The sequence below is a fragment of the Arachis hypogaea genome, chromosome 4 (assembly GCF_003086295.3).
Source record: "Arachis hypogaea cultivar Tifrunner chromosome 4, arahy.Tifrunner.gnm2.J5K5, whole genome shotgun sequence".
Classification (NCBI taxonomy): domain Eukaryota; kingdom Viridiplantae; phylum Streptophyta; class Magnoliopsida; order Fabales; family Fabaceae; genus Arachis; species Arachis hypogaea.
In genome coordinates, this window is record NC_092039.1 from 10,965,527 (window position 1) to 11,037,615 (window position 72,089).

The 72,089-nt window shown below is 35.2% G+C and overlaps 3 protein-coding genes and 1 long non-coding RNA gene across 4 annotated transcripts; all 4 read left to right on the forward strand.

The window, feature by feature from the left end:
* Positions 1-19,170: 19,170 nt before the first annotated feature.
* On the forward strand, positions 19,171-20,564 carry LOC140184287 (uncharacterized). The gene is made up of 3 exons (XR_011880712.1): positions 19,171-19,437; positions 19,542-19,829; positions 19,917-20,564. It is a non-coding gene; the product is annotated as an uncharacterized lncRNA (long non-coding RNA).
* A 1,437-nt stretch (positions 20,565-22,001) lies between these two features.
* LOC112796255 (stilbene synthase 3-like) lies at positions 22,002-23,796 on the forward strand. The gene is made up of 2 exons (XM_025838632.2): positions 22,002-22,280; positions 22,606-23,796. Exons 1-2 carry the CDS (start codon positions 22,103-22,105, stop codon positions 23,595-23,597), a joined length of 1,170 nt encoding a protein of 389 aa, XP_025694417.1. The 5' UTR covers positions 22,002-22,102; the 3' UTR covers positions 23,598-23,796.
* A 10,104-nt stretch (positions 23,797-33,900) lies between these two features.
* On the forward strand, positions 33,901-35,712 carry LOC112796259 (putative chalcone synthase). The gene is made up of 2 exons (NM_001376208.1): positions 33,901-34,173; positions 34,541-35,712. Exons 1-2 carry the CDS (start codon positions 33,996-33,998, stop codon positions 35,530-35,532), a joined length of 1,170 nt encoding a protein of 389 aa, NP_001363137.1. The 5' UTR covers positions 33,901-33,995; the 3' UTR covers positions 35,533-35,712.
* Positions 35,713-44,613: 8,901 nt separating this feature from the next.
* On the forward strand, positions 44,614-46,389 carry LOC112794638 (stilbene synthase 1; the record flags this gene model as incomplete). Its single annotated transcript, XM_025836627.2, has 2 exons — positions 44,614-44,704; positions 45,271-46,389. Coding segments are annotated over 2 exons (1,083 nt in total), but the record flags the coding sequence as incomplete, so codon positions are not given.
* Between the last annotated feature and the right edge of the window lie 25,700 nt (positions 46,390-72,089).

Genomic DNA, 72,089 nt, shown 5'->3' on the forward strand with positions numbered 1-72,089 from the left:
TTGTGTGACAAAAATTTATTTTCTAAAGTCATGGTTCAAAATCATTACCATAGACAAAAACTGACTATGGAGTATGGACTATCTTTATGACTACAATTTTTAAACATCGTAACATAAAAAATATTACTAGAAAATTACTTATTGCAGACGGATATTTTTTATAGATTTTATCCTACGGAAATACAGACATATTTTGTGAGAGAAATTTTGTCGGAAACAAAGAAAAATGAATTAGCATGAATTACAGACGGAAAAGAAAATTTGTCGATTATTCTGTCAGAAAAATTAGTTTTTTTTCCGTGGGAAATAGTCACCGACGAAAAATCCATCCGTATTTAAATGAAAAAATCGCTGATGTTTTATTAAATTATTATAGTAAAAAAATTTGTCTGTAATTTAAAATATTCCCTTGGAAATGTTAAAGTAAGGGGTTTGGTTCACGTTCTCCTCTTCATTTCACAAAACACTCCATCTTTCATTGACGGCACTCCTCACCCATTCTCTCCAAATCCTTCAATGGCGGCGCCTCTCGCCCTTGCACTGTCGTTGCCCGAAGCTCCATCACACCCCCTTCCCCCAATCTCTACGTCACACCCCTTCCCCAATCTCTCTTTCAGTTTCGACGTAGATGAATTTCGCCATCCTCTCGACGCCGTTTTTCGTCGTTTCTCGTTGAAGCTCGTCAGCGTCGTCGCCACGTCTACATCTTCTTCTCGTCGCCATTGGTTCAGGTAGTCTCTGTTGTCTCTTCCAATTACATTGATTCTCGTGCAATTATATCTGTTCTGTTCTCAAAACAATTTAGGATTTTATTACAGAAATTGATTCTGATCAAATGTGATATCTGCCATTTATTCAACACATAATTTCAAAGATATATATAATTCATCATCACCAATCTCTATATTAATTGATTCGCTGCATGTTTCTATTAGTTTGTTTCGATTGTTATGATCTCATCTATCTTCAGTTAATCTGATGTGGCTCTAATCCTTCTTCCTATATATATATATATATATATATATATATATATATATATATATATATATATATATATATATATAACAATAATTTTAGTAGGGGTAGTGACTTGGTTCTGATTGTGATATCTTCATAGTCAATTTGATGATATTGAATGTCACATATCATATATATTATATTGGATTATTAGTTTCAAGCATATAATATGTCATTATGATTGACTTGCAGATAAAATTTGGAAAATAAATGTTCTTATAGTGACAAAATTAAAAGACTCGTGATATTACTACAACAGAAATTAATTCTAAAACGAGACATGCCATTAGAACTAAATAAATAAGTTAGTATATTTTTTTACTCCAACTCTGCTATGATAGATGCTTAGTCAAATACAGTTCATCAAAATTGTATCATTAGAGTGGCTTTTCTCTTTTCGTTATAACTTCTTAGTTGATTCTATTACACTAAACTTCTATAAATAGCTAATGTTGTAGGAGATTTGAAGCTACACCAAGATTACATGGTGGAATTTATCAAGTTTCTTAAGACAGGAATCTGGAAACAGATCTAGTCATACTATTGTAACAATGTTTGGATTTTTATTTTTGTCCACCATAAAAATGCAAGTTGATAGTGTTAACAAACCTGAAATTCTGCTGGAAGTGGTGCAAATCTTGACAGATCCTGACTTCATAATTACCAAAGCCTACATATCTTCAGATGGAGGATGGTTTATGGATGGTACTTTTTGTTAATTAAATTTAACTTTCACTAGAAATGCATTTACTACAAGAATGTGTCCATGAAGTAGGTACATATTTGATTAACTAACCTTATAGACATTGCTCAGTGCTAAGATTAAGATTATGAAAAGCTATTAGAACTTAATTATAATTGTTGTTACATAAATAATACAGGGAGAAAGTGTATGTTGTTTAAATAACATAAACTATTTACTTTATATGTATGCTTGAAATTTTATGGAACTTCACCTAATTAACTATGGTGCATTTTCAATTCATTTTCTTTAATTTTTCTGTGGGATAAGTATTATTTTGGTCCCTAACGTTTAGGGTCAAAATCGAAACCGTCCCCAACGTAATTTTTTATTTAGAGTCATCCTTAATGTTTTTATTTCGCATTAAAATCGTCCTTTTTAATAAAATTTTTATTTTATTACTAAATTATCCCTATTCTAATAAATAAAAAATTATAAAATAAAAAAAGAATGCGAGGGGGAGGGGAGGGAAAAAGGGGAAAGGTGCGAGGGGGGAGGAAAAGGGGAAAGGGAAAGGGAGTGGGGGAAGGGGAAGGGGGGAGGGGGGACGGCGCCGGCGAAGCTTGGAGTCACCGTCGCCAAAAGAAAGAAGAAAGGAGAGAGGGGCTGTGACGGGGGAGAAGAGAAGAGGGAAAGGAGATGCGCCGGAGCTGCTAGGTGTAACACCCTAACTACCAAAGCTCACGCTTCCGGCTACGCTACTCTAATAGCTTGGATATTACGACGACTTTTATACTATTTAATACTAAAATATGAGACTGTTTAAAACTTTTTACCGCAATACCGCTTCCAAAATTACTCTTGCCATACAACGTACATCCATACATACCATACAACTTACAAAAACTCATAAAGGGTACACACACACACACACACACACACACACACACATATAATATTACAAGCATTAGCCAATACAATTCTTATCCATCTTACAGAATATATCAAGATAAAGACGAGGGTACAATAAACCATAACTAAGACAATACAGAGCATCACAACAATAACTAAATAAACTCTTCGTGACTTCTGCGCCCATATCCTGAAAGGGGAAAAATGTAGGGGGTGAGAACATCATCCTCGAAAGGGTTCTCAGTAGAGGGTTTTTGAGAATTACTATAATAGGATATGTGAAGATAAACCGTACCAGTGATTAATAATCGACTTATACCTCTTTTCAAAAACAACGGTTTACAATAAAAGAGTGATGGTTTCAGTGGCTAAGAGAAGGGGGGGTTGAATCTTAGCCCCCTTTTTTCTTGATTACACTTTCTGGTCTTTGAGGAGACTTTTCTGTTTTTGTCTCGTTCCTAGCCACGAGACTTTTTACTTTTGTCTCGTCACTTGGCACGAGATATTTTTGATTTTAGCTCCTGTGCAGCAGAAACAGAAATGAAGAAGTAGAGAGAGAAGATTACACCCAGATATATCCTGGTTCAGCTGCTAAGTGCAATGCAGCCTACATCCAGTCTCCATCACAACAATGATGGAATTTCACTATAATCATCCAGATTACAAATTGTAAAGTGCTAACCCAACTTACAAGGGGATTCCCACAGAATCATGAAACACAACATAGATGAACAAAGGAACTCTAAGACATCTATGGCTTTTTCTTTTAATTTTGCCCTCTATGCCTTTTTCCAATCTATGGCTTTTTCATACAAACCTCACTTGTTTTCCTTTTTCCATGAGACTCAAGACATGACAAAATTAAACAGAAAAATACTAAACTGAATACATTGAAGGAGAAGAAAAACTGCTAGCTTAGGTAGCTCTGAGACTTCTGTGCCTTGCACTCTCAAATCTTACTCCTTGAATCAAACCGTGACTGTTCACCCCTTTTATAGAAAAGTGAAGCCTCTAGTTCTTCCTTGGTTTTCACACTTCATCAATCCGCGCGCTCCATCCTTGGCTTGCTCTCCAAGATGGATTTCTGGCCCTTGATGCTTCATGATGATGATGACTTCATCTGCTCCAATCTCTGCCTCTTCCATCACTTCGTCACTCTAGCTACTTCCTGTGATGGTTGAGCAGAATCAGAGACAAGCCATGCCTCCAAGAATCTTCACCTTGCTGGCCGAATCTCCTTCTTTCTTTTTGAGTATGAAGGATCCGATATTACCTCACCAAATCTTACCACTTTTTGGTGATAATCTCAGCCACAACATACTTTTATTTTCATGTGTTTTCTTGCCATCATTAGCTTGATGGTCTTGGTGCATGCAGCTTCTTCTTTTCGGTGAGTAGGTGTAGCTTCCATGGCTTCCTGGACAATAACCGAAAGAGAAGAAGGAAAGAGATGAGAGAGAAAAAAGAGAAATTGAACATTAACTAATGTGTTTTGATAAAGCAAAAAAAATAAATGTCCATTTCCCTTTTACTGAGCAACGTGTAGCTCATTGATACCCATCTAATCAAAGTCACTCATATTCTCTCTCATGTTTGCAATGCTAGCAACTTAAATTTGAAATCCATCTCTTAACAAGAAATGGAATTCGTTAGAAAGCATGGAGCCAATTTGCTTTCTTTCATTATGTATCGGACCAAGCATTGGATCTTTGGTTTGATATGGGCTTAATGTTGAAGTTCAATAAAAATTGGCCCATTTATAACATTTGCTTTCCTGATGAATTTGGTTTCGGATCAAGCATAGGAAACTTTCATTAAAATTAAATATGGGCTTGGTTGCAACAACATTGAGCTTGGCCCATTAATACAACAATTCAGCCACATAATAGGAAACATGTAGCAAGGCTGATTGTTGGTTTTAATTTGGGCTAGCAACATTTTATTTTCTGACCCAATTAGAACTTGCACAGCAAAATTGATTTAATTAATATATCAATCAAAATTAGATTAATAATTTTGCTGTTAATAATGTTTGATCATCATTAATTTAGTTTAGAGTTTTCCAAACTCATCAATCTCTCCCTTGATGACAAACATTATTAAAAAATTGAAATGAAAAGAAATTTTAAATATTAAGTAAGGAATACTCCCTTTGGTTTTGAATTTCTCCCCCTTTCTAAATGTCACATGGCTCCCCCTTAATGTATGCTATTTTACCAAGGGAAGCACTAACCTGTAACATTTGAATCAAGCTTCAAGTAACAATGTTATTTAGCATTTTTATTCATGATGCTAAATGCTTGATTTATGAGCAGATTTGAATGATATACAAAACTCATTTGTTATCAGTAATCTGATTTTCTACTCAATGCACACAACATAATCAAACAGAAATAATTTTTGCTGTTTAAATTGGTTTAAAAAATATTTTCCAATAAATCAGAGCAATCATAGTTATGGTAGGAAAAATAATTTTCAAGCAAGATATAATCTTTCCAAGCACAGCAATTATTTCCATTAAAAATTAAGAGAACTGCCAAAAATAAATCCAACATAAAGTATTTTATCAAGGTAATTCAAATGTATCATAAACACTGTAAACACAATTTACCAAGATAAAAATCAAATGATGGCAGCAATGTATTCAAAGCAATATTCAGAGCAGATGCAAGTAGATGCATCAATCAAAACATGATCACAATTAAAACAGATACTTCAATCAAGCATCAATCCTCTTTAACATGGGTGATCATGAATTCTCAAGAGAGAATTTCACCCCTGTTTTCCAATTTCAATTTTCAGCATTTTTCTCCCCCTTTTGTCATCAAAGGGGCACCTGCAAATAGTTTTGATATAGCAAGCAAAATATTCAGAATATAGTCAAAACATAGCAGAGTTTCACAGAGTATCTCAGAGTCATAAGAGTATCCAACCCAACAAAATAAAGTACCAGATTGAGCCTACTTTAGCCAATATCCTAAACTAAAACAGAGAATTAATCATCAGACAAATTGAGATCAGAATCTCCTTCATCATCTTCATTATCAACTCCCAAATCATTCTCTAGGATTTCCAGCATTAGTCCCACTCTATCTTTGCATCTCATCCATGCTTTTTCATTTTCATATGCTAATTTACGTGCAGCCTTATAAGATTGCACCATGACTTCTGACATATTTGAAAATTCTGTGAGAATTTCTTTGATGGACTTGGCAGTTTTGGAAGACTCAGGTCTGCCCTCAAACTCGCTTTCTGAAGCCATGGATTTCTTGCTTTTGGTTCTTTTCACTGCTCCGCCTCCTTTGACCATTGACACTTTGTTCTCTACTTTCTCATTTAAAAGATCAACTTTAAAAAATTCAAAGATACTGGTTAAGAACATACCATAGGGCAGATTAGCCTTTTTGGTGCTCCTGATCGAGTCCCACATATAGAGAATCATAATATAACCAAAAGAAATGGGAGTAGATGTAACAAGAGCAAATAAGATGAGGAAGTCAGAATATGTTACTCTATTGTGAGACCCGCTTTGAGGAGTGAGAATATGGGTGATGATCCTGTGTAGCAAAGAATTGGTGGAGCCTAAAGCCTTGTGAGTAGGAATATTTCCATCCAAGCCTGAGAGATTCTCACATATGTGCTGAAGAACCACGATATGAGTGACACTAATTTGTGAGTCCCACCGTTCGGCCATATATGCTTTCGGTCCTTCATTCTTGTAGCCCAAGGCAGTTCCAATGGTGGCAGCATCAAGAGTAATGTGAACTCTTTTCACATATGAATGGATGGTGCCATCAATAAGACGCATGTTGGCGTAGAACTCACGGACCAGACCTGGATAAACTGGTTTCTGGATTTGAAGCAGAGGAGTCCATTGAAGCAGTTCGAAGAGGTGTGGCCTTCTTCGGTGATGGTGGTGGTGATGTGATGGGTGAAGTGTGAGAGGATTCTTCCTCAACACTTGGCTCCTTGTTTTTGTCTCGGCCTGAGCTTTTCTGGACAATCACCTTCTTTCTCATGGTGGAGGTGTGTTTGGATGGTGGTGAGGGAGAAGATGAAGATGTAGAATGAATGTGGATATGAGTGTGGGTTTGTGGAGAGGGAGTTTTCTGAGAAAGCCGAATACGTTCACTTTTTCTAGAGGCCATTTTCTTCTTCATGATGAAGAGGAGATATGGAGTTGGAAGAATAGGAAAGGACCGAAGAGTGTGAAAAGTGGAGAGAGGTTAGTGGTGCATTAAATGTTGATTGGAAAGAGAAGTTAATGATCAATATGGCGCGGTTATTAACCAAGGGGTTTTGAAAAAGGTGGTTTCCTAGAATCAAGGGATTAGATGGAGAGAGGGATTTGATTTGACAATAACCACTTCCAAAAGGATTTGAAATGACAACAAAAAGATTTTGATCATCATAAAATGAGGGATCAATCAAAAAAGTCAAGGTGGGGTCAAATAAGATTTTATGGGGCCCATGAGAAACAGAGTCTGCGCAGCCTCCCCCTTAATCATAGCTTCTCCAACATGCTTGAAATTTATCTCGTCCATTCCTACGAGATAAAACTGAGCAGAGTTAGAATTTCACGGATTTTCAATAAAACTTAGATCAAGCATTCCCAAGCTCTTTCTTAAATAACAGAATCTATCTTCACAGAGGAGTTTTGTAAAAATATCAGCAAGTTGTTCTTCAGATTTTACAAATTGAATATCAATAGTACCCTTTTGCACATGTTCTCTAATAAAATGATATTTGATTTCAATGTGCTTTGTTCTTGAGTGCAAAATAGGATTTTTTGAAATATTTATTGCACTCATGTTATCACAAAATAAGGGTATACTATTGATTTTTAATTTGTAATCTTCCAATTGAGCTTTTAACCAAATTAATTGTGAACAACAAGCAGATGCAGATATATATTCAGCTTCAGCTATGGATAGAGCCACTGTGGCTTGTTTCTTGCTTGACCACATGTTGAGTGAGCTTCCAAGGAAGCAACACATGCCGGAGGTGCTCCTTATATCCACTCTATCTCCCGCATAATCTGCATCACAAAACCCTACTGCACAAAAGTCATCAGTTTTAGGATACCATAAGCCATACTCACTAGTTCCCTTAATATATCTAATGATGCGTTTAACAGCCGTAAGATGGGATTCTTTTGGGTGAGATTGAAATCTTGAACATACACCCACACTTTGAACAGTATCCGGTCTAAAGGAGGTAAGATACATTAATGAACCAATCATTCCCTTATACCGTGTTTCATCCACATCTTGGCCATCATCATCCTTTTCAAGTTTAGTGTTATGATGCATTGGTGTTCCCATTGGTTTGGAATTTTCTAAGCCAAATTTCTTTATCAATTCTTTTGCATACTTGCCTTGGTGAATAAAGGTACAACTAGGAGTTTGTTTAATTTGGAGGCCAAGAAAGAAAGTTAGCTTTCCCATTAAACTCATTTCAAACTCACTAGTTATGAGTTTTCCAAACTCTTCACACAAGAACTCATTGGCCGATCCAAACACAATATCATCCACATAAACTTGAACAAGAAGGATGTCATCATTAGAAACTTTAATGAACAAAGTAGTGTCGGTGGTTCCCCTTTGAAAATGATTTCCTAATAGGAAGGCACTAAGCCTTTCATACCAAGCTCTTGGAGCTTGTCTAAGACCATAAAGAGCCTTTGAGAGTTTAAAAACATGATTAGAAAAATCTTTATGTTTAAAATCGGGGGGTTGAGCCACATACACTTCTCTATCAATAATGCCATTAAGGAAAGTACATTTGACATCCATTTGAAACATTTTGAAACCCTTATGGGCAGCATAGGCAAGAAGCAACCTAATTGCTTCCATTCTAGCAACCAGAGCAAAAGACTCATCAAAATATATTCCCTCTTCTTGATCGTAACCTTGGGCCACTAATCTAGCCTTGTTACGAACAACTTGTCCATCCTCACCAAGTTTATTTTTGAATACCCACTTAGTACCCATTACCTTCTTACCATCCAGATGAGGTACTAATGTCCAAACCTCATTCTTGTCAAATTGAGCAAGCTCCTTTTGCATGGCCTTGACCCATGATGGATCTTCAAGAGCTTGTTTGACATTGTTGGACTCCATTTGTGACAAGAGAGCAAAGTTGCTAGGTTTGGTTTGCCTTTTGGTGGAGGATCTTGTTGTTACACCTTGAGAGGGATCACCAATGATGAAGTTATGAGGATAACCCCTCATAGACTTCCATTCTCTAGGCTTTCGGACAGGTGTAGAGCTTTGATGAACTTCTGGTGGTCTCCCTGTTTCAGTTGCTCGTGCCTGCTCAGGAGACAAAATGGAAATGTCTCCTCCAATCTGACGAGACAAAACTGGACTGGCAGATTCTTCATTTTGTACAGATTTGGGATTTTCTTTGCTTGTTCCAGCTTCTTCATCATCTGAATCATTATCTATCACAGTACTGGGAATTAAGTTAGAATCACAAAAAGTAACATGTATGGATTCCTCTATGGTTTTATGCTCTTTGAGATAAACTCTATAGGCCTTGCTTGTAGTGGAATAACCAACAAACATTCCTTCATAGGATTTTGGATCAAATTTTCCAAGGTTTTCCTTATTGTTAAGTACAAAGCATTTGCATCCAAAAACATGAAAGTACTTAAGATTTGGAAGGGTTCCTTTCCATAGCTCATAAGGGGTTTTCTTTAACCCTTTTCTAATTATTGTTCTATTCAAAATATAACATGTTGTATTTACAGGTTCAGCCCATAGAAATTTAGGAACTTCATTCTCACATAACATAGCCCTAGTCATTTCTTGAAGGTTTATATTCCTTCTTTCAACAATCCCATTTTGTTGAGGTGTTCTAGGGCATGAAAAATTATGAGAAATTCTAAAGTCATCACAGAATTTTTCAAAGTCTTGGTTTTCAAATTCTCTTCCGTGATCATTTCTCAAATGAGCTACTTTTAAATCTTTTTCATTTTGAATTTTCTTGCAAAGGGTTGAAAAAGCATGGAAAGCATCATTTTTATGAGCAAGAAAAAGTACCCAACCAAATCTAGAGTAATCATCTACCACCACAAGACCATAGTGTTTACCTCCTAAACTTTGAGTTCTAGTAGGACCAAAAAGATCAATATGTAACATCTCCAATGGCCTTTTGGTTGAGATTTCATCTTTTGATTTAAAAGAGGATTTTACTTGTTTGCCCAATTGGCAAGCATCACAAGTAAGATCCTTATCAAACTTGATGTTTGGAATTCCTCTAACCAAATTCTTTTTGACTAGCTTAGAAATTTGGTACATGCTAGCATGACCCAACTTTCTATGCCAAAGCCATTTTTCAGATTCAAGAGATGTAAAGCATGTTACATTTTGTTCCTTTAAATCCTCAAGAGTTAATCCATACACATTGTTGCATCTTTTAGCTTCAAATAGAACATTCCCAGTTTTCTCACAAACAACTAAACAAACAGACTTCTTAAAAATAACTTCAAAACCCAAATCACATAATTGACTAACACTAAGTAAATTGTGTTTCAAGCCATTGACAAGAAGAACATCATTTATACAAGATAAAAAGTTTTTACCAACTTTTCCAACAGCCACTATCTTTCCTTTTCCATCATCACCAAAAGTGACAAGTCCTCCATCATATTCATCAAGCTTTATGAAGAAGGTTGTCTTTCCAGTCATATGCCTAGAGCATCCGCTGTCCATATACCACATATTTTCCTTCCTCTTGGATGCTAGGCATACCTACAAAATAAGCTCAAGTGACCTTACGTATCCAAATTTTCTTGGATCCTTTCACGTTAAACCATCTCTTATGTCCCAAATCATTGTAATCAAAAACAACCTTGTAAACTTTATCACCGATCATTCTTTCACCAAAGAAACATTGAACGGAAAAATGACCACTTCGGTTACACAATCTACAAAACCTTGGAGTTGCTGTTTTGTTAAAGTAGGTGGGATCTTGAAAACTTGTGTCATTGGATGAAGAAGCTTTATCTTTAAAAGAAGGTTTCTTGTCGGATTTATAAAATCCCAAACCAGCTTTATCAAAGAGTGGTTTTTGACTAGCCAAAATTTGACTTAGATTTTCAGAACTTTGAGTAAATTTAGCTAAGTCATTTTCAAAATTTTTAACCTTTTCCAGCAACTCTTCATTTTCTTTAAAACAGTTTACATATGCAACTACTGAGTGATCACTTTCACAACTTTTAAGTTGGGCTTTCAACTGCTTATTTTCTTCCACAAGATCACAGGCAGTTTCGGCCTCCCTTAGCTTTTCTTTTAGAAAATCATTTTCAGCTTTAAGAATGGAAATTTGTTGTTCAAAATCTTGATTATCAGTTAGAAAACATCTTATTTTTTTAGAAAGGTGGTCTATCATGAGATGAAGGTCTTCAGAAAACTAAGGCTGTGACTTAGTTTCAGATTCTTCATCACTGTCTGAGTCATTTTCTAAGTCTTCCCATGATGCCATCAGACCCTTCTTCTTTCCTCCTTTTTTCTTCTCCTCCCTTTTTAACTTGGGACAATCAGATTTGTAATGCCACATTTCCTTGCAATTGAAACAAGTCACTTTGCTAAGGTCTTTCTTCATTTTCCTTGAGCTGTCGCCTTTTCCTTTGAACTTCATCATTTTCCTGAATTTTTTGGCAAACAACACAAATTCATTTTTAGAGGAGTCATCACTGGATTCATCATCCAGAGGGTTAGTTACAGAAGAAAATGAAATTCCTTTCTTTTTTGATTCTTTTTTCAAATAAGTATTTTCAAAAGCAAGAAGGTTTCCTCTCAAATCATCAAGTGTTATGGAATCAAGATTACTGCTCTCAGAAATGATTAAAGCTTTTGTTTCCCACTCTTTAGTGAGACATCTCAACACTCTTCTCACAAGCACAGAATCAGAATGTGTTACTCCCATAGCATCCAAGCCAACAGTGATGGTATTGAACCGTTCGAACAGTTCATCAATAGATTCTCCTTCCTTCATTGTAAACATTTCATATTCCCTGTTTAACATGTCTATCCGAGTCTTCTTTACAATGGTGGTCCCTTCATGAATGATTTGTAATTTATCCCAGATTTCCTTTGCTGTTGTGCATCGTGATACACGTCGGTACTCCTCGAAGCTGATAGCACAATTGAGTAGATTTATGGCCTTGGCATTTAGCTCCACTTTCTTCCTATCTTCTTCGGTCCAGCTTGCTTCTAGTTTAAGAGTGACTACTCCTTCAGCACTTGTGTTAGTAGGAAACTATGGTCCTTCTAGGATGATCTTCCAAAGCCTGTAGTCTACTACTTGCACAAAGATCTTCATTCTCTCCTTCCAATAGGTATAGTTTTTTCTATTGAAAAGAGGCGGCCTGTTGCTTGACTGCCCTTCTGTGAGATTGTATGATACTAGATTCGAGCCACTGCTTTCTGCCATGAGAATCTTTTCTCCATGCTACAAAGCTTGATCTCTTTGAGACCAAGCTCTGATACCAATTGATGGTTTCAGTGGCTAAGAGAAGGGGGGTTGAATATTAGCCCCCTTTTTTCTTGATTACACTTTCTGGTCTTTGAGGAGACTTTTCTGTTTTTGTCTCGTCCCTAGCCACAAGACTTTTTACTTTTGTCTCGTCACTTGGCACGAGATATTTTTTATTTTAGCTCCTGTACAGCAGAAACAGAAATGAAGAAGTAAAGAGAGAAGATTACACCCAGATATATCCTGATTCAGCTGCTAAGTGCAATGCAGCCTACATCCAGTCTCCATCACAATAATGATGGAATTTCACTATAATCATCCAGATTACAAATTGTAAAGTGCTAACCCAACTTACAAGGGAATTCCCACAGAATCATGAAACACAACATAGATGAACAAAGGAACTCTAAGACATCTATGGCTTTTTCCTTTAATTTTTCTCTCTATGCCTTTTTCCGCTCTATGGCTTTTTTATACAAACCTCACTTGTTTGCCTTTTTCCATGAGACTCAAGACATGACAAAATTAAACAGAAAAATACTAAACTGAATACATTGAAGGAGAAGAAAAAGTGCTAGCTTAGGTAGCTCTGAGACTTCTGTGCCTTGCACTCTCAAATCTTACTCCTTGAATCAAACCGTGACTGTTCACCCCTTTTATAGAAAAGTGAAGCCTCTAGTTCTTCCTTGGTCATCACACTTCATCAATCCGGGCGCTCCATCCTTGGCTTGCTCTCCAAGATAGATTTTTGGCCCTTGATGCTTCATGATGATGATGACTTCATCTACTCCAATCTCTGCCTCTTCCATCATTTCGTCACTCTAGCTACTTCCTGTGGTGGTTGAGCAAAATCAGAGACAAGTCATGCCTCCAAGAATCTTCACCTTGCTGGCCGAATCTCCTTCTTTCTTTTTGAGTATGAAGGATCCGAGATTACCTCACCAAATCTTACCACTTTTTGGTGATAATCTCAGCCACAGCATACTTTTATTTTCATGTGTTTTCTTGCCATCATTAGCTTGATGGTCTTGGTGCATGCAGCTTCTTCTTTTCGGTGAGTAGGTGTAGCTTCCATGGCTTCCTGGACAATAACCAAAAGAGAAGAAGGAAAGAGATGAGAGAGAGGAAAGAGAAATTGAACATTAACTAATGTGTTTTGATAAAGCAAAAAAATAAATGTCCACTTCCCTTTTACTGAGCAACGTGTAGCTCATTGATACCCATCTAATCAAAGTCACTCATATTCTCTCTCATGTTTCCAATCCTAGCAAATTAAATTTGAAATCCATCTCTTAACAAGAAATGGAATCCGTTAGAAAGCATGGAGCCAATTTGCTTTCTTTCATTATGTATCGGACCAAGCATTGGATCTTTGGTTTGATATGGGCTTAATGTTGAAGTTCAATAAAAACTGGCCCATTTATAACATTTGCGTTCCTGATGAATTTGGTTTCGGATCAAGCATAGGAAACTTTCATTAAAATTAAATATGGGCTTGGTTGCAACAACATTGAGCTTGGCCCATTAATACAACAATTCAGCCACATAATAGGAAACATGTAGCAAGGCTGATTGTTGGTTTTAATTTGAGCTAGCAACATTTTATTTTCCGGCCCAATTAGAACTTGCACAGCAAAATTGATTTAATTAATATATCAATCAAAATTAGATTAATAATTTTGTTGTTAATAATGTTTGATCATCATTAATTTAGTTTAGAGTTTTCCAATCTCATCAAAGAGAAATCTGAAATCCTTTTCTGAAAGAGGAAAATGTTCATTTAAAACAATATTCAAAAGCCTTTCAAAAGGTTTATCTATGCTGAACCAATTTAGCCTTTCATACTTTTTCGAACCAGAAACACAAAACCGAAACCAACCATCGGTCCATCTCAATTTAACCACGGCCCTAGGCCCAAACAATCCAACCAACAACCAATCACCACAATCCAACAGAGTCCCAGTTGCAAACACAAATAGGAAGTTCAAGCACAATAAACAGTTACAGCAAGTAGAACAAGTAGCAGTTAATCTCAAATAGTCACAAAGGCAAACCAAGTATAATATGCACACCCAAATAATATCACATAGATGCATATGATTTATGCATGTTCCTAGTGGCTGATGATATCATCTGTTGGTTATAGAGCCAACCCGACAAGTCCTGGTAGCTAACCATTGGACTGTCCCTCTGTCGTGTCTCCCCAACTCGAGTTATACTCAATATAAACTTGATCATAATCATGATCCACATCCATCACCCTCACTGGTGAATATTTATGGGGGTGAGCTCATCCGGGGCTTTCACAGTGCCCGGCCACCCTGACGACTGACAAACCCCAATTTGACGGTTTGTTTTGTATTAAATTTAGAGTGTCTTGATAACCTTTTGTCACATTTAGCCTATGAATTAGCATGGTTTTGTTATCTCTCCCATATTCGTGCTTAAGTGTAAAAACATGCTTTTTGAGCCTTATTTTGATGAATTATAGTTTCTCTTTGATTCCATAAGATGCCTTAATGTGTTTGCTAGTAATCTCAGGTTGAACGACATAGGGTCAAAAGAGCTTCGAGTCTCCACCTGGAGCACGTGGTGGCTAGCCACTGCTTTCTCCCAGGAAAACTCGTAGCTCCAATAGTGGAAGTGCAATATCACAAATTATCAATATCTCAGCATATTTGCTTTCATTCTCAACCATCCAGCTCACGGTTCAATCCAAAATCAGCCAATATTCAGGTCATACACAGCCATTCCGGCTCATGGTTCAATCCAGAACCAGCCAATATTCATAATCATACACAGCCATTCCGACCCAAAACAAAACAGCACTTCTACCATCAACATCATCATATTCATAAAATCAACATTCAAGCCATAATTCACTTTTTCTCAAATCATTTCACTTTGAAATCGAATTTCAACTCTTTTCAGCCTTGGCTTTAAAGATCTCATTTCTCAAATCATCTCAGGCTTATAAGCCACTTTTACTCAAGGTAAATTCCTCTTTGAAAACAATGCCACTCTCGGCATCCTCTTTCCAAAACTTCCATAATCATGGCAAGTTAACGATTTATTTTGAAAACATTCAAAATCATCAATCCCACAATGGGATTTTACAACAACATTTCTCGGCAGAGTCCCAAGTCTTTAGGGGAGAATAACATAACTCATTTCGCCAAATTCATTTGAAATCATTAAAACTTTGGCTTTCCGATTTGAGTAATAAAATGGGATCTAAGCCAAACTGAGTCACGTAATCATTTACTTCTTTCAAAGCCATTTCCTTTACTTAAACAAAATCGGCTTCAATTCCATGATTAAATCTGAAGCGTTTCAAACTACCAAGAGAATCATTTCTGTTATGTTAAACTAGAGTTCAAAAGATACTCTGAAGCTTATTTAAAATGTCAGAATAATAAGGTTCATCCATCGAAATCCAAATCCTTTTAAAATCACGAAAACTCTTCCAAGGGGCAATCTTTATGTTTAATAGAGAAAAACATAAACCCGTTTTACCTTTTAAAATAGCCTCAAGAAAAATTCTCTTTCGAATGACTTGCACCCAAGGACATACTATTTTTATCTTGGAAAATAAGGAGAATCATAATTCTCTTTTCAATAATTCTTCCAAAGCGTAACTTCATCGCTTCCATAATTGTTCTAAGTAAAAATAATAAAAGAAGCCCTGAATTCACAATCCTCCAAGTAAATAGGAAAGGCATTAAACTCATAATTTCCCCAAATTACCTTTCAAATAAAGACTCGGATTTTATAGAAATTTTGGCAGCATTTCTCCTAAAATTTGGACTTTGCCACCCGTTTGGGTCTCAACTAAACCGTTCCTCAATCCCTTTCAATAGTCCAGAATCCAAAATCAATTCAAAATCAAGCTAAATCCAACAGTCGCCACATTGGCGTATCTCAAGGAAACTGTTTCAAAATCAAACCAATATCAACCAAATTAACTCATTTCCAAAGCTTTAAAGAAATGGTTCAGCAACAATCATTTATCAAACCAGATCATTTAAAGCAAACTAGGCTGAATTCAAGAGAAATATATTCTATTTTCCACATTATTAAGAAAATCAACTCAACCCAAATCAATTCCCAACGAATTAAATTCGTTTTCAAAGCTTTAAAAGAATTAACTTCAAAAGCATTTCATTTCACAAAGCCGCACAACAATTCAGCCAAACAAACATCCATAATCATTCGAGACAATCAAATAATATATAAGGTAGATACAATCACCAAATACAAAATGTCTCACATCAGTATCCATATGTAATAATTCCAATACATAAAACATAGTTTTTGGAAAGCGCTCCTACCTCAAAACGCAAATTCCATAATCCAACACCTCATAAGTTCTTTTTGCCTCAACTCGAAATCAAAGGCAGCTTCAAAGCACAGCCCTACACATTTTTGCAGCAGCATAAACAGCTCTAAATTACAACAAGCAACCTCAGTTACTAAACTCTAAGAACATTAATACTGTAAAGGCTTTAATACAGGTACGGGATACTAACCTAGGGCTTTTGAAACATAATTTCTTACCGGAATAACAACACGAAGCAGCTGTGATTTCAAACCAGCCTTGGTAACAGCTCCAGCGGCGGCCAGAAGCTCTGGTGGATCAACTATAAAAAAACCGCGCAACATTAAAACCTTCTCAAAATCCAAAAAGGCAGAAACCTCAAATAAAACCCTTATCGGCAACTTTTCCGACGATGACAGAAGTAGCCAAAAGCTCCGGCAGTGGTTTCAGTGGCCTCAAAACTGCTCCTGGTTGGCAGAACAGCACCACGGCTTCTCCCTCCTTCAGCAGCGACAACAGTGGTGTTTTCCGGCAACCACCGATCTCCAGCATCAGCAACAGAAGCTCCAGCTAGGCACCCCGGAGCAGCAGATCGGCAGTACCGTCGGCCAAGGTGCGGTGGTGGAGACGCCCTCAACTGCGGTGAAACACGGCGACTATGGACGCTCGGCGGCGGCGGATGGCTCTGCAGCAACTCCTCGCGAGCACTCTCCCTTCTCTCCTCCATCAATGGTGACAACGACGGCTCTGGCAGCAAGGCGTGGCGGGGCACGCGACGGGCTGAGCACGGCGGCAAAGACCCCTTCACTCTCTCCCCTCTGGCCGCGATGCTAACCCCGCGCCTCTCTCTTCCTTTGACTTGACCTGACGGCAGACTCCGAGGCGGCTGTGCTTCCTCCATGCTTGTGAGCTCAACGGTGGCAGTACCGTGAGGATGATGGCAAGCTTGACTTCAGCGGCCTCCTTCCTCGGCTCTCACTTCTCTCTCCTATGCGCGACACGACGGTGCGGCGGCAGTGACACCCGACGGCGCCGTCCTCCCCCTCCCATCTCCTTCTTCCCGTTTCTCTTCTCCCCCTTTCTGCGTTGAGTGTATGCACCTGCTGTGTGTGCTTGTTGTGTTGGTGTGTGTTTGGGTTGCTGATGGGCCTTGGGGGAGACGGGTAACCGGGTAGGGTTTCAAGGTTAGGGTTTCATTATTTTGAAAATTAGGGTTAGGGGTAAATTGGTAATTTCAAATAAAATTTGGAATAATGTAGTAATTGAAACTCCAATTAAATCCAACACTAATCATATATATATATATATATATATATATATATATATAGAGCAAAATACTATTTACTCATTAATTTCACCAAATATTTCCAATAAAATGTCCAAATCCAAAAATTAGAGATAATATACTTAATTTCTTCATTTTCCAAAATAGTAGTATTAATATCTTAAAAATATAATTTATTTAGTCCAAATAATGTAAAATCCCTATTATTTCATAATTGCCAACTTTATAATTTAAATATAGAAAATAATCCAAGAATTATAAAATTGGATCATAATCTCCATTTATTTCAAATTCAACAAATTAAAACTTGTTTTAATTTTCTTTAATAGAGAAATTTCTGAAATTAAAGTTACAGAAATACTGAATTTGAAATTAGCTAATGGTAGTCCTTTTTCAAAAGTTTTGGGTCTTACACTAGGGATCGCCGCCGCCGTCCCGTGGTCATCGGGCCTTGGAGGGAGACCACGCCGCTGAGTCGTCGCCGCCAATTCGCCCATGAGCTGCCGTCGGGGAAGTGCCGGTGGTTCTGCTTCGGCTTCTGCATCTGCTCCTTCTTCTGCATCTGCTTCCCATCTACTTCTGCATCTGCATCTACTTCTTCTTCTGCTTTGGCTTCTGCATCTACTTCATCTTCTGCATCTGCATTTTCTTTTGCTTCTGTATTTACTTTTTCTTTGTTTCTGCTTCTGATTCTGATTCTGATTTTGTGTGTTGATTTTATTGTTGAATTTGATATTGTTGAATTGGGTACTCATTGAATTTGATGTTGTTTCTGCTTCTGAATTTGATTCTGATTTTGATTATTAATATTTGATGGGAGTAAAGGAGGTGGTGGTGGAGTAAGGGAGGTGCTGGTGGTGGTAAAGGTGCTGGTAGTGGTAAAAGGGTATTTTTATCCGTAAAAAGTTAAAAGGACGATTTTAATATTAAAAAAATATTAAAGATGATTCTAAATAAAAAACTACGTTGGGAACGGTTTCAATTCTGACCATCAACGTTAGGGACCAAAACAATACTTATCCCTTTTTCTGTTACTACCTATTTTTACTATTTTAAGTATTGAAAGTTTAATTAAAGATGGTTATCATAGATAATAAAAATCATTGAAAACAATAATTTCATGCATAAAATTTATGAATGAACCTACAAATTACTACAAGATTTGCCATCATTTTCATTTTGGTCCTTACTAGTCCCTGTTGTATTTTCAATTTGGTCCTGCATAAGCATAAAATTAGAAGACATTTATTATATTAGAAATTAAAATTAAAAAGAAATACCCATTGATGATGGTGTGGAGTTGAAGATTGCACCATTTTCAATCGTTGAATGGAAGTTTGTATAGTGGCAAGTTCAATTTGACATTGTTTGATTAAGTTTTGATAACGATGGATAAGCTGAACAGGACCAGTAACAAGGTATCACTTCCACAAGTTGGCTTTAATAACCAAAGATCTTGCTGTCACTTGACATATCTTGTCCGAGATCTCTATTGTTCATACACTAGGTTTTTTCTTTGCTTTCTGCACTATACCACATTCGGTTAATATTGAAAATATTCCTTTTAAGATTGAAAATATTCCTAACTTGTCAATTCTTTATGAAATTATCAGTTGGTTATCTTTTTCTCCTGGTTCTCAGAAGATTATAGAGATCATCAAGAAACGGTATGATAAACTGTACAGAAAGTTTGCGGATGTCCCTCTTCCGACAAAGAAACTTTCGTTTAAGGAGTGAAAGGTAAAAGTAACATATATATCATGCAAATCATATAAAATATTCTAAGAACAAACTAGGTTATTTTCTTTTCTTATCTTATATTATAGTATACTTTTTATGTGCAGAGCCACTTTCTTATTGGTGATGATGAAGAGGAGTTTTTTTTGGAGAGCTTTCAAGTATATAGGACAAGTAAGCGATTTAGCCAAATGATGTCGGATATTTGTGAGGATGTGGATACAACCCACGAATGGCTAATTCTTACTTACAAAAAGCGGTTGGAAAGGTACCGAGAAACAGATGAGAAATAAAAACATATAAAGAAAAAAGCAAGGGAGAATCGAGCGTCACTCTTAGGTGGTTCTATCCATTGTGGTGGTTCTATTCCACTGGACTCAACTATAGAGAGGATGGTAACATAATTTAAGTGGCTTTAGATCTTATTTAATAGATATTTATTTATGTAAAATTTTTCTTATTTTGTGTTTTATGTGAAATAGAAGAAGCAGTTGGGATGTACACCAACCGACGAGGAAGTCTTCAAGAAAACCCACAGACTTAAAAGTGACAAGTCTAAATTAGTGGACAAGCGCTCTCAAGACACTCATGTGAGATATACTATAAATATTAAATCATTAATTAATTAAACTATTATATAAATGTGGTCCTGGATTTGTTGTTTATACATGTGCTTTATGATTTTCTTATGGTTTTATGTGAAAATAGCTTTTGTTCCAATTCTTATTGAGAAACATGTATTGATATACTGTATGTTAGGAAATTGTTATTGGAATAAACCAGTTAAGAAATTGTTACTTAAGAAGACATGACGGTGTCATTTAGTTGATAGCTACCATTCTAATTCTAGTGCACAAGAAGAAGAAGGATTCAGGGATAGATATCCTTTGTAGTAATTTTTTTATTCGTTGTTTTAAAGTAGGGGAATAGATCTCATAGAGAGGGCAAGTAAAATACAAAAGAGCGAGAGTGAGAGAGAGAAAAATCCGTCGGTAATTTTTGTAGAAGAATTATCAATAGAAAAAATCTGTCGGTAAGTAATTTTTGACGAGGCTTTTATAGAGGGACAAAATTCGTCGGTAACCAAAAATTTGTCTGTAATAAAGATCAAATCTATCTGTAAATCTATCTGTAATAAGTAATTTTCGAATTGTGTATCATAGTTTAATTAAAGCTAAAAATGTTATAGTGAGTTTTGGATTCAATGACTATGATATTAAGAAAAATATTATTGTATGGTCTTTAATTTCCATGACATTGTCCTTAATATTATGCTAAATTCAATTTATTCTTGGGATATTTGAGATGATATATATATTGACGAGTATATGTGATTCCACAGTTTTACAAGTTTATAAGTTGTGAAGTGCACTATTTTTTACGAAAGGGTTTTGTTAAGTAGACAATGATTTTTGTAAACAATAATGTGAATAATGGGTTTTAGAATTGATCCAATAAAGTAAAAAAAACACTCCATTCCTAAATTACCTCTTAAACCGTAACATTAAGATAACTATCTGCATACCTAGTAAATTGAACATCCAGCCATTGTTAACTGCGCATGAATAAATCGAATAAAAAAAATAACCATCCAATTAAAAATAATGAACATAATCATCTGCATACTTATTGAATTAAACATTCGACATATCTATTATTCACATTATTTAATATTCTCATTGTCTACTTATATATTTTTTTTTATGAAAATATCTTTTCCATGGGTAAAATGACGAGAGAGTGACTATAATAATAAAAATTCTAGTAGTATAAAATAATATAGTCAATTATATTATTATTTTATTTTTTCAAGCAAGACTATTAATTAACTAAAGACCAGACTCATATATGGTGGTAGACTCCAGTGTCATCCACCAAACTCCTCGCACACCCAGTCAAACACATCGGCTTTCAATGTTGAAATTTATAATAAGATCACCTTAATTATAAATATACTAAAAGTACACTATTAGTTAATAAATCACACACATATTTTTGCTTCGAAGATGGTTAATTTCAACATGACTTTGATATAATGGATGGATTAATAAACACGTGTGCCCAACTACCTACTGGATGCACTTATTCATATCCTTCATACTTTAGACATATGTAATGTAAATAAATAGAGCCGCCAGACATTAAATAAAAGATTTCTATAATATGATTGGATGCATACATGAGATAAAAGAGGAAATTAAAAGAAATAACAAATACTATATTCTACCAACCACAAAAAATGGACCCATACATCAATCACTAAAGACGAAAAGATCTCTAAACAAATATGCCGCCAATCTGGTCCGCCATCCACACAATATCATGAATTAAACTACACAATATATGGAACATGATACATGCACAATCAATCAATCAAAGTCAAAGCAAAACAATTAAACAACCAAGAAGTCAGAATACTTCGTTTTTGAAGTTAACTAATTAAATAATAATCATTGTCACCATTACGACACTTTGAGTTAGCACGTTTTCTATGTAACTTCCAATTCCCCCATTTAATTCCACATATGCCCCTGGCATACTCATGCATATAAATATTCCCCTTCTCCCTGCCTAAGTCTTCACCAAAATACAAAGCACATAGCTAAAGTTTGCTCTCCCAAAGAACATAGCTAAGCTTTGTTGTCCCAAAGAACACAGCTAGGAAAAGATGGTGGCTGTTAGTGAGATCCGCACGGCTCAAAGGGCAGAAGGCCCCGCAACTGTATTGGCAATTGGCACAGCAAATCCACCAAACTGTGTTGATCAGAGTACATATGCAGATTATTATTTTAGAGTCACCAACAGTGAGCATATGACCGATCTTAAGAAGAAGTTTCAGCGCATTTGTATGTATTTTTATTAATTAAGTGTTTTAGTTTTATTTTATTTAATATTTATCAAAAAAATTTATCGTTTTACTTTTATATTACTTAAAACAGAAAATTAACATATTATACAATATATTATATTCACTGTTTGACATTAATTATAATAATAACTATATAACATTATTTCTATAATTATAAATTTATATAAACTATATATTCAAATGGTATTTAAAGATTTAAATCACTACAAAAATAACTCAAGAATAACATTATTACTATATATATCATTTTCTAAACTTTATCAAAGGTAATGATGGATGTGAATTATACATTTTTATTTCAGGTGAGAGAACACAGATCAAGAACAGACATATGTACTTAACAGAAGAGATACTGAAAGAAAATCCTAACATGTGCGCATACAAGGCACCGTCGTTGGATGCAAGAGAAGACATGATGATCAGGGAGGTACCAAGGGTTGGAAAAGAGGCTGCAACCAAGGCCATCAAGGAATGGGGCCAGCCAATGTCCAAGATCACACATTTGATCTTCTGCACCACCAGCGGTGTTGCGTTGCCTGGCGTTGATTACGAACTCATTGTACTCTTAGGGCTCGACCCAAGCGTCAAGAGGTACATGATGTACCACCAAGGCTGCTTCGCTGGCGGCACTGTCCTTCGTTTGGCTAAGGACTTGGCTGAAAACAACAAGGATGCTCGTGTGCTTATTGTTTGTTCTGAAAATACTTCAGTCACTTTTCGTGGCCCTAGTGAGACAGACATGGATAGTCTTGTAGGGCAAGCATTGTTTGCCGATGGAGCTGCTGCGATTATCATTGGTTCTGATCCTATTCCAGAGGTTGAGAATCCTCTCTTTGAGATTGTTTCAACTGATCAACAACTTGTCCCTAACAGCCATGGAGCTATTGGTGGTCTCCTTCGTGAAGTTGGACTTACGTTCTATCTTAACAAGAGTGTTCCAGATATTATTTCACAAAACATCAATGATGCACTCAGTAAAGCTTTTGATCCACTAGGTATATCTGATTATAACTCAATATTTTGGATTGCACATCCTGGTGGGCGTGCAATTTTGGACCAGGTTGAACAGAAGGTGAACCTGAAGCCAGAGAAGATGAAAGCCACTAGAGATGTGCTTAGTAATTATGGTAACATGTCAAGTGCATGTGTGTTCTTCATTATGGATTTGATGAGGAAGAGGTCCCTTGAAAGAGGACTTAAAACTACCGGAGAAGGACTTGATTGGGGTGTGCTTTTTGGCTTTGGTCCTGGTCTTACTATTGAAACTGTCGTTCTCCGCAGCGTGGCCATATAATGCACTTAATTCTGGATATATGCGACTGTGTTATTTTTTAATAATTTTTTTTGCTCAAAAATAAGGTCCTAAATGACTCATGTATTATTAGATGAGTGAAAAATCAGAAAAAGATGTCTAAAGTTAATTCTTTATGCAAAGATCTAATATCAAAGTTTGTAATTGTTAATTAGTAAAAAATATATCAAATTCTTTTCCATTGAGCAGCATAACACATGCCATTATTGATTGGGTTGTAATTTCATCTAAAAACAACTATAAACGCCTTTGGATGAGGTTTCATTAAGATAAAGTCATAAAAGAATTAGGTATCGTAGTACAAGGCTTGATGTGTTATGTTTGTAATTTTTTATGTTGTCGTGTACACATATATATGTTTGAACTTTGAAGCATCTCATATAATTATGTAATAATGTTAGTTACTTTTGTTGTCTAATTTTCAATATGTTGTTATACAAGCTTGAATATAATAAAATTAATTTTATTGAAAAAGAATACACATGTCATCTTGCATAACTATGTGACCAACTCACCATGCATTTTGTTTAAACGTAAAACCATCCCCCCCCCCCCCTCCCCTTCCCGGATTTCTAATTTAAGTCTGATTGCACTGTGCACAACATTTCAAAAGTATACATATGTCTCCTATTCTCATTTCAAAAGTATACATATGTCTCCTATTCTCAATCATATGAAACCGTTAGAGTACACATCAGTTTTTGATAGGGTTGGAAATTTTGATTTGTTAGATTAGTTTGTTAGGGTCTTGTTTTTCATTTGTAGAGAATTTTTATTCTAATTTAAATATACTGATTTTTAGGGATTTTGTATTTTAAATATATGAGAAAAAAAAGTGAGACGTTAATTTCTAAAAAAACGAAGTGCTAATTTGGTTCGACAAAACTCTGGGAAATCAATTTGAATTACATATGTGAAATTTGATAAATTATTTTGGCTATTTACTCATAAAAAGTTATATAATGTGTCGTTGTATTTACAATTTTTTTTATTAACAACAGGACTTAAAACCAACAAAAAATAAACTAAAAGACAACAATTCTTAAAAATAGGATGCCGATAGAATCATCATGAAGAAGAGGAGAGATACAAAAAAGTAAATTAAAAAATTTACATTATTCATATTAAGGTAATATATTTATTGATATCTCTTTTTCTAAAATTTAGCTGGTGTATGTATCTGTGTTTTACACGGAATAATACAAAAATATATAAGTATTTTTTAAAAAAATTTTAAATAAAAATATACATAGTAACTTTTATTATAAAAATGTTATAAAATTCATTAAATTTAAAGTTTAACTATTTGCAATACTAAAAATAAGAAAATCAATGACTAATAATTTTTTATTTATTTTTAAAATATAACAATCACTCATTAATAATTATATATATATATATATAGTTTGTGATTAAATTAAAATATTTATATTAGAATTCTATCTTTTCAAAGATTTCTTTTTAAATAATAAATAATATTATGGGTTGAATTTGTAGATATTTTCTCATGATTCATGAGTAAAACTTTCAAATCCTCTTACTCTAATTTTAAAACCGATTTGAACTAATACAATCTAACATGAGATAAAAAAATTCTAGAATTACCTTTTTTGTTATCATAGCAAAAGAAAATATTATGAAAAATTATTTTTGTTAAAATCTACTTAGAATTGTTTTATATTCTAATAACATATTCATTCTTGGAATTAAAGTAATATGACCAACATTGTCACTTGTTGAAACTTACCAATATAGTTTGTCTATTCTTGAGTTAAAGTAGCTGTATTTCTACCTAAAAACGGTTTTATATTTTTTGTTAGTTTAACACTTACCAAAACTCCTAAAGATAAGATGAACGCACAACACTACAAGAAAAATGCTGAGTACTGTCGGATTCTTCAAATGTATTCGACGGCAATGAATTCACCGTTGGAAATGATTAGACGATATAAATCTTGTCGGTAAATATTTACCGTTGGATTTATTTCGTCCGATGGTAATTACCGTCGAATTTTGCGACAGATTGCCAGCTCAGGAAACCAATTTGGTTATCGGTAAATTTTTCTAATGATAACGTTGGCGCCAAAAAAATTGTTTCGCTCCATGTTATCATCGGATTATTTCTACGGTAATTTTGACGGTAACGTCATTTTTTTTCAAATTTTAAATAATTGTCAATTTTAATTTTAAATTTAAATTTTTTCATACAATTAGTGGTCAATTCATAAATATTGCAGGATTTTTATTTAAAATAAATAAATAATACAATGTGTAAAATAAAAGTCAGGTACACCAAATAAATGTATGAAACAATAATACAAAAGCCTAATATCTACATATCCATGTAGCCATCGTCGTCAGACCAAAAACTTGATGAAGAGATTAATGCCGGTTTAGAATTTCTCAGTAGAAAAGAACTTCGTTCCAAGCATAGTCCAAACTGACAATTAAACTCTAAATCAAAGTTTAAATATAGGTTGTCACATAAGTCAAACCAATATAAAAAAATCGAGAGTATTTAAACCTCCGGCCGTTCTCCCTAGAAATTACAATCCAGTGCTCAATTATTGGTTATGAGGGAAAAAGGAGTTTGATGGCAATTGACAAGAAAATTAAAAGTTAAGAAAGTAAATAAGCATGCAAGGGAATTAAAACTCAAAGCAAGCAAATCAAAAATGGAATTTAAGTGGCAAAAAGAAACTCTTGACAAGGGTTGAGAATTAAGGATTCCTATTCTAGTCAATGACCATAAACATGGAAATTGTGAAGAATTAATCCTAATTAGTCAACCCTAACATCGAGAATAAGTCGAAAGGGCATAATTGATCTCAATCCACAAATCCTAATCAAGTCACTAATTAACTTAGTGAAATGCTAGCATTAGTGAAAATGGCCCTAAGTTGGCGGTGTAGGAGGCGGTGACGATGTCCATGTGCCACCAACATTACCGCTACCACCAACAGGTTCGATTCTAGCGGTGCATATCTGGGCCTAGTACACCTCCATCGGAGCCTCCATACATTGCATCCACTCCAGCGACTCCTTAAACTCTAGCATGAGCTCATCCGTAGATGTCACACGGGTGAGGATTTCCTGATACCTCTCTCGATAATCGTTAAGCTCCTGAGCATGCTGGTGAAGGCTGCGCTAGAGCTCCTGCACCTGGAGCCTCAAATCCATGCCTTCCTCGGGTTGGACAGCTCGAATGGTGGTGGAGCTTGATGATAGCCTCAACATCAAGGTACGGAGGCTGTTGGCAAAGAACGACCCCATCCCGTATACGTAATTCTTGTACGGGGAAGAGGCGGTCTCACGTAAAACCGCATCGGGGTCGACGATTGAGGTCGCAGATCCATCGATGGCGTCCTCCCCACTTTTCTGAGACTGTTAGGTCGTGGTCTCCAATCTCTGTGTGTAGGACTCCTGTACAATTAACATATATTACTGTGTGATTAGTAAGCTAAGACAGATCTATAGTTAATATCTAATAATTTCATAGCAGAAGATAATCAGACGTATGTTTACTTACATAATAGTCTTGAAACTGCTGATCAACAAATCTCGTTTTATTCTCCTTCAGTATGTGGTTGTATTTGAAGGTCTCAGCCAATGTGGCCCCGCAGTCTAACGACTTAGACTACACAAGTTGCATTGAAATACAAAATTATTAGAATGTCTAGTAATGATATGAAAAATAGATAACATAATGAAGTTATTAACAATATTAAAGGAACTACATACCAGCCAGGTCTTCGTCTTCATGAAGGTTGCCGAGCCACCGGTGTACTTTGATGACCTCTCCGATGCCCTGCTAGCTCGGTTGGTGAGACGCCGATGCCTGAACCCCGCATTGGTCTCCCAATGAGCGAACATGCCCTTCTTTACCTCCGGTTGGAGCTAGCGCATCCGCTGATCCCGGCCGTGGCGAACATCATCCAGCATCTACTGGAGACGCCGACCTATCCTTTAGTCGAATATCTTCCATATGGTCAAGTCATGCTCAGCATCCTAAATGAAGTGCAGTTGCAACAAAGAAACTTTCAATTTAGTTAGACAGGATAGAGGATATAGACTAGATAAAAAGAATAAAAATAGAAATAATGAAAGTAATTACAGCCCATTTCTCAAACCAGCGCTTCCTGGTCTTAGCGGGGATCTTCGTGTAGCTAGGCCACGACTAGTTCAACAAAAACCTAACAACAGCCCAGAAAAAGGAATCAATCTAAATCTATTAAACAAGAATCAATTTTTGGGAAATATCAGCAATAACAGGAATCATAAACAATAAAACTAGATAACAATAACCAACAACATTCCAAATCAACCTAAATCCACTAAATAGGAATCAATTTTCAGGAAATTTCAACAACAACAAGAATCATAATCAATAAAACTACAAAACAATAACCAGTGGCATTTCAAATCAACCTAAATCCACAAAATAGGAATCAATTTTCAGGAAATCTCAACATACAACAACAGGAATCATAATCAATAAAACTAGAAAACAATAGCCAACAGCATTCCAAATCAACTTAAATGCACAAAACAACAATCAATTTTCAAGAAATCTCAGCAACAACAGGAATCATAATCAATAAAACTAGAAACCAAAACCAACAGCATTCCAAATCAACCTGAATCCACTAAACATGAATCAATTTTTAGGAAATCTCAGCAACAACAGGAATCATAATCAATAAAACTAGAAAATAATTACCAGCAACATTCGAAAGCAACCTAAATCCACTAAACAGGATTCAATTTTCAGGAAATCTCAGCAACAACAGGAATCATAATCAATAAAACTAGAAAACAATAAACAGCAGCATTCCAAATGAAACTAAATCCACTAAACAGAAAATCTCAGCAACAACAGGAATCATAATTAATAAAACTAAAAAACAATAACCAACAGAATTTCAAACCTAAATCCATTAACCAGGAATCAATTTTTCAGGAAATCTCAGCAACAACAGGAATCATAATTAATAAAACTAGAAAATAATAAATAGGAAATACATGAGCATTGAATGTGATACTTACCCCGTGCCGCCATCAGGCCAAATGCACAATCGTACAATGGTAGGTGGTGGAGGTGCATTAGCTGCTGCCTCATTGCCTTGGCTGGACTCGACGTTGTCGTAGATACGAGCTACTGAGCGGTAGGAGGCGGCGTCATTGTCGTGGACGGCGGCACGTAGTTGTGGTTAGGGACCATGATGAACGGCTAGTCTACTAAACCTGCAACATGTGACATGACTAGGTTAGTCGGAGCAAAGGAAGAAGATCCGAAAGTCCTGAGGGAACTGGAGGAAACCTTCCCTCTACCCTGACCATGGCTGCGACCATGACCGGAAGCCTAATTCGCAGCATCTTTTTCTGTCGACATGTCTACAAATAACAGTCATCAACACAGCAATTAACACAATTAGACAATTCCAAACACTTCAACAATTCAAGACCTAATGTATTGAATCTAACCTAACTTAATCAACCTAGGTCAACCAAGATTCGAAAACTAACCCTGAACTAACTTTGAAACTGATTCAAAATTGAAATTGAAATACTAACCAAACCTAAACTAAATTAAGCTGAAATTAAACAATTAGCAAATAATCTCAACAACAATTTCTCAGCAAACAGTTATCAACTCAAGAAATGACAAAATTAGTGAATTCGAAACACTTGAACAATTTAAAACCTAATGTATTGAATCTAACTTAAATTAATCAAACTAAATTACAAACCCTAAACAAATTCAAATTACAAACCCAAGAATCACAATAGCATACTTAATTACTTATGAACCAAGAGAAATCCTAATAAAAAAATTCTAATTTTACTCTAAATAAACCTAACAGCAAAAAGTAGTTTAACTAAACCAAATTACTAAAGAAAAATTAAAATCTAATTAAACTATAATGAATTTAAAACAGAGAAGATTAAATTAGAAATTGATAAAATTTCAAAACCAACCCCAGAGCAAGAAGGGTGGAGCAATGGTGGAGGTGGAGGTTGCAGTAGTAGAGGTGGCTCGCCGGAGTGCGCCTCGGTAGAGAGAACGGCGGATGTCGCGGTGATGGAGGCTCGACGTTGCAGTGGAGAGTGTAACACCCTACCATACAGAGCCTTATGCTTAAGTCATAAAATTGAGATGGAAAGGTATTATGACCTCTAAGATAAAATTTAGTGTAAGTAGTAGTGTGAACGATGTTTATAACTAGGAGCCTTTGAAGAAAAAGGGGTAAAACAAAATCATAAATTGAAAAGCGCAACACTCCAATCGATAACATAACATAACGGATAAAGGATAAGCTAACACGAGAATATATACAAAAGAGTGCCAAAAATACGAATATCAAAACTCAAGATCCAGTTACGAAGATAACCGGTCTGAGCATAAAAGTATATACATATATATATAAAGTAAAGAACCCAAAGGAAAAGCCAAAGGACAAAAATATAGAAACTTGTTTTCCAAGACAACCTCTAAGAGGAGTCAACACAGTATGTATTATTTAGTGGAGATAATAAGCATCTAAGCAAAACATAAAACCAAAATAAAGTCCCGAGAACCAAGGATCTTCGCTAATCCAAAATCCTCCAGCATGCCTCAGCGAGAAGCCTCACGACCTGCATCTGAAAACCACAAAATCCGCATGGGTGAGAACCAGAGGTTCTCAGTATGGTAACAGTGTCCACATATCTAACATGTAATGTCCTGGGAAAGCCAAAGGCAATCCTAGAACTTCCAACAGATAAATCAAAGCTTATAAACAGACTAAACCATAAATGGCAACTGACTATAGATCTTCAGTCTAACTAACACTTCCCTTTCCAAATCCTTCAAACCTCCCAACCACCAGCAGTAATATAATATGGCAAACACGATTATATCAAACAAGGAAATATACAAATAGGAAGCAGATACGGCATTTAGACAATTAGCAAGTAATGAGCAGTCAATTAGGCAATTCCAAATAATTCACATAATATGCATATGATGTATGTCTGTCCTAATGGCCGATGAGTCTCATATGTCGGTTATAAAGCCAACCCGACAAGTCCTGATAGCTAACCATTGGACTGTCCCTCTGTCGTGCATTCCCAACTCGAGTTATACTCAACATAATTCATAATTCATATCCAACACCCTTACTGGTGTATATTCATGGGGGCGAGCTCATTTGGAACTTTCACAGTGTCCGGCCACACTTACGACATAGGGTCAGCAGAGTATCGAGCCTCCACCTGGAGCACGTGGTGGCTAGCCACTGCTTTCTCCCAGGGAAACCCGTATCTCAAATAGTGGAAGTGCAACATTCACATTTCATTCAATAAGCATATATGCAATCATACTCAGCCGTAATTCATTAATGGCTCATATTTCAATCAATAACCAGCCAATTTATTAACAATTACAGCCCTTCGACTCATGGCATATAAAGCACTTCCACCACCATCCTCTGTATCTTATACAATCACCTTTGATCATCATTGATCATTAATTTTCCCCTTTCTTCATTCACAAGGTACCACATTCCCTAGCTCCTTTCCCATTGCTAGGCATCTCATAAAGATTTATGACATAAGAGGTGAGATCAGAGACTTAGAAGTATGAAATTTGGCTTTGAAAACTCAAATCAACCTTGGGGTGAAAACAGGGTCATGCGTGCGCGTTCACGCGTGAATGGGAGAAAAGACAAGTGACGCCTACGCGTCAGCCACGCATACGTGTGGGTGCGTTTTGTGCCCCACGCACAAAACCAGTGCAATTCCCGCACAACTCTCGGAAATTTGGCTGGACAATTGAGTCAGCCCATCGACGCGTATGCGTCTGCCAGGCGCACGCGTGGGTAGTGAAAACGACAAAGATTGCAAGGGTAATATTAAAAAATGAAGCAATATGTCGTTTAGGAATTAGATTAGTTTTTTTTATAATATAGAATTGTAATGTTTTTTAAATGTTTATTTTGGAAGTTGAATTATTTTTTCTTAAACGTTTCATTCATATTTTATTATGTACATAATTCATATTTAAATTAATGGAAGATTAATGTTTTAGTATTTTATTTTAAAAATTAACTTATTAATATTTTTAATTTTTCTTTTTTTATTTGAAAATGATTTGGCCACACTTTAAAAGCGTGGCTATATGTCCTTTTTCGCCACACTTTATTTCCATTTTTTACCACGCTTTAAAAGCGTAGTTGTATGTCCATTTTTCGCCATGCTTTAAAAGCGTGGCTACAGAGTATACATACGGCCCCGCCCCATCCCCGCTAATCCCCGAAGTTCATAAATTTACTTTATTTCTCATACATGTTTTTTTAGTCATTTCACACACACGCACATATATATATATATATATATATATATATATATAAACCCAAAACTCATAATCCTCATTTGCATAACTCTTCTTCAATTCAGAAATCCCTAACGTTGTCCATACTCCATCCAACCTCTCTACAGCCACCCTCTCGCCGCTCTCCCTTTCTCACTGCATCGTCACACCTCACCGTGCCATGATCCTCACCGCGTCGTGCTTTCTATTTGCGGCGTTCCTTTTCGTAACTTTGTCGTCGTGTCCATTCTCCTCTCTGTTGCCGCGTCTTCCACCTTGTCCACTTCTCTATTCTCTGGCTCGCCGTTGTGTTCCTCTATTGCATTATTTCGAAAGAAGTCAACATCTTGTTGTTTATACTTTTTGTATAAAATCTTGTTATTTTTGTATAGAATGGATACTTACACCTCTATTTATATGGAAATTAATAATTAGTTAGAACTATTAGATAGATGGGGAATAGGGTCCTCGCAAAAAATGAGACCCTGTGGAGAATGGGGATGGGGAGCAATATTCTCCCATGGCAGAAAATGGAAGCGGGGACGAGAAGTAAATCTGGGAGCAGAGATGGGAAGCAGGGAGACATCCCCCACCCCTCGCCCTACCCTATTGACATCCTATGCTGATGTGAACATAAATAGTGAAATATCTTAAACAAATGTGATATGTTTTGCCGAACGTTTTATATGCCAATATCAATATGGTTGCCGCCATGTCACTACATTCATCTACCCTTGATAATCAAAACTGCATAATAGAATGTGTAGTGTTTTTAAGTTTTAATTTTTTAAATTTAATAATTTAACAGTATATTTTATTTTATATTTTTAAATATTAATAACTAACTAATAATTAAAAATAATAATTTGTTATGATTTGTAAACATTTATCTACACCATAATATCATTAATACATACAACTGGCATAAAATGTTATTATATTGTTTAAAAGTGATGCACAATTAAATGAACACATTGTCATAAAACCAATTCTTTAATTATATAAAATAATAGTCAATTATATTATTGTTTAATTTGGTCAAGCAAGACAAGCTAATTAAATAAGACCAGCAGACTCATATATGGTGGTAGACTCCATTGTGTCATCCACCAAACTCCTCACACACCCAGTCAAACTACATCATGTTTAATTTAGTATTAAAATTTATATAAAAATGGTAAGATCACTTATAAATATACAATAAGTATCACTAATTATAATAATACACAAACAATTTTGCTTTGACGAGATTTCAAAATGACATGGATATAATGGTACTAATGAAGCACGTGATGGCCAGCTATCTTTTTTTTTTCTTTTAAGTAGAAATAGGTATTTAATTAATTACAAGGTCCTATTTTTTATATATAAATTATATATGATAAAAGATATTTTAAAAAATAAAATGTATACACAGAATTTTTCTTACTCTCATTATATATATCGTAATTAACAAATTTGGAATTAGTTAAGCTAGTAACGCACGTCACGTTATCACAAAGAAATCGTAGAAAGTACAAATTTATTTTAATGAAAATTTATTATATATAATAAAAAATAGGTAACAGATAATAAATAATTAAAAGCATAAATAATGTATAATAACTTATCTAAAAATAAAAATAGAAGATAACAATAAATTTCTCCAACAAATCACTAAGAGAGTGATGTCCCCTATTAGAAATTTCCTGCCGTGCCTCCAAATGACCAGCGACATTGTTGGTCAACAATTGCAGCGGGGACATTATTCGGAGTCTACTATACTATATGATTGAGAACATCGTCTTTGAAGTTAACTAAATAATTAAATAATAATCATTGTCAATTTGTCACTATATCATCACTACACTTTTAAGTTGAGCACGTTTTCTATATATCCAATATTGACCATTTAATTCCACATATGCCCCGACTCTCATGCATATAAATATCCCCTCTCCCTGCCCAAGTCTTCATCAAATCAAAATACCTTTCTTATTCCAAACAACATATCTAAGCTTTTCTATCCCAAAAAACACAGCTAAGAAAAGATGGTGTCTGTGAGTGGAATTCGCAAGGTTCAAAGGGCAGAAGGTCCAGCAACGGTATTGGCGATCGGAACAGCAAATCCACCAAACTGTGTTGATCAGAGTACATATGCAGATTATTATTTTAGAGTAACCAATAGCGAACACATGACTGATCTCAAGAAGAAATTTCAGCGCATCTGTATGTATTTTTATTAAGCATTCTATATTTGTTTTATTTAATATTTATCAAAATAAAATTCATTCTTTTATTTTTATATTAATTAATACGGAATAATTTAACATATTATATACAACATATCATATTGGCTACTTAATATTAACAATAATAATTACTTAATAATAAATTATTTCAATAGTTATAAAATAAATTATTTCAATTGTTATACATTTGGATAAACTATTAAAATAATGAGACATGAACATTCAAGTTACTATAAAAATAACTCAAAAATAACATTATTATTGATATGTGTGTGTATGTGTATGTCGTTTTCTAAATGTCATCAAGGGTATTGATGGATGTGAATTTCATATTATTATTTCAGGTGAGAGAACACAGATCAAGAATAGACATATGTACTTAACAGAAGAGATACTGAAAGAGAACCCTAACATGTGCGCATATAAGGCACCGTCGTTGGATGCAAGAGAAGACATGATGATCAGGGAGGTACCAAGGGTTGGAAAAGAGGCTGCAACCAAGGCCATCAAGGAATGGGGCCAGCCAATGTCTAAGATCACACATTTGATCTTCTGCACCACCAGCGGCGTTGCGTTGCCCGGCGTTGATTATGAACTCATCGTACTATTAGGGCTCGACCCGTGTGTCAAGAGGTACATGATGTACCACCAAGGTTGCTTTGCTGGTGGCACTGTCCTTCGTTTGGCTAAGGACTTGGCAGAGAACAACAAGGATGCTCGTGTGCTTATTGTTTGTTCTGAGAATACTGCAGTCACCTTCCGTGGTCCTAGTGAGACAGATATGGATAGTCTTGTAGGGCAAGCATTGTTTGCCGATGGAGCTGCTGCGATTATCATTGGTTCTGATCCTATACCAGAGGTTGAGAATCCTATCTTTGAGATCGTTTCAACCGATCAAAAACTTGTCCCTGGCAGCCACGGAGCCATTGGTGGTCTCCTTCGTGAAGTTGGGCTTACATTCTATCTTAACAAGAGTGTTCCTGATATTATTTCACAAAACATCAACGACGCACTCAGTAAAGCTTTTGATCCATTGGGTATATCTGATTATAACTCAATATTTTGGATTGCACACCCTGGTGGACGTGCAATTCTGGACCAGGTTGAACAAAAGGTAAACTTGAAGCCAGAGAAGATGAAAGCCACCAGAGATGTGCTTAGCAATTATGGAAACATGTCAAGTGCATGTGTGTTTTTCATCATGGATTTGATGAGGAAGAGATCTCTTGAAGGAAAACTTAAAACTACTGGAGAAGGATTTGATTGGGGTGTGCTTTTTGGCTTTGGTCCTGGTCTCACTATTGAAACTGTTGTCCTCCGTAGCATGACCATATAATACCCTTAATTATGTATCTCTGCATATATGCGATTGTGTTATTTTTTAATATTTTCTTTAGCTCGAAAATAAGGTCGTGAAAATTTAGACAAAGATGTCCAAAGTTATTTCTTTATCCAAAGATTCAATGTCAAAGTTTGTAATTGTTAGTGAAATATATTTCAAATTCTTTTCGATTGATCAAGCAGCATGACACATACCAATATTTGGGTTGCAATTTTATGTAAAAACAACTATAAACACCTTGTACATATGAGGTTTCATTTAAAGATAAAGTAAAAAAGTATTAGGTATGGTAGTACAACGCTTGATGTATTATGTTTGTAAAGTTTATATTATCGTGTGTTTCAAATATCTCATATAAGTATTAGGAATGGTAGTACAACGCTTGGTCTTTAATGTTTAGAGTAAATCATAATTTCATACGTAACACATTATAAGATTTATATTTAATTGAGGGAATGTTTTAGTTAAAATTTTTAAAAACTTTCAAAATACACTTTATTTATGGTAATTTATAAAACCCCCTAATAATTAATTCATAAAATTTAAACTCTCACAAAAAAGCCCCTCTTCTTCTGAGTTATCAAAACATGAGATCGAGGCAGAGAGAAGAGAAGAGAATAACGATAGACAAAACTCTAAGTTCCCTATCGTCGGTGTAGCTGCCGTTGCAGTCACCGTTTCAGCCGTCGTTTCTGCCACAGTTGTCACAGAAAATTTCTCAATCGTGCCACCTCCTCTATCAACATTATGGTTTCAGATCTGTTTGCTCTGTAGCTATTGTTGCCGCTGCAGTTTCCACTGCCGTTGTCGCCGTAGTTTTTGCCATCGTTGCCGCAGTCAAAAGCTTCTGAATCGAGCCACCTCTTCTGAATCGTTGCCGTTGGTATTAATCAATGTTTTGAAATTAAAAATAAATAAATAATCAAAAGGTTTGTGAAAGTTTGAAAATCCCACAAAACAGTTAATCTTTATAAACTAGAAAATCAATTTGTGGGGATTTTTAAACTACCACAAAAGACCAATATAAAACTCCCACTAAACACACATAAAATCCCCGATTGAATAGATTAGGAAATTTAAAAAAAAATTATAAAAGAACTCGTGATACCTCAAATTTTAGAAATTTTAAAAATTTCCAAAAATTATTTGATGGGGATCATAAACCTCCACAGATTGACATAAAAACTGCCACAAATAGCAAACTCCTTATAGTGATATTTGACATGACTATTACTTTTGTGTCTATTTTTTAATATGTTGTTATACAAGTGTGAATATAATAAAATTAATTTCATAGAAAAGGAATACTCATGTCATCTTGTGTTGTGGCGAAGACGTAATAAAATTCAATTTCATAGTATTGTGTATTGGCAAATTAATTTTATGGAAAAATGAAAATAGCTTGAGTTACGCATATTAAAGTAGCATATACAGTAGTTGAAATACATTGAGAAAATAACGGCAGTTTTTGAAAGTGCCGGTATCTGCTAGGTATTCTGTTATTTATTATATCTTTTAGGATAGGACGTATGAACTGGGGGCCTTATTACGATTTTGATTAAAATTGACTAGAGTAGTCAGCATCATTAGTGCTGGATTGGATTAAAGCTAGAATCCAAACTCCCTCCCTCTACAAGATTTAAACTGATTTGTGGCAGTTTAAAATTTTCACAAAAGATTTGTAAAAGTTTCTCAATTTTTTAAAATATAGGTGCCACGAGCTTATTCGTGGTGGTTTTACAGAACTCTCAAGACATAATTTAGTGGAGATTCTTTATCTTCTTTGTGGGAGATTTTGTGTTAAATTTTCTGGCAATTTTTTAAAATTTTTGTGGCGGTTTAAAACTTTCACAAAAACTGAATTTTTAAATAAAAAAAATGTAGCAAACTAAATGGTTGTAAATCATTTAAAATTGAAACTAAATGAATCTAGAAGCTATAAACTACTATTATTAATTGAAAAAATTATACCAATCAAATTAAAGATTATTTAATTTTAAAGAAATTAGTAATTAGTATGAAATGAACAGATATTTTTCTATTTTACCAAGAAGGCCCGAAATATAAGCTCCCGCTTTCTCCACATGACGAAATCCAAAAAATACCGGACACTGAATCTGCAGAATTGGAAAAACAATGCTACGCAATGCTTATGACCACTACCATTGAGATTTTAAATGTAAACATTGTAAACATTGCTTAATTCTCATTAGTTAAATAAATTTTAATCTACAGTAATCAAATTCAACTTGCACAATTCCATACTACTAAACTATTATTATACATTCAGACAATCAAACCAAATCAATAGAGAATATAAATGCAGTATTAGTCATTAAATATTGATTTTCAGTCAAGTTACATCACTTTGAAGGCTTCCACTGCTGCACTTGAATTCTTGTCAAAACTTGTCAAAACTTGTCACACACGTTGAGTTGATGACAGGATAAAGATAGAAATTTGAATTATTTCTACATGTAAAAATTAAACAATCCACTTAATTTAACTTTTATGATGAATTTGGTGTTGGTACTACAATGATCTGTTTATTGAGTCATGAAATCTTTGAAAGGGTGAAACTGGAAATAATGAAAGCATTCACCCCAGTTGAATGAGGAACTATTTGGTAGCCAACCTAATATGCTAAAGAAGCTAGTTTGCTAAAATCCCACATAGAAAAGTCTAGAGGGTCAGCAATTTTATTAAATTCTGACCAGCATGTAACCAACAAAAGAAAAATGAGTAATCTGTAGTCATTGGATGAAATCTCACACCATTAAAATCATCATTGATGACTACTTGATGACTATAAATCACAAAAGTTACTGTCCTCTAGCACTCCTCATCTCACATACATTAAGGACAATCAACAATCAAGCCTTCATTATTCCATTGGAGAGAGGAATGATTGGATACCAAAAAATAATAAAAAGCACTCGACTTGATAGTGCAACTAACCTGAAATGTTTTGAAGTACAACATTTAAATAACATGCATATACAACTTAATATTATACCAGCAGTGTGGTAAATCAGAATTACACATTACAACCTAATCTCTAGCTACAAGCTAAGTAAATAAAAAAGAACGAAAACTAATACCATTTTTTCAAATATTTGTGATGCTAAACTCTTTATAATATATCAAATCAAGAGCATGTGTATAATACAAACTATTAACAGAAATATTGTTCATATTATCACAAAATTATTTTAAAAAAGAACATGAGATCTTTGAAAATCTATAATATGCCTCAAAATGCAAGTAAATAAATAGCTACAAGGTTTTGCTTCACATGACTGCCTTATAACCATACCTTGGCTGGCAAATTAAGATGTTAATAATTTGTCATTGTTAAAAAATAAACTATATATAGTAAAAGTCTGTAAAATTTTACCAAATTACCAAAAATGGAACCTAGTGCACAATATAATTTTATAACAAAGCTCAATGACTAAAAAACGAGTAGAGTAAATACTATGGACAACTGTGTCTTTTTAGAAGTAATATCAATTGGTTAACTTTTATCAATATCTAGCTTCTTTGCAATCCTTCATCAGCAACAGAGGTAGGTGGTATATAATCTAGCAATTTAGATGCAACTAAGCAATGTCCACTAGGATTATGAGTACAGAGGAATTTTGAGGTGTTGATGGGGTTGGTGATTTTGATTTGTTAGATTAGTTTGTTAAGGTTTTGATTTTTTTTTTAATTTTTAGAGAATTTTGACTCTAATTTAAATATAATATTTTAAGGGGTATTGATTTGTATTTTAAATATATATAAAAAAACGTGAGACGTGAGTTCTAGAAAAATGAGGTGCTAATTTGATTGCACAGTATTTTAGAGATCAATTTAAGAAATTTCATAAACTATTTTCGACATATTTTTTTGCCATTTCTAATGAGAAATGATATTGCTTAAAAAAATATTTACATTTTTCACGCTCTTTTATTTTTTGCGACAAATCTAAATGACTTTTTTTTTCATCTATTTATAAAATATACGTTATTCCTATAGAGGTATACCACAGGGTCACCAAAAATAAGATAAGTCTTTTTTGCATGCACTCCAATGAAATATATATTGCCAAATCAACTACATTTCATGGTTTTTACTTTTTAATAGATTTTTTTATCTATGTGAAATTGTTTTGTCTACAAAATTGACTAATAATATATAAAAATATAAATTAATGATTTTTTATTTAAATAAAAAACCCAATTTTAGGCACGTTATTAATCTAGAAATCGGTGATAACAAAAATAAATAAAAGTCGACAAAATACCGATATAAGAGATAAAAAAAAAGTTAAAAAAAAATTTAAGTGTGTTCTATATCTAATAACCTATATCTACTATAACAATATAACAATATGTACAAGGGGGTCGTCTATTTTGACAAAATTTCCCCCTTTTTGACCTTCATATTATTTATATAACAATTATCAATAAGATCCATTCTAACGAAATTGACCATTTGCACGCAACTACTACTTTTGAAATCACACACTACTTACATTTTAATTTATTATTTTGCATGTTGCAGACTCTTTTGCCTTAGAAAAGCAACCTTCTTAGTTCTTTCCTTTTATAAGAGAGTAGCGTATAAACAGGTATAACACTAATTAAAAACGTTTTATTTATTAAATTTATTATATTAATAAAAATGAGATCAGTTAAAATGAAAAAGTTTATAAATATTAAATAAACTAAGAGATATTAAATAATTTGAAAATTAAAAATAATAAAAAATACATATTTTTAATAAATATAGATGATGATAAAAGATATTGTTAAAATAAAAATAAAAATTTTATGTACAAAAACTCCAATCCCTGTTATATATATTGGTGGTGGTAAGTTTCAGACTACAACATTTTTTTTTTCTTTAAGTCCCGTTTTAAAATTGTGAATATAAGTATAAAAAACTGTGAGTTTGATATATGGTCACCCTTTTTTATCAAACGTTACGGTTTTCAACCGTGGCCAATATCGCTGTGACCATACAATAGTCACCCCTTTTTTAGCAAAGGTCATGGTCCTTTTCTTACAAAGTGAAAAACGTAACTTTTGATCTATGGTCGCATTACCGTGACCTTAATTAGTCCTGCTATAGTAACAGTTCTTAACCATGACATTAGTGCTTTTATAGTCACATTATTAGTCTTTTTATAGTCATAGTTTTTAACCATTTTTTTAGTCTTTTTATTGTCACGGTTAGAAACTGTGACCCTAACTCTATTCTACAGTCACAATTTTAACTGTAGCATTGAACTATTTTATGGCCACAGTTTTTGATGGCGACATGAGACTACTCTATGGTCGTAGTTTATAAACGTGACATTTGAGTATTTATTTTTTTAGTCTAAAAGAAAAATCAAATAACTTTTTCTCAACTATCAGTATACTTGAGTTTCCCTGTATCACACAAACCAAGATATTGATACACTTGTAACTAATAACTGTTACAACAGTTTAAACTCTATATATATATAAGTGTAAACAAATCATAGAATCAATTACATTTGTGACTTTGTTTATGAATCATCGGTGATTGGTTAACGTTTGCGATAGCAGAAATATTATCCTCCACTATAGCCCTATGTCAACACACTATAGCTAATGCTAATTACAGGTATTTACTAACGAGAATCATGGACAACTTTAACTCTTGTCATTTTCTTTGGTATTCAAAAAACCGAATTATCAAAGTAGTAAGTACTTTCCAGACTTCCACTTTCAAGGAACACAAATCCAAAACTAAATCGTGAGATAAAAAATTGAAACTTGAAAACCTTAGACACTTTTAAATCACAATTTTTAAGTACGACATTAAAAAGTTGATCTAAAGTCTGAAATAATTCTATTAAAAAAGGTGAACATTCAAACCTTGATCTTTGACATCTATTGTTACGGTTTGTTTTTAAATTATGTGACAAAAATCTATTTTCTAAAATCAGTACTATTCATCAAAACTGTTACTATAAATAAAAAATTATGACTATAGACCAGTGTTCTGAAAATCGAATTAGACTGACCAGTTTGATCAGGTTAATCAGGAACCGATTTTCTAGTCTGTCTGATTGGTACAAAAAACCACTTGACAAAAAACTAGTGAAAAAACGGTCGAACTGGCAATAAATCGGTGAATTGATCAGTTTTTTAACGTTTTTTAGAATTTTAATTAAAAAAAAAAACTCAAGCGGTCAAGTATACCTGCTAGTCCTCTTTCTTTCTCTCTCGCTCATAAAACAAAGAACCCAACACTAAATACCCCTCTCTCCGAGTTACAACGCCGCTAGCCCCGCCGTCTCCTCTTCAAGGGTATCCTCGCATTGCTAGGTCTGCTCAGGGTTGCTATTTGCGTCGCCGTCTTTGCCCTCGTCGTTAAGCCCGCCGATGACCGCTCTGAAGTTGTATCTCTGTCATTGTGCCATCGCAACCAAAAGTGGTCTCTACAGATTGGTCCTCTTCTCGCCGTGGTGCTCGAAGCTCTTCTCCTTAATTTACCATTGTGAAGGTCTCCTCGGAGATCTTCTCCTCGCTGTCGCATCTCTCTCCCACGATTGCTTACTCACAGTAGTAACCCTTGCTTTCACCTTCATCCTCCAACGGTTGTTTAGGTCCACTGCTCTTCTGATTTTGAGTTAATTTTTCTGAAATAATTTTGTTGATTGTTGAAGGTACTTCTTTTAATTTTTTTTGTTGATTTTTTATTTTATTGTCTAATTGTAATGGATTTTAACTTCTGAGTTTGTCTTTTGAACTTCTAGATGTAATTGTTGATTGTGTTCTAATGATGCATGTGCTGTTAGTTTGTTGATGTGATTAGAAATTGTATAAATCTTTGTTAATAATTCATACTTAATTGTTGACTGTTTTTAATTTGTATAAGTTTGTATTTGTGATTGTTGCTAATTATAATTTTTTATTTTTGAAAATAGAATTTTTAATAATTTTATTTTATATTTAATTAAACCGGTTGAATTTTAATTGAACCATTGAACTAATAATCATCTTATCGATTTATTGATCGGTTCAGTTTTTGGAACCTTGCTATAGACTATCTCTATTGTTACAGTTTTTAAACATGACATAAAAAAACCGTAGCTTAATTAAAGCTAAAAATGTTATAGTGAGTTTCGAATTCAGTGACCATAATTTTAAAAAAAGTGTTATTGCATGGTCTTTCTACGACGTTGCCCTTAATATTATGCCGAATTCAATTTATTCTTAGGATACTTGAGATGATATATATATTGAGGAATATTTGTGATTCTACAGTTTTACAAGTTTGTAAGTTGTGAATCGCACTACTTTTTTATGAAAATATATTTTCCATTGGTAAAATGATGAGAGAGTGACTAGTAATAAAAATTATTCTAGTAGTATAAAATAATATAATCAATTATTATATTATTATTTTATTTGTTCAAGCAAGACTACTACTTAATTAAAGACCGGAATCATATATGGTGGTAGACTCCATTATTGTCATCCACCCACCAAACTCCTCACACATCCAGTCAAATATATCATCTTTGAATATTGAAATTTATATAAAATGACAAGATCACCTTAATTATAAATATACTTAAGTACCACTAGTTAATAAATCAGACACAAATATTTTTGCTTCTAAGAGATTTAATTTCAACAAGACTTGGATGTAATGGAAATAATAAGCACGTTTCTGCAACTTTAATTTCAACATGACTTGGATATATATATATATATATATATATATATATATATATATATATATATATATATATATATATATATTATTTTTTTATTAGTTTAAACTTTTAAAATAAATGGTATCAAGATATGATATCAAAATTTTATGTCCAAAAAATTTAAAATTCAACCCTTAATAAATTCTAAAAATAAAAAAAATTATAAGGTAAATAAAAATTTATGCAAAAGTTAAGTAAACTAAAAAAAAATTACTTGAAAAAAAATAAAATATCAAAAATATAATTATTAAGAATCTCGCTAGGGAGTCAATGTGTACAAGGGGCTATTTATTTGGTCCAATATGAGTTAAAAAATAAACATTCAGAGTAAAATACTACTAATTTTTTAAATACAATACACCCATACTATCTAGAATAACCATCCGAATACTAGAGATAATAAATATATGATATCCTACTGAATCGAACATTCCTATACTCTCATTATACACATTATATAGATACTCGATTAGTTCCCTATACTTCCTCAATTATTAATTCATGTTATCTTTTGTTGTCAACCTAATGTTTTGGCACCATAGTATCATGATAGATGTAATGGAAATAATAAGCATGTGTGCCCAACTACCTACTGGATGCACCTATTCATATCCTTCGTAATTGAATGCAAATATATAAAATATTAGAGTGCATTTGATTTATGTTTTTATTTTTTGTTTTTTTTAATATTTTTATTTTTTAAATTTTATAAAAAAAATAACAGGAAGTAAAAATAAAAAAATAAAAATTTATTATTTTTATTATTTTTATAAAATTTAAAAAATAAAAAATAAAAAAATAAAAACGCAAATCAAACTTGCATTGTACCCTTATCTTCCCCTAACAATTCTGCAGCATAGTGCACCCTATGCAACTTTGATTAGATATATGTAACATAAATAAACAGAGCCGCCACACATTAAATAAAAGATTTTTTTATATAATTAGATGCATAAAATAAAAAAAGGAATTTTTTTACAAAAAATAAAAAAATCTCTATATTTAAATTTTTTAAAAAATTCTTTAATAATGTTTTCGTGTTAAATGCAAGCTTTAAAAAAGTAAGATATTTCTAACAAACCAAATTAAAGTTGACTGAAAAGAAAGAGAGAAAGAGAGAGAAAGGGGATAGAAATAAATACTTTATTCTACCAACCAAAAAAAATGGACCCACATACATCAATTACTAAAGACGAAAAGGTCTCTAAACAAATAAGCCGCCAATCTGGTCCGCCATCCACAGAATATCATGAATTAAATAACAGTAAAACTACACAATATATGTAACATGATACATGCACAATCAATCAAAGTCAAAGCAAAACAATTAAACAACTGTTGATCAGAGTACATATGCAGATTATTATTTTAGAGTCACCAATAGCAAACACATGACTGATCTTAAGAAGAAATTTCAACGTATTTGTATGTATTTTTTATTTTTACTTTTGCTTTATTTTATATTTATCAAAGTAAAATTTATTATTTTATTATTATATTAATTAATACACAATATATAACATTTCATATCAAACAGTGAAAAAAAATTTTAGTAAAGATAAAAAAGTGAAATTGTCATGCATATTAGTTTCATTAAAAATATCAATAAACTTGTACAAGGTATTGGGTAAACTCTAATAATATTTTAAACTATCATTTTATTATTTCACCATAAAGGATTTAGGGAGAAATGAGAATTATTGGCTATTCAAATACAAGGTAAACGTAAAGAAAAAATTTTGTCCATCGTCAAATATTTTCATAGCTAGATTTAAACACTGATAATTAAAACAATGAAAAATATAAACTAACTTATATCCTATAGAAATTGGGTTAGTTTAACAAAATTTTATACAAGTAAAAATTTACATATTCTACGCTCACCATTTAAATTTTCATAATTAGAAATAATAACTTGTTCAATACATATATTTACCGTTTTTGAAACTTCATCAAGGATATTGATAGATGTGAATTACATATTATTACAGGTGAGAGAACACAGATCAAGAACAGACATATGTATTTAACAGAAGAGATATTGAAGGAGAACCCCAATATATGCGCATACAAGGCACCGTCGTTGGATGCAAGGGAAGACATGATGATCAGAGAGGTACCAAGAGTTGGAAAAGAGGCTGCAACCAAGGCCATCAAGGAATGGGGTCAGCCAATGTCTAAGATCACACATTTGATTTTCTGCACCACCAGCGGTGTTGCGTTGCCTGGCGTTGATTACGAACTCATCGTACTCTTAGGGCTCGACCCAAGCGTCAAGAGGTACATGATGTACCACCAAGGCTGCTTCGCTGGTGGCACTGTCCTTCGTTTGGCTAAGGATTTAGCTGAAAACAACAAGGATGCCCGTGTGCTTATTGTTTGTTCTGAAAATACTGCAGTCACTTTTCGTGGTCCTAATGAGACAGACATGGATAGTCTTGTAGGGCAAGCATTGTTTGCCGATGGAGCTGCTGCAATTATCATTGGTTCTGATCCTGTTCCAGAGGTTGAGAATCCTCTCTTTGAGATTGTTTCAACTGATCAACAACTTGTCCCTAACAGCCATGGAGCCATCGGTGGTCTCCTTCGTGAAGTTGGACTTACATTTTATCTTAACAAGAGTGTTCCGGATATTATTTCACAAAACATCAATGGTGCACTCAGTAAAGCTTTTGATCCACTGGGTATATCTGATTATAACTCAATATTTTGGATTGCACATCTTGGTGGACGCGCAATTTTGGACCAAGTTGAACAGAAGGTGAACTTGAAGCCAGAGAAGATGAAAGCCACTAGAGATGTACTTAGCAATTATGGTAACATGTCAAGTGCGTGTGTGTTCTTCATTATGGATTTGATGAGAAAGAAGTCACTTGAAACTGGACTTAAAACCACTGGAGAAGGACTTGATTGGGGTGTGTTGTTTGGTTTTGGCCCTGGTCTCACTATTGAAACCGTTGTTCTCCGCAGCATGGCCATATAATACGCTTAATTATATATCTCTGCATATATGCAATTTTGTTATTTTTTAATAATTTTCTTTTACTCTAAAATAAGATTCTAAATGGCTTATATTCTTAGATGAGTGAAAAATTAGACAGAGATGTCTAAAGTTAATTCGTTATGCGAAGATTCAATATCAAAATTTGTAATTGTTATTAAAAAATATATCAAATTCTTTTCAATTGATGAGCAACATGACACATACCAATATTATGTTTGTAAGTTTTTATATTATCGTGTGTTTGATGCCTCTCATAATGATCTAATAATGTTACTTTTATTGTCTAATTTTTAATATGTTGTCACTTGATACAAGATTGAATATAACAAAATTAATTTTATTGAAAAAGAATACTCATGTCATCTCTTGTATATTCATGTTATCTTTTATTGATAGTTGATTTTGATTTTGATTTGTTAGATTAGTTTGTTCGTGTTTTATTTTTTATTTACAGAATTTTGATTCTAATTAATATACTGATTTTTAAGGATTTTTGTATTCTAAATATATCAGAAAAAAGATGTGAGACGTTAGTTTCTAAAAAAAACACAATGCTAGTTTGTGTGGTAATAATATAAAAGAAATGGTGAAATGTGTTTTATGGGTAAATACCCACTTTTTTTTCTAAGATATAGTGCACCTTAACTATCCTTAAACTTCAGTAGGGTCTCCACTCATCAAAAAAAATAGACAGTAATAATAAATATATATTTTATACTATTAGTATTATTATTTCATTACAAAAAAATTATTCATTCAATAACGTTTTTTTTAAGCTACATTTAAAAAGAGTAGTCTATTCATAGAATAGGCTACGCTTTATTCTCTGTTGTCTTTTTTTAGAAGAATAGAAAACATAGTTATGACATCACTTAAAAAGTGTCTCCTTAAATATTAAAAAATTATTTATAAAGCATAGCCTTAATTTAATGTCTATGAATATCCTTTTTTTTTTACCCAAAAAGACGCTTTTCAAGAGTAGTCTAATTGTTATGTTTTGGGTACGCTTCATAAATGTTTCCTAATATAAGCGTGCTATAATAACAATGAATTCTATTTTCTTTTCACACCAGTGCCCTTCTCCTTCGCAGAAAGCTAAGAGAGAGTTCTTTTGCCGTTTTCTTTTGTTTTCACCTTCGTCTCATCATCTCTTCTTCACTGTCACTGCTCGTCATCGCGCTCACTAGGTAAGCATTCTCTATCTCATTCTCCATCCTCTCTTCTCGCTTATTCTCTAACTTCCCCTCTCTGTTTAGTGTCAAAAAAAGTGTGTGCGCGCTCTGCTCTCTCGCGACCCCTCCTACTCTAACGAGTAAGTAAGTAAACCACCTTTTGAAGGTTGATCCGCTGCTCCGATAAATCTATTGAAGAGTCAAGGTTTTCGATGAGGTGAAGCATCAATCCCTAACAAGCGAGGTAAGCGCCTGATGATGATGATTGTGAACAACAATAGCTAGTGAAGACAGAGAAAGTATGTATCAATTTTCAATTGGTTTTGTGAAATTTAGGAGGTTTTGGGTTTTGATTTCAGGGTTTTTAATTAGGGTTTTTGCTTCTGAATCTATATTGTTTCTAATTTTTAGGATTATAGGTTCTGAGATTCGCCAAAAATAAATTAAGTCAGGGGATCCATATGTTTGATCCGTCAATTGCATTGAGAATATTAGTGCAAAATTGATATATCTGTCTCCATTCATATATAAAATTATAATAATTATTGATGGATAAGTAGATTAAAAGTTATATTATTTGAATCTTATATAAGAAAGGATTAAAATATATTTTTGTTTCACTTGATTTTTGGTAACTTCGACAGGTTGTCGAATCAATCTTGTATCAAGATTTCAGTTCGAGAAATAAATACGACTCTTCTGAAAAAAAGTGGGCTTGACATAGGAATTACTAAGCGTTTGTGTCAAAACAAACTGCGTCGAAATACTGGTGGCAAATTGTAGCAAATAAAAGGAAGTACAAAAAAATGTAAGCTTTAAATAAATGAAAGAGTAAAATTAAAATTGAAAGAAAGCAAAATAACAATAAAATATTGAAAGCAACGAAATAAAAAGAAATGAATTAAAATGGAAAATAAAGAAAACAAAGGAAAATAAAATAAAAATGAACTTCTGACACTCACATACACTTGCACTCCATGATCTTTCGTTGCGTCACTGGGGCTGAAAATTTGCAGAGTTTGGTGTGATGGTGAAATGTTTTTTATTGAAGTCTCTGAACTCTTGTAAACTTCTCCTATTTATAGATGATAAGAATAGACTTGACCATGAAGAATTTTGCCCATGATCTCGCTTCCTCCTTTTTCTCAGGCCACGACCCCGTCTTGACTATAGAGAATCTTGACTGCCAAGTTATTTTGACATCCCACGTCTTCCTTACGACTTTGGTCCTCAAGTAATTGCTTTTCGACTTCGACATTCTTTGCACTATCTTTTTTCGATTTCAACTTGCTCATTTCTGCTTCTGTAATCGAAACAATTGATAGTGAAAATATCTTGTAGAAAAAATTTATTTTTAGTACCAACAATTTCATAAATAGATAAAAAGAAAATACCATTTACATAGATACAAGAAGGAACTGTCAATATTTCTTTAAGCAATAATTTTTCTGTTAGGATGGCAAAAGAATCTACTAAAATCAGTATCCGTAAATATTATTTGTGACAAGAAATTAATTGAGAACCCTGAAAATATCTACCGGGATGAGATATAGGTATCCACCCCACAAAGATCCACTAAATTTTCATGAATATAAAGTTGTCTAATCATTTAATAAGGGTTTAGCCAAAAAGTCAACAAATATTTTTGAATTGGACTTTATACTAATTAATATAATTAGTAATTATTTAAATTTTATTTTTCTAAAAATACAAAATTAATAATTATTAATTACAGTAATTGTTTAAAATTAACTGATTACAAAATAATTATTTTCCTATCCTTTTCCTTATCCATAAAATCCATTCTAACGAAACCGACCATTTGCACGCGCAGCTATTACTTTCGAAATCACACTCTGCTTGCAGTTCAATCTATTATTTTTGCAAGTTGCAACCATTTTTGCCTTATAGAAGCACCTATCCTTCTATATAGGCGATTAGTGAGAAACAGGCATAATAGTAATTCAAGGTTTTATTTATTAAGTATATAATATTAATAAAAATGAAACCAGTTAAAGTGAAAGAGTTTATAAATTAACTAAGATATATCTTGAATAATTTAATATTAAAAGTAATAAAAAATACATGTTTTAATAGATATAGATGATAAAAGATACTGTTGAAACAAAAACAATTTTATATAAAAATCAAACTCCAATCCCTGTTATATACATTGGTGGTGGTAAACTTCGTTACAGATTTAATGACTATATATATTTGATGTTAAACACAACTATAAAATGGATTATATAGACAGATTTACAGAAAGATTTAGTCTTTATTACAGACAAATTTTTGGTTACCGACGAATTTTGTCCCTTTGTAAAAGCCTCGTCAGAAATTATTTACCGACGGATTTTTACCAGTTACCGACGGATTTTTCCTCTATAAATTCTCCCTCCATTTTCCTGAAACGTCGAACTTTCCGACGAATTTTCCAACGGATTTTCCGTCTGTAATTACAAACGAATTTTTCGACGGATTTTTCGTCTGTAATTACAGACGGATTTTCCAACGGATTTTCCGTCTATAATTTAAACCTTGGAAAAATCATCTCACACTCTGAATACAGACAAAAAATTCATCTGTAAATCCATCAATAAGTTAAAATAGAATTTTTTTTTAGATTTTTCCAATTACAAAATAAACTTATTTTCATACAAAATAAATATAAATTTAATACAAATTTTTATCTATTTTGTATTCGAATATTTATAATATTTCATAAAATAAACAAATTCATCATATTATCAAACTAAAAGAAAAGTAATATAAACAAGCAAGTTAATATAATTCAAAACATAAACAAAGTGTATTAATCATCAACTATAATTTCTAGTATATTGTTCAACCATACTAAAACTATCAGCTCTAGTCTTCGGTGTCATCTTCATCCTCATCTTCATCATAGTCCTCATCTGAAGAGATTGAGGGTGGCGGCGATAGCAGTGGTAGTGGAACTGCACTAGAACTACTTGACTTCACTTAGATTCCTAATATAACAGAAATTTCAGCAACTGTTGCTCAATTATTTAAAATGATGCATCGTTACTTGAAAGAAAGATCAAAAAAGGAAAAAAAAAGAGAATAATAACAATGTGAAATATATAATCAATATTGAAATTTCACTCACCCCAGAAAAAACTATTCCCTAATATAAAAGTACATTATCTGTTGGACTTATCATCAATATTAGTGACGGTAAATCAATCTTGGCATACTGCAAAAGAATATATATAAGAATTATATATATATATATATATATATATATATATATATATATATATATATAATAAAAAAATATTGAAGAGAAACAAATGAGTTAATTTTAATTTATGTGTGCAACTCACTATTTTTTTGCCAATTAGAAGACTATATAAGTTAAGATTGTTGTACTCGGATACATGGAAGAACACAGAATCTGGCTTCAATTTCAATACTCTGCTTTTCAAATGAATGTGAATATATATAATATAAGAAATCCCTATAAAGAATAATGCTAAATACATATGGGTTTAATTTATTTAACCCAAAAATGTTAATTGATTATTTAAAAAAATGTTCAATTAATATATTATCATGTATGTGTGAGTTAGGAGGCACATTGTGCAGTACGTGAGTAACATTTTTTCCATATCATATAAGGATATACATTAATAAACAAACTAAAGAAAAATGTTTATCATCACAATAAGTAATATGTTGCTATTAAAATCACCTCTTTGTATGTTCAACATTCCTCTATAGTATATAGTTGTTTATGAAAATCTTAGTTTTTCACTGATCAGTAAGCCTGAAAAATTAAAAGGAGCAAATAAAAAGTAGCACCCTACATATATATAATTGTTTTAGAGTAATATCATATACACTAATTTTGTATAATTTTTTTATATAGTTATGTTTAATATTAAAAATGATATGATTTATAAGAAATAAGAAAAAATGATGTAAATATTATTTTTTATTATTTTTATTCGTAATTATTTGACACTTAAGTTGTGTGGGTCATCGGTATATTCTAATTTTGCTACAATTTTATTGAAATATGCCTAGCTGATAGGTGATGGGATGGCAAATTATAAATTAAATAGGATAATATTAAGGTCATCATCTACATCTAAATATATCCGAAACTTAGCTTCTTGCATTGCTAGCTTTTCTAAGCAAAAATTCAGTAGGAGGATACACTTACTCAAATGGTGTCGATTTTTTCGGCCTACTTCACAAATCAAAAAATAAAAAAAGAAAAAGAAAAAAATATATGTTAAATTATTTTATGATTAAATTTCATAATTGTTGCAATAGTGTAAGTTTCTTAATAGGGAATATATAGGAAACGGATCAAGATTCTTTTCTCTACTTGAATATAATTATTATTGGGATGAAGATGTATTGTGATCTCCACCATTATCATACATTTGCTTTATAGGAGGACACTCCACCAGAAGGATAAGTACTTGCAATTAAGGATCCCTAATGGTGAACAAAAGAAAAGTATGTATTTTAAAATTATCATTATTAGTATAAGGGTAAATACCCTTTCCGGCCCCTGAACATTTTAAAGTGGGACATGTCGCACCTTTATCATACCAAAACCTCCAACAGCTCCTCAACCATCAACGTGAGTGACCGTTTCGACCCCTGTCACCGGTTGCGAACAGGTTGTCATGATGATGTGTCAGGTGGAGGCTGAGTTGGCAACCCCTGGTGCCACGTGCATGTATAAGATGTTCAAGGGACTGAAAACCCCCTCCAAGCAACTGAAACGGCGTCGTTGCCCTGGATTCAAAATCCCCCCCAACATCGTGGTACATTTACTGTAATCTCCTTCTTCTTTTCACTCATTCACCAAAAAGCCCTAACACTTCATCTCCCACCCTTGTTTCCCTCCAGAACCTTTGCACGAAGGCAGAACGAAACTCTGGCATATTGAAATCTGCGACGAACGTGTGGTGGAGTTAGTTATTGACTCTGTGAGGCGGCAGTGAAAGGTTAGTTGCTTTTTTCGATTTTAACGTTGTAAGTTAAAGAGTGTAAATGTTTTCCATGCATGTCTGTGTGGGGTGTGAACTGGTTTACGTTCGTATTGATCAGTATGATTAACGGATGAAGTGGTTTTATAATAAACTCTGTTTTTAATTATGGTTTGGTAATGGTAGGGTTTGATAAACGTAGTGAGTTTTCTGGTACATGAAAAATGTTTGTAATGTTTTAGTGATGATAATGTTTATGGCATTATTGTGCATTACGGTAAAACGTGAATGATGTGGATTATAAATGTGGCAGATGTCTGTGTTTGTGATCCCTGTATTTAACCATGGAAGAAAGCTTCTAACAGCCAATGGTAAGCTACATTACTTAGGCGGGAAGGTAGACAAGTTTCCTCCAATGGATATTGATTTCGTAAATAAGAAGGACCTGGAAGAACTTTTCAAAGGGTTGGGGTACTTGACATACAAAGAAATCTACTGGCATGACCCAACTGCTATTGAATTCGAGGATGGTCTGCATGTGCTCTATGGTGACAAGGAGATCAACGATATGTGTGACTTCACCATGAGAAATAATCTGAAGGAGTTCCACCTTTACTTTGAGCACGGAGTGGATATTCCTGTTGTAACTGATGATGAGCCTGTGGTGGAGGAAGTTGATTCTGAAGATGAGGATGTGTTGGTGGTGACAGGTTCTGAAAAATCTTCTTCCTCGTCGTATGATTCATACGAGAGTGCTGAAGACGAAGCCTACAAGCCCCCTCCTTCTGGGTATGAGACTGAGAATTCTGATGAATCTGTTCATATACAAAGAAAAAAAAAAGAAAAATTCAAAGTCGGGCACACCTAAGACTATGGCCAAGAGAAGGGCCTCCAGGAGATATACTGGCAAGAGGAGGAGGAAACATGTTCTGAATAGGGAAATGGAAACTGGGCCTAGCAGTGCAGATTCTGGATTAGGCCAAGGCCCGGGTAGTGGAGGCTGTGTTGGGCCGGATCTGGGAAATATGGATGGCCCAGATAGTGTTGGAAATGTGGGGCAAAAGGGGGTTGCAACTGAGGGTGGTGAGGAAGGTGTTGATGGTGATGACATTGTATATGAATATGAATCTGAGGGTTTTGTGACTCCCCTTTCATCTGATGATGAGAGGGGCCCTGTTGGTCCAGATTTTACTGAGGGGAAAACATTTGGAGAGGTGCACTTTAGGCTGGGCATGCAGTTTGCAACTATGGAGCAATTTAAAAGAGCACTTAAGGATGTGTTTGTGCAAGATGGAAGGGATTGCATGTACCTGAAAAATAAGCCGGGGAGAGTTAGAGCAGCTTGTGCAGAGGAAGATTGTCCTTGGTTGATTTTTGTGTCCAAGAACTCGGTGACCAAGTCTTTTGAGGTCAAGACCTTTCACAGTGAGCACACATGTGGAAGGGATTATGGAAGCAATCTTGCTGATAAAAAGTGGGTGGCTGAGAAATTGGGACTGCGACTCAAGACGCAACCAAAGTTGACACCTAAGGAGGCCATGCAACATATGAAAGAAGACTATAGTGTTCAACTTAATCGGAAGATGATTACAAGAGCAATAAAGCAAGCTAGGGAGACTGTGTTGGGCAGTGAAGGGGCACAGTTTGGAAAACTAAGAGACTACCTGAATGAGATACACAAGAGCAATCCAGGGAGCACAGCACATATGAACACGTTACCCCAGCCACAAGGGCCAAACTTGTTTGAGAGGTTGTATATCAGTTTTGATGCTTGCAAAAGAGGGTTCATCAATGGGTGCAGGCCACTCATTGGTCTCGATGGGTGTTTCTTGAAAGGTTACTACGGAGGCCAACTTCTTTCTGCTGTGACACAAGATGCGAATAATCAAATTTTTGTCATCGCATTTGGGGTAACCAGAGTTGAGAACACTGATAATTGGAAATGGTTTCTGACTTGCCTTCAGGAGGACTTCGGGGCAAGCATGCTATTTGGATGGCATCTGATGTCTGATCAACAGAAGGTTGGTTACGTTGCTACTAGAATAGCTTTTATTATTGTTAGTTTCTGATATGTTAACTGTGTGAGGTACTCTTGTGCAGGGTCTTGTGAAGGCAGTCCAAGAGGTGATGCCAAATGCATTTCATAGGAACTGTGTGCTGCATATGTGGAAGAATTGTGAAAAGAGGTTTAGGGACAAACAGGTTAAAGGATGTGTTTGGGAAGCTGCTAGGAGCACAACTCCAGTTCAGTTCAAGGCTGCAATGGATAAGTTGAAAACTGTTAGTAATGGTGCTTGGGAGTACATGAGTAAGTTTGATCCTAATGTATGGTGTAGGGCATTTTTCAGCCACTATCCAAAAAATGCTGCTGTAACAAATAATATGTGTGAGTCTTGGAATGCAATAATTGTGGAGGCTAGGGAGAAACCAATTCTGACACTGTGTGAGGAGCTACGGGTTCATATTATGAACAAAATGGCTAGACAGAAGAGGGTTCTAGGGGGATATAAAGGAAGGCTGGCACCGGTGCAACAAATGAAACTGGACAAATGGATTAAGCCACAAAGTCACAAGTGGAATGCTCAATGGTGTGGTGACAATGACAGAGTTGTATTTGAGGTAACCAGGAATACACATAAGCTTGGAGTTAACCTCAAAAATCAAACCTGCACATGCAATTTATGGCAGCTCACAGGTTAGGTGTATGAATGTCATTCCACTCAATTTTCTAGTAATGCTGTTGTGCTATGTATGATGTTATTTATATGAAATTTGATGCAATTATGTTTTGTAGGTGTACCTTGTGTTCATGCTGTTGCAGCAATTTCCAGGGTGAGGGTGAAATCTGCTGAGGACTTCGTGTCTCCATTTCTCACCATGGAGGCCATAAGGAAGACATATGATATTTGTATCAACCCGGTTCCGAGTGAAGAGTTTTGGGAACCAACTGACCAACTTAAGGCAGATCCACCAAAAATTGTGAGACCCATTGGTAGACCGGTTAAGAGGAGAAAGGATTCAGCTACACCTCCAGCTCCACATGATGGTAACAAGGTTAGAAGGACCTTCCAGGTTACCTGTAGCAAATGTGGGGAAAGTGGCCACTATTTTAAAACATGTAAGGGAGCACCTAAAAATCCTAACTGGCAACCAAAAAGCAGGAAAAATAACAAGGTATGGTAATATTTTAAAGAACATTTGCTTTCCTATCTTTCCTGGGAATACTATAACTTAATTGTAATCTCATATCATTCTTCAGGGTGGACCATCTGGCCACACTCACACCAACCCCATGCCTCAGAAGCCGAAGCCTACTTTACAAGAAATTAGGGTTAGACCTGCCATATTTTACTTTGCTATGCTATGGGTGTCTTTTTATACCTTATTGGTTTAATGATATTCTTGGCTGTGTGTCTTATTAGACCTTATTGGTTTGCTACATTATTGTTTAAAACTGAAACAGGATAAGCTAAAGAAGCAAAAGAAGAGGATGCCAAAGAGGCCACATGCTCCACAAGAGGAAATTCCAATCACTCAATCTGCCCCTCCAGTGGTAAATCTTATTCACTATCATGTGCAGTCTAACTTGTAAGAACATTTTTTTGGTGAAGTAACTAGCTCAAATTGTTTGTTGTTGCATAGCAATCTCAAGGTGAACCTGCAACACCAGGCCAACCAACTCCTGCACCACCAGGCCAGCCAACACCTGCAGCACCAATCCAGCCAACTCCTGCACTACAGGCCCAACCAATCCCTGCACCACCAGTCCAGCCAAGCGCCAGACCACCAGTCCAGCCAAGTGGCAGATTCAGGCCCAAGCTGAAGACCTTTAGGCCACCAGGGCCTGTGAATCCACAAATAGGCCACCAGCTACCAGCTACACCAGATAATCTTGAGGCCATCTCCAATGAAACAGTGGCTGCATCAAGTGGGGGAACCTCTTCGGACTTATTCAAGTTCATTCCAACACCAAATTTCAATCCACCAAAACAGCCTTAGTTAACTAGGATTTTAACTCCATAAGACTTATATGTTTGATATGCTGTTTATGTTTTTTTGGTTGCTAGCCAATATTTTGTTAAACTGCTGCCTAGCATTGACAGGTTTTTTTGGAAAACCTCTTGACCTCACATTGTATGTGACCTTTATTTTGTAAACTTTGTCTGGAAACTTTGCCTCACATGGTTTGTTAGCTACATATAATGTATCTTGCATTTTGGAAAATGACTTTATTTTGTAATCATTGTCTAAATGTGCAGCTTTACTATGTTTTCAATTTCTTTGAACCATGATTCTGTCAATCAACTACACACAAAATTATGAAATGCAAAAAAATAGTCATAGCTGAGTAAACAATGTCTATTAATCCATAGCCATAGTTGATTACAATTTCATATTGTTTTCTTTCACTACACACAGAATCAGTTTCCATTACAGAAGTGTGAATTTACAAGTACAAAGTAATACTAACATCATACAGCAGTAACTAGACTACATCCCTTTGCTATTACAATGCCTAGCAAAATCAACCCTAACGCTTTCCATCTGCTAAGAGCACCGCTGTTCCTCTCCTCCTTTTTGGCCTCATCCATCTTCTTCTCTATCTCTGCAATTCTTTCTTCCATCTTTTTTGTTGGGTCTGCTACTCCATCTTGTAGCACTTCATCAATACAAAAAGATGCAACATACTCATCTAGCCAAGCAAAGTATTTGCAATGTCCTGTGTTGTTCTACATCAAACATGTCTTCTGTTAAACTCCACCTAGTTACCAAAATAACGCAGCAACCCAAATATTCACGAAAAAAAAAATTTACCTTGAAATAAGAGCAACCAAAGAAAAGCCTCCTAGGATTTTTTGAAGTGCCAGATTCGAACAAAATGGAGTATGATCCGCAATTGCACACTGGATGAACAAATTTCTTCTTTGTCCTTCTTTCTGCTCCTTCTAGAATGCTTCCCTCGGCACTCATTCCACTGCCCCAACTCTCCTCACCCACACCGCATCCTTTCTTGCGACTGAATGAAGCAACAGAATTTGCAGTCGCCATGCCCACTGTTGCAGATGCTCTCACATAGCAACAAGATGCAAACCCTAAGCCCTTTTAATCATTCAAGAAGGGGGGATTTTGAATCCAGGGCAACGACGCCGTTTCAGTTGCTTGGAGGGGGTTTTCAGTCCCTTGAACATCTTATACATGCACGTGGCACCAGGGGTTTCCAACTCAGCCTCCACCTGACACATCATCATGGCAACCTGTTCGCAACCGGTGACAGGGGTCGAAACGGTCACTCGCGTTGATGGTTGAGGAGCTGTTGGAGGTTTTGGTATGATAAAGGTGCGACATGTCCCACTTTAAAATGTTCAGGGGCCGGAAAGGGTATTTACCCTTAGTATAAAATCCATGAATCAATATTAACAAATTTAATGTGTAAATCTGGATACCAAATCTTGTTCATCCTTTTCACATCAAGCACTAATGATATCAAATCTTGTTCATAATTAATGTAAGATCTAGAACTTTTGAAAAGTTTTATTATGATCAAGACTCAAATCATATGGTTATTTATAGCCTTAATTTCAGAAATTATTTTATTAAAGATAATTAAAGCAAGTTTTGATTTATTGGATTTGAGATGAGTTATGATTATTATCCAATTTTATAATTATTAGATTATTTCCTATATTTAAATTATAAAGTTGATAGTTATGAAATAATAAGGATTTTATATGATATGGACTAAATAATCAATATTTTAATATATTGATATTGCTATTTTGAAAAATAGAGAAATTAATTATATTATTTCTAAATTTTGGATTTGGACATTTTATTGAAAATAAAGTGTGAAATTGATGAGCAAATAGTCTTTGTATACACTATTATTGTTGAATTAGAATTTATTTCTAATTACTATATTTTTTCCAATTTCATTTGAAATTACTAAAATGTTCCTAACCCTAATTTTTGAAAATGAAACCCTAATTCCCTTCACCCGAGCAGCCGCAGCCTCACCTCCCTCAACACACAGTTTTTCCCCTTAACCCTACCCTGTCTTCCCTTTCACCTTCAGCAAGTTCACCGAACTTGAAGCCCATAGCAGTACCCACGATTTCCTTTTCTTGTTCCATGGAGGAAGGAACAGAATCAGGAAAGGGGGATCGAGCCAGAAGAAGGGAAGGAGAGGGAAAGGGCTTGGTGCCGCCGTTCAGTTCGCCACTAAGACTACGTCGGCGTGCTGGACCTCATCGCCGTCGTCGCGCCATCGTCGAACCATGGAGGGAAAGGGAGTGTCGCGAGTCACCATCCCTGAGCTGCAGCACCATGGAGCCATCCTGGTCGTGCCGCCTCTGCTGTTTGTGCTACCGTCGTCGACCAAGCTCGTCGCCGTCTCTGCCCAGCGCCGCCGCAAAAGATGGGTCGCCGAGAAATGCCACTGCTGCTGCTATCATCTTCGCGGCTTGAGTTGTTGCAGTTGCTCCTCACGGTGAAGCCCGTCACGAGCACCGTTGTCAGCCTCGTGCTTCCGGGTGCCGTTGGTGGAGTCGTGTCTGCCAGATCTGCTGCAAGAGAACGGGAACGGAAGCGTTCCTCAGATGGAAAACGGAGCTCGACAGGGGTTGTGCGCCGTCACTGAACTCGCACGCAGACGGAGATGAGACACGAGAGGGAGCCGTCGCGGGGTTGCTGTCGCACCACGTGGCTGGGCTCACCGTGGTGGAAGGTTGTCACCACGAGTGTCGCTACTATAGAAGGAAACCGCGCCGCCGTGCTTGGCCGTCGGAAAATGCCGCTGCCGTCGCCAGAAAACTCTATCAGTAAGGGTTCTAATTGTGGTTTCTGTCCTTTTTGAATTCCGAGAATATTATAGTCACTGCGTGTTGGTTCCAGTTGTCGTGATCGGAATTTGTCGCCGCTGCCGCCGAACTGGCCCGGAGACCGCCGCTGTTTTGGTTCAGCCGTACTTTCTTAGTTTCGATAAGTAATTATATTTCGAAAAGCCTTGCGTTAGTATTCGGTCGTGTTGGTTAATGAATGTGAGTTTTGATAACGTGGGATCGAGTCCTGATTATTATATGTTGCGATTAGTGTTGCTATGGTTATTGCAAAAGTGGCTGGGAGTTGAGGTTTTGGTTCCCGTCAGTTTGGTTTGAGGCAGAAAGGACTTGATGAGGCATTTGGGCTATGGTTTTGCGTTTTAAGGTAGGGGCGCTTTCCAAAAGCTATGTTTTGTATATTGGAATTATTACATATGGATACTAATGTGAGATATTATGTATTTGGTGATTGTATCTGCCTTATGTATTATTTGATTGACTCGAATGATTATGGATGTTGGTTTGGCTGAGTTGTTGTGCGGCTTTGTGAAATGTAATGTTTTGAAGTTGATTCTTTAAAGATTTGAAATCTGAGTTTAAACCGTTGAGGATTGGTTTGAATTGAGTCAATTATTTCAATGATGTGAAAAGTCGAAGCACTTTTGAATTCAGCCTGATTTATTTTAATTGACTTGGTTTGGACAAATGATTTGTTATTGAACTGTTTCTTTAAAGCTTTAGAAATGATTTAAATCAGTTGATATTGATTTGATTTTGAAATGGTTTCCTTGAGATACGCCACTGAGGCGACTGTTGGATTTAGCGTGATTTTGAATTGACTTTTGGGCTTTGGACTGTTGAAAAGGATTGAGGAACGGTTTAGTTGGGACCCGAACCGGGTGGCAAAGTCCAAGTTTTAGGGGAGATGCTGCCGAAATTTCTATAAAATTCGAGGCTTTATGTGAAATGTTATTTGGGAAATTTTGAGTTTAATGCCTTTTCTATTTACTTCGAGGATTGTGAATTTAGGGCTTCTTTTATTATCTTTACTTAGATCAATTATGAAAAACGATGAAGCTATGTTTTGAAAGAATTACTGAAAAGAGAATCATGATTTCTCCTTATTTTCCAAGAAGAATAGTATGTCTTTGGGTACAAGTTATTCGAAAGAGAATTTTGCCTTGAGGCTGTTTTTAAAGCTAAAATGGGTTTATGTTTTTCTCTATTAAACATAAAGGGTGTCCATTGGAAGAGTTTTCGTGATTTTAAAAGGAATTTAATTTCGATTGATGAACCTCATTATTTTGGCATTTTGAATAAGATTCAGAGTACCTTTTGAGCTCTAGTTTAACACAACAAAAATGATTCTCTTAGCAGTTTGAAACGCTTCAGATTTAATTATGGAATTGAAGCCAGTTTTGTTTAAGTAAAGGAAATAGCTTTGAAAAGAGTAATTGATTACATGACTCGAATTGGCTTAGATCCTACTTTACTACTCAAATCAGGAAGCCAAGGGTTTTAATGAATTTAAAATGAATTTGGCGAAATGAGTTATATTATTCTCCCCTAAAGACTTGGGACTCTACTGAGAAACTTTTGTTATAAAATCCCATTGTTGTATGGGTGATTTTGAACACTTTGAAATAAATTCTTAACTTGCCATGGTTTTGGAAGTTTTGGAAAGAGAATGTCGAGAGTGGCTTTGTTTTAAAAAGGGAACTCACTTGAGTAAAATTGGCTTATGAGCCTGAGATGATTTGAGAAACGAGATTTCTAAAGCCAAGGCTGAAAAGAGTTGAAACTTGATTTCAAAGTGAAATGATTTGAGAAAAAGTGACTTATGGCTTAAATGCCAATTTTATGAATTGATGATGTTAAATGTGGAAGTGCTGTTTTGTTGTGAGCCGGAATGGCTGTGTATGATTATGAATATTGGCTGGTTCTGGATTGAACCGTGAGCTGGATGGCTGAGATGGATGTTGATCCATGGCTGAGAATGAAAGCATATATGCTGAGAAATTGACAATTTGTGATATTGCACTTCCACTATCGGAGATAAGAGTTTTCCTGGGAGAAAGTAGTGGCTAGCTACCAAGTGCTCCAGGTTGAGACTTGAAGCTCTTTTGACCCTATGTCGTCAGGGTGGCCGGACACTGTGAAATCCCCGAATGAGCTCACCCCATAAATATTCACCAGTGAGGGTGATGGATATGGATCATGATTATGATCAAGTTTATATTGAGTATAACTCGAGTTGGGGAGACACGACAGAGGGACAGTCCAATGGTTATCTACCAGGACTTGTCGGGTTGGCTCTATAACCGACAGATGATATCATCAGCCACTAGGGACAGGCATGCATCATATGCATCTATGTGACATTGTTTGGGTGTGCATATTGTACTTGGTTTGCCTATGTGATTAACTGCTAATTGTTCTATTTGCAATAGCTGTTTGTTTGTGTTTGCATCTTCCTACTTGTGTTTGCATCTGGAACTCTGTTGGATTGTAGTGGATTGGTTGTGGTTGGATTGTTTGGGCCTAGGGCTGTGGTTGATTGAGATGGACCGATGATTGATTCCAGTTTTATGTTTCTCGTTTGGAAAACTATGAAAGGCTATTTTGGTTCAGTATAGATAAACCTTTTTGAAAGGCTTTTGATGTTTTGAGAATCGAACGGTTCCTCTTTCAAAAAAAAAAAAAAGATTTCTGACTTTACTTTTATTGTAAACTGTTGTTTTTGAAAAGAGGCATAAGACGGTTATTAATCACTGGTGCGGTTATCTTCACGTATCCTATTACAGTAATTCCCAAAAACCCTCTACTGAGAACCCTTTCGAGGATGATGTTCTCACCCCTTACATTTTTCCCCTTTCAGGATATGGGCGCAGAAGTTACGAAGATTTTATTTAGTTGTTGTTGAAATTCTCTGTATGCTTTAGATTATTATTTGTTGTACCCTCGCCTTTATCATGATATCTTCTGTAAGAGGGATAGGAATTGTATTGGATAATGCTTGTAATATTATTTATATATATGTATGTATGTATATGGATGTACTCTTTATGAGTTTCTACAAGTTGTATGGTATGTATGGATGTATGTTGTATAGCAAAAGTATCTTTGGGAGCGTTTTTGCGGTTTAAAGTTTTAAACAGGCTCATATTTTAGTATTAAATAGTATAGGTGTCGTCGTAATGTCTAAGCTATCAGAGTCGCGCAGCCGGAAGCGTGAGCTTTGGTAGTTAGGGTGTTACATTATGGTATTAGAGCGGTCTTTCCTGTAGAGCCCGAGGAATGGGCCGACTATGCTTCAATTGCATACTCTGAGCGTTTGTCATGTATTAGGTCTTGTCGGATGACGAGAATTAGAGCTCTATGCACATGACGATCTATTGATTAACGCTGTTAGTCTTGCGTTGCATAATTCTTGGTATTAAGTTTGGCCGGCTTGATACTAGTGAATTATGTACATGAAAGCACTAATGGGTTATCATAGATAATATACGAGTTTTGAGCAAAGCGAATCACGGGTTTTGGGAACGTTGGAAAATATTTCTCGAGGCTATTCAGTTGTGTAGCTTAGATTTTGTTCGTGTCGACCTGTCCTTTCATGTCCTAACTTGAAGTTCTTGTTTGCTACTCCTCTTGAAAAGTAGTTTGATGTTTCCACTCTATTCCTTTATTCATATGCATTCTTGTCTGATCCTAAGTGCATATGCTTGTTTGAGATCCTTGTTGTATCTATCTTTCTCTGTTTGAGTTCTTCTTGATTCACGTATTCTTTGATACAGCTTTGAACTTGTCTTAATGTGCTGTGCTTTTTGACTCTGGTTTCTGAGTCCATTCTTAGAGAACTTGTTGATTCAGTTTTCCTCTTATTTGACAGTGATTACAGCCAATTTGAGATTTTTATAAAATTGCTGTTGATTAAATATATACTTATCTATATATGAAACTTTGAGGATTACTTATACGATTCAACCACTATTTATTTCTAATACCTCGCATGTGCTTTTATTGTGTTATGGAACTGCATTTACTTTAAATTAAATTTTTACTTTCTAGTAGTTTTACTATAGTTCCAATGCACATCTTCATTTGATTATGTAATTGGGTATTTTTCAAAATTCTGAAAAGAAAGGGTTTTTCACTTTTGTCCTGGTTGAGTTCATTTGATAAACTTTACTTAACTTATTTTGAATTGAGCTTGATTTAGCATGCTATATGGTTTATGCCATTGTTGTTCTTTTGAAAGTATTGGACTCATAGCTTTCTTCCTATGAACGGACTAAATTCTCTATTAAACCTTCCATCTCTATGAATGTCATACTTGACCTTATTTTTAACTAATTTTTTACAATTTGTGAACATTACCATTGATCTTGGTTTTTCCAATCTTATGAATCTCATTCTTATGTGAGTTAGTTTGATTCGTTTCAAAATAGTGCATCGTTTATGCTCTCATTGTCTTTACAAGAGTTTTTAGTCAAAGATTTATCCTTGAAGGATTACTAATGATTGAGTTGTCTTTTCCTATGACTTTTGTGTTCTTTTGAATAAATTGGAAGCTTGTTGGATATCTCACGACTAGTGAATCTTGTTTAAATTACTTTGATTTAAGATCTTTTCTTGTATGGCTTGACTACTTTTCAAGTAAATCCTAATTTTCTTGAATATTGTTGTGAGATGGTGATTTCAAGTATACTTTTGGAGTCTTGTTTTGAATTTTATAAAGCATATTGAATTCTCTGTGAAGAAGTTCCAAATCAAACTTATTTTTCAGTTGTTTGGTTATAATTGAAACCATTGTTCAATTTTTGACAAAATTGTTTTGAAGTTGACATGCGCTATTTTAAATGAGGGTTTGAAAAGTTTCATTGTTTAATGAAAACCTGTTCGTTTGTAACGCACCACTTGTTTCCTTACCAATTGTAAGCAAATTTTCACCTCGGAATTTCTTTTCTTAAGAGAATTTAACTTTCTCTTTCGTCCTTGCTATAAATGTTATACACGCTTATTTAAATATAGACTTTGGAAATTTTTGAACAAGCATTTGATTTCTCTTCCGAGTTTTATGATTGCTTTTGGTTAAGTTGTGCACCTAATTATCCTCTAAAATGTTTGAGGAGATATTTTAGCCTTTATCCAAACTGTGTGCACCTTGTTTTTAAAATTCTGCATGATCTGTTTCAACATAAAATTGTATTACAACAAAGCCATGTTATTGCTTTTGTTATTCTCTTGGAGAATGTTTGTTACTTAACTTTTCTTCTAAATTGCGAAGTGATTTTTCCACAAGTTTTCGATTCTTTTGTGAACAATGCATTCGGATGTATTTTTAATCATGCTCTTGAGTTCTAGCTTTGTCTTGGGTTTGAAATCTTCTCTTCTGCAAACCTCATGCTTTTTCGGCTCAGCTTGAAATTGTTTCAAACTAATGTGCTGATTTTCTGCTTATTGGTCCTATTGAATTTCTTTGATCCAAGGGTCATCTTTGAGGTTGTCAATTGAATTGTCTAGCAAACTTCATTGCTTAAGCATCCTTGTTTATCTAGAATTGGATACATTCTCTCAAATCTATGAGTACTATCCTTGACATTTATCTCTCCTTTCTAAGATCTTGTATTCTTCTGAGTAGACTCGAGAATTATTTTGATGTCATGTTTGATCTGTAGACGTAGTAACGTGATGCGTTAGTTCTTTAAGACGTGATATGTGTATATGGAAGGTGAAGCGATAGGTGTGTAACGTTATGATGAGTTGTGGGTGTTTTGTCCCTTGCAAACGAGCTTGCAGGTGTTAGGCTCATAATCGGCTATGAGGTTGTAAAAAGATTGATGGAGTTGGAGGTTTGAAGCTTTGAGGTTGAGATGAGATTAGTGTGCTGATGTTGAGCACGTCATTGTAACCTCATCCTGTTTTACAACCTTCAATCCCTTGCTATACTACCACATGCTTGAACCATGACATCTTTTGTATTTGAGCCTATCTTGTAATGTTTGTTTTGCAACCATATTCCTACCTTTGTATCCTTATGCATAAGATAATCCAAGTAATTGAAAACCGTACATATGTTTATATTTTGAGATATTTTTGCTCCTTCCTTAAATGTGTTCAAGGGTGAACTGATATGAAATTTCTTTCGTTTTGTATCAATTTTCGAGGGCGAAAATTTTTATAAGGTGGGTAGAATGTAAGACCCAGAACTTTAGAAAAGTCTTATTATGATCATGTCTCAAATCATATGGTTATTTATAGCCTTAATTTCAGAAATGATTTTATTAAAGGTAATTAAGGCAAGTTTTGATTTATTGGATTTGAGATGAGTTATGATTATTATCCAATTTTATAATTGTTGGATTATTTTCTATATTTAAATTATAAAGTTGATAGTTATGAAATAATAAGGATTTTATATGATATGGACTAAATAATCAATATTTTAATATATTGATATTGCTATTTTGGAAAATAGAGAAATTAATTATATTATTTCTAAATTTTGGATTTGGACATTTTATTGAAAATAAAGTGTGAAATTGATGAGCAAATAGTATTTTTATACACTATTATTGTTGAATTAGAATTTATTACTAATTACTATATTTTTCTCAATTTCATTTGAAATTACTAAAATGTCCCTAACCCTAATTTTTGAAAATGAAACCCTAATTCCCTTCACCCTAGCAGCCGCAGCCTCACCTCCCTCAACACACAGTTTTTCCCCTTAACCCTACCCTGTCTTCCCTTTCACCTTCAGCAAGTTCATCGAACTTGAAACCCATAGCAGTACCCACGATTTCCTTTTCTTGTTCCATGGAGGAAGGAAATAGAATCAGGAAAGGGGGATCGAGCCAGAAGAAGGGAAGGATAGGGAAAGGGCTTGGCGCCGCCGTTCAGTTCGCCACCAAGACCACGCCGGCGTGCTGGACCTCACCACCGCCGTCGCGCCATCGTCGAACGATGGAGGGAAAGGGAGTGTCGCGAGTCACTGTCCCTGACCTGCAACACTATGGAGCCATCCTGGTCGTGCCGCCTCTGCTGTTCGTGCTACCGTCGTCGACTAAGCTAGTCGCCGTCTCTGCCCAGCACCGCCGCAAAAGATGGGTCGCCGAGAAATGCCACCGCTGCTGCTATCATCTTCGCGGCTTGAGTTGTTGCAGTTGCTCCTCGCGGTGAAGCCCGTCACAAGCGCCGCTGTCAGCCTCGTGCTTCCGGGTGCCGTTGGTGGAGTCGTGTCGGCCGAATCTGCTGCAAGAGAACGGGAATGGAAGCGTTCCTCATATGGCAAACAGAGCTCGGCAGGGGCTGTGCGCCGTCACTGAACTCGCATGCAGAGGGAGATGAGACGCGAGAGGGAACCGTCTCGGGGTTGCTGTCGCACCGCGTGGCTGTGCTCGCTGTGGTGGAAGGTTGTCGCCACGAGTGTCGCTACTATAGAAGGAAACCGCGCCACCGTGCTTGGTCGTCGGAAAATGCCGCTGCCATCGCCAGAAAACTCTACCGGTAAGGGTTTTAATTGTTGTTTCTGTTCTTTTTGAATTCCGAGAATATTATAGTCACTGCGTGTTGGTTCCAGTTGTCGTGATCGGAATTTGTCGTTGCTGCCGCTTGAAGTGGCTGCCGGGCTACCGCCGAACCGGGCCGGAGACCGCCGCTGTTTCAGTTCAGCCGTCCTTTCTTAGTTTCGATAAGTAATTATATTTCGAAAAGCCTTGCGTTAGTATTCGGTCGTGTTCGTTAATGAATGTGAGTTTTGATAACGTGGGATCGAGTCCTGATTATTATATGTTGCGATTAGTGTTGCTCTGGTTATTGCAAAAGTGGCTGGGAGCTGAGGTTTTGGTTCCCGTCAGTTTAGTTTGAGGCGGAAAGGACTTGATGAGGCATTTGGGCTATGGTTTTGCATTTTAAGGTAGGGGCGCTTTCCAAAAACTATGTTTTGTATATTGGAATTATTACATATGGATACTAATGTGAGATATTATGTATTTGGTGATTGTATCTGCCTTATGTATTATTTGATTGACTCGAATGATTATGGATGTTGGTTTGGCTGAGTTGTTGTGCGGCTTTGTGAAATGTAATATTTTGAAGTTGATTCTTTAAAGATTTGAAATCTGAGTTTAAACCGTTGAGGATTGGTTTGAATTGAATCAATTATTTCAATGATGTGAAAAGTCGAATGCACTTTTAAATTCAGCCTAGTTTATTTTAATTGACTTGGTTTTGGACAAATGATTTGTTATTAAACCGTTTCTTTAAAGCTTTGGAAATGAGTTAAATCGGTTGATATTGATTTGATTTTGAAATGGTTTCCTTGAGATATGCCACTGAGGCGACTGTTGGATTTAGCGTGATTTTGAATTGACTTTTGGGCTCTGGACTGTTGAAAAGGATTGAGGAACGGTTTAGTTGGGACCCGAACCGAGTGGCAAAGTCCAAATTTTATGGGAGATGCTGCCGAAATTTCTATAAAATCCGAGTCTTTATTTGAAATGTTATTTGGGAAATTTTGAGTTTAATGCCTTTCTTATTTACTTGGAGGATTGTGAATTTAGGGCTTCTTTTGTTATCTTTACTTAGATCAATTATGAAAAACGATGAAGCTATGTTTTGAAAGAATTACTGAAAAGAGAATAATGATTTCTCCTTATTTTCCAAGAAGAATAGTATGTCTTTGGGTACAAGTTATTCGAAAGAGAATTTTGCCTTGAAGATGCTTTTAAAGGTAAAATGGGTTTATGTTTTTCTCTATTAAACATAAAGGGTGTCCATTGGAAGAGTTTTCGTGATTTTAAAAGGAATTGAATTTCGATTGATGAACCTCATTATTTTGACGTTTTGAATAAGATTCAGAGTACCCTTTGAGCTCTAGTTTAACACAACAAAAATGATTCTCTTAGCAGTTTGAAACGCTTCAGATTTAATTATGGAATTGAAGCCGGTTTTGTTTAAGTAAAGGAAATGGCTTTGGAAAGAGTAATTGATTACATGACTCGGATTGGCTTAGATCCTACTTTACTACTCAAATCAGGAAGCCAAGGTTTTTAATGAATTTAAAATGAATTTGGCGAAATGAGTTATGTTATTCTCCCCTAAAGACTTGGGACTTTGTTGAGAAACTTTTGTTATAAAATCCCATTGTTATATGGGTGATTTTGAATACTTTGAAATAAATCCTTAACTTGCCATGGTTTTGGAAGTTTTGGAAAGAGAATGCCGAGAGTGGCTTTGTTTTAAAAAGGAAACTCACTTGAGTAAAATTGGCTTATGAGCCTGAGATGATTTGAGAAACGAGATTTCTAAAGCCAAGGCTGAAAAGAGTTGAAACTTGATTTCAAAGTGAAATGATTTGAGAAAAAGTGACTTATGGCTTAAATGCCAATTTTATGAATTGATGATGTTGAATGTGGAAGTGCTGTTTTGTTGTGAGCTGGAATGGCTGTGTATGATTATGAATATTGGTTGGTTCTGGATTGAACCGTGAGCCGGATGGCTGAGATGGATGTTGATCCATGGCTGAGAATGAAAGCATATATGCCGAGAAATTGATAATTTGTGATATTGCACTTTCACTATCGGAGATAAGAGTTTTCCTGGGAGAAAACAGTGGTTAGCCACCACGTGCTCCAGGTTGAGACTTGAAGCTCTTTTGACCCTATGTCGTTAGGGTGGCCGGGCACTGTGAAATCCCCGGATGAGCTCACCCCCATAAATATTCACCAGTGAGGGTGATGGATATGGATCATGATTATGATCAAGTTTATATTGAGTATAACTCGAGTTAGGGAGACACGACAGAGGGACAGTCCAATGGTTAGCTACCAGGACTTGTCGGGTTGGCTCTATAACCGACAGATGATATCATCAGCCACTAGGGACAGGCATGCATCATGTGCATCTATGTGACATTGTTTGGGTGTGCATATTGTACTTGGTTTACCTATGTGATTAACTGCTAATTGTTCAATTTGCTATAGTTGTTTGTTTGTGTTTGTATCTGGAACTCTGTTGGATTGTAGTGGATTGGTTGTGGTTGGATTGTTTGGACCCAGGGCCGTGGTTGATTGAGATGGACCGATGATTGATTCCGATTTTATGTTTCTGGTTTGGAAAACTATGAAAGGCTATTTTGGTTCAGTATAGATAAACCTTTCTGAAAGGCTTTTGATGTTTTGAGAATTGAACGGTTCCTCTTTCAAAAAAAAAAATATTTCCGACTTTACTTTTATTGTAAACTGTTGTTTTTGAAAAGAGGCATAAGACGGTTATTAATCACTGGTGCGGTTATCTTCACGTATCCTATTACAGTAATTCCCAAAAACCCTCTACTGAGAATCCTTTCGAGGATGATGTTCTCACCCCTTACATTTTTTTCCTTTCAGGATATGGGCGCAGAAGTTACGAAGGGTTTATTTAGTTGTTGTTGAAATGCTCTGTATGCTTTAGATTATTATTTGTTGTACCCTCGCCTTTATCTTGATATCTTCTGTATGTGGGATAGGAATTGTATTGGATAATGCTTGTAATATTATTTATATATATGTATGTATGTATGTATATGGATGTACTCTTTATGAGTTTCTACAAGTTGTATGGTATGTATGGATGTATGTTGTATAGCAAAAGTATCTTTGGGAGCGGTTTTGCAGTTTAAAGTTTTAAACAGGCTCATATTTTAGTATTAAATAGTATAGGTGTCGTTGATAAACCCACATTTTATGATATAATTTGTGCTGAATTTAAGTGTTTTATTCCATCCTTCACCCACTTATGCCTGTGAAATTGCATGGGTTTACCTTCCCTTCCTTATTATGAGATGTATGTGAAAAACATGTTTTCTAGGCTTTAAAAGTATTAATTTTAATTATCTTTTATTGCCATTCGATGCCGTGATTCGTGTGTTGAGTAATTTTAGATCTTCTAAGGCAGGAATGACTTAAAGGATGAAAAGGAAACATGCGAAAATGGAAGGAAAGCATAAAACAGAGTTTTTGAAGAAAATGGCAGTGACGCGATCGCATGGGCGACGCGGCCGCATGCCAGCACGAAATGGCAATGACGCGATCGCATGATTGACACGATCGCGCACCATAAGCGAAAAGCATATGACGCAGACGCATGACTAAAGCGACCGCGTGACAAGGAAAATTCCACATGACGCGACCGCGTGACCCACGCGGACGCGTGACAGAGGCCACGCACCAGAAATTACAGAAAGCGATCCCAACAATTTCTGAAGCCCTTTTTGGCCCAAATCCAAGTCCAGAGGTTATGAAGTGGGGGAATGCATCCATTCGAAAGGAGAGCTCGCCAATTAGTTACTTTTCATAGTTTAGATGTAGTTTTAGTGAGAGAGGTTCTCTCCTCTCTCTTAGGTTTTAGGATTAGGATTCCTCTTAAAGGATTTAGGGTTTCAACGCTTCATCAGGTTCAATATTCCTTTTACTTTATATCTCTCTTCTACTTTGAGATACTTTAATGCTTTTATTTATGTTTGATTTATGTTGCCCAGTTGGCTTATGAATATTTTCCATGTTAGATTTGATTGCTTTGAATGAATGTTAATTGAGGTATTCCAGATATTTATGATTCTTATTTAGCTTTTTATATTATTGGCTTTGTTTGATTAACTGGAAGCTCTTGAGTTATCAACTATTCAGGATTGATTGTTATATCGGCTGATTAATTGGAATTCCACTAACTCTAGTCTTTTCTTAGGAGTTGGCTAGGACTTGGGAAATCTAACCAATTGGTTCACTTGACTTTCCCTTGCTTACGTAAAGGTTAACTAAGTGGGATTAACTTCCATTCTCATAGGAGTAACTAGGATAGGACTTCCAAATTTTCATATCTTGCCAAGAGTTTATTTTATAGTTAATTATTTATTTTATTTGTCATTTAATTTACTTGTTCTTCACTTTCAAAACCCCAATTTACAAAACCCATAACCAATAATAAGAACATACGTCCCTGCAATTCCTTGAGAAGACGACCCGAGGTTTGAATACTCGGTGTCAAGCTCAATTGAAAGGATCTCAGAAGCTGTTTGGTCACTGCATTGCGAATTCAGATCACTCATCACCCGGTTGGAAAGATGCAGATCAAGACAAAAACGGGTGTAAAAGTAGAATTTGGGATCCTGGAATCTATTCCGACAGTCGTCACCCCGGGAGCCTGAGAATATGTTTGAAGCTGCTCAGAAGCTTTACATGCTTAGTTTGGAACCCTGGAGGATGCTGGCATTCCAAACACTGGTGGAGATTCCTGGACGAATTCAAGCACAAGCCACCCTAGCAGGAAGCTCATCAAATGTCCAACGTAAGGACTTTAATTAAAAGTGCTAGGTGGGAGACAACCCACCATGGTATGATCATTCCTTTTTCAGTTTTTATTATTAGTCTATTTTGTTCGTTTTTGAATTTTGTTTGAACCTGAATTTGTGCATAACACTCACTGCATTCTGCATTCTGCATACTGCATAAAAAAAGTGAGAGGAGAGAGCACGCGACGCGACCGCATCGCTGACGCGTCCGAGTCACAAGTGCAGTAAAAGAAAAAGAAAATGAATAGAGAGTTATGCTGAAGCACGGCTAGAAGTATGCCTTTGGCTCAAAATTGTTCCACGCGACCGCGTGCCCCACGCGATCACGTCATTTGTGGAGAATACTTCCCACGCGTCCGCGTCATTCACGCGAACGCGTGATCTGGATATTGGCATAAAGATCCAACGCCCAGATAGTTGGGCTAGAATCGTGCGGTTAGTGTGCGATTAGCACGAAACAACCCACGCGTACGCGTCCTTGACGCGAACGCGTCACTTACACAACCCCCATC

Excerpts from the sequence above, each read along its gene's own strand:
- LOC112796255 (XM_025838632.2), top strand. The coding sequence starts at position 22,103 with ATGGTGGCTGTTAGTGAGATCCGCACGGCTCAAAGGGCAGAAGGCCCC. Across the intron at positions 22,281-22,605 it reads GAAGAAGTTTCAGCGCATTT|GTGAGAGAACACAGATCAAG; the intron begins GTATGTATTTTT and ends TTTTTATTTCAG.
- LOC112796259 (NM_001376208.1), top strand. The coding sequence starts at position 33,996 with ATGGTGTCTGTGAGTGGAATTCGCAAGGTTCAAAGGGCAGAAGGTCCA. Across the intron at positions 34,174-34,540 it reads GAAGAAATTTCAGCGCATCT|GTGAGAGAACACAGATCAAG; the intron begins GTATGTATTTTT and ends TTATTATTTCAG.